Source organism: Hermetia illucens, chromosome 2 (genome assembly GCF_905115235.1).
Source record: "Hermetia illucens chromosome 2, iHerIll2.2.curated.20191125, whole genome shotgun sequence".
NCBI classification, from domain to species: Eukaryota; Metazoa; Arthropoda; class Insecta; order Diptera; family Stratiomyidae; genus Hermetia; species Hermetia illucens.
This window is the reverse complement of record NC_051850.1, coordinates 18,500,909-18,572,997: the sequence shown is the minus strand read 5'-3', so window position 1 is coordinate 18,572,997 and position 72,089 is coordinate 18,500,909. Positions and strand designations below refer to the sequence as shown.

Genomic DNA, 72,089 nt, shown 5'->3' with positions numbered 1-72,089 from the left:
GATTCCAAAAAAAGCTGAATGTTTGGGTGCCACACGAATTGACGCAAAAAAAAATCTCTTGGACCGAATCAAAGTCTGCAATTAACTGCTGAAACGGAACAAATTCGACCCATTTTTGAAGCGAATGGTGACTGGTGATGAAAAATGGGTCACGTACGACAACCTCAAGCGAAACAAGTTGTGGTCGAAGCATGGTGAGCTGGCCCAAATCATCGTCAAGCCCGGATTGACGGCCAGGAAGGTTTTGACGTGTTTTTGGTGGGATTGGAAGGGAATCATCCACTATGAGCTGTTCAACTATGGCCAGACCCTCAATTCGGTCCTCTACTGTGAGCAACTTGACCGTTTGCAGCAGGTAATTGATCAGAAGCGGCCAGAATTGGTCAATAGGAATGGTGTTGTGTTCCACCAGGACAACGCTCGGCCTCACACATCTTTGATGGCCCGCCAGAAGCTACGGGAACTCAGATGGGATATCCTATCGCACCCACCGTATAGTTCGGATCTGGCACCAAGTGATTACCATCTCTTCCGGTCCATGCAAAACGCTCTTGGTGCTACTAAGTTGGCTTTAACAGAGGGTTGCGAAAACTGGCTGACTGAGTTTTTTGCAAATAAGGAGGGGGGGTTTTATAAGGGGGATAATGAAGTTACCTTCTAAATGGCAACAAGTTTGCGAACAAAACGGCGATTTAAATCGGATAATTCTAAGTATGTTAAATAAATCGTCAAATTTCGATTACAAATACGACATTTCTTTTTTCCCAGCCCAATATAAGCCATCTTTTTTTTTGTTGTTGAAAAAAACAGTGTCCCCTATGTCGGGTCGAAAATCACAAACAATAACAGCTATGGCGAAGAAATCCGGAAAAGGTTGTTGGCTTATGAAACGTCTGACAATAGGGTCAAACCTTTTACTGAACAAGACAATGATCTTGCCAGTCCTCATGTATTCCTCGGAGAATTAGCTCTTCCTTTATAGCAAAAAAAATTGCAAACTATTGGCCGTGTTCGAGAGAAGAATCTTCAGAAGAATTTTTGGCCCCTTACATAGCGGATCGGCGATTCAGTGGCCTACAAAGCAACGAAATTTATGTTTGATACAACGACCTTCTGGTTGTGGATACAACCCGCTCAATAGGTTACGGTGGGCGGGTCATTTAACTCGTATAGATGAGAATGATCCAGCCCGGAAAGTCTAAAATCGCCATATCTATGGAAGAAAAAGAAGACGAGGCAGACCCTGCCTCAGATGGAGCGGTGACGGTGCCCAGGTCGCCAGACATATTTGAGGGATATCGAATTGGTGGACCTCGGCGCAAAACCGGGATGTCTGGAGTCTCTTACTGAGTGAGGCCTGGACCGGATACCGGTTGTTGCGCCGTTGTCCCAAGAGATAGTAAAAGCTACTGGAAAGGAGTGCAGAAGGATTAAACCAAAAGATAGAGGAGGTTTCGTGAAGGTTGGAGGTGAATGTAAAACAAAGGGGCATTCTATAAGTAGCGGAACAGAAAACACAAGTTATAAAGTGTGCGGAGGACGTCCTTAGGAAAGCTATGAAGAGCAAAGAGTGAACTGTAGAGGGGCAGAATGAAATGCCAATATATCAAGTCGGAAGCAATGCAGCATGAGAACGCGAGTGCGATTCCTTAGCCGATGTAGGAGAGGATTCAGCAAGAGAAAAACGATGATATCACAAAGTTGCATGAGTTATGAGGATACTTCTGAGCAGGGCGAGCATACCTGAATGGGTGATGCAAAGAGGGAAGAGATGACTATTCGAGAGGTGATAAGTCAGACGTGAAGTGGGAAGAAGCAAGAAGTGATTGATATGAAGACCTTTCAGCGCATAGGTAGTAACAGGCATATGCTGGACGAAGAATCTAGTAGTGGTGTAGAACCCGCTTAGTCACTTGAAAAAAGAAGAAGGTTCGTCACGTTATAAAATCGATCAACGTTACTCTCATAAGCATTTTTACAAGCGGGTGCTATGATTGGAGTATAGAAATTTATGCACGCAAAAGGGAATAGTTTTGCAATAATCACTGGAAAGAAAGCGAAGTTATATATAAAAAAACATCGGAAAAATAGGAAGTAATGAGAATGAGTGAGTGAAGAAGAGCGATGCGGTTTTGGTTTATCTCGATAGGCTTAAACGAATCCGTATGTTTTTGCGGTTATTTTCAAGATCCGATGCGGACCCACGCATTGCTATAGACACGTAAACACGTATGGCACGTGAGGGATTAGCGCTCAAAGCAACCACCACATTCCCGAGCCTGCCTAGCAGGAGACGCGTGGAAGCGCGTGTCCACCAAGCACTCCGACGAGCTTCAGTATTTGCGGCCGGACCTTCGGACATTCTTGGGATAGCTCTTCCCTGTAGGTCGTCTTTGGCCACTCAGGATGGTCGTTTGACCATCTCAATTCCCCTTAGAGCATTAAAAATGGCGACCAGCCTAGAGCCAGCGCTTCCTAGATTCAGACCAAAAATATCTTAATTTCAGGATCCTTGAATCTATGGAAGATAGCCTGATCCGGCTAATAACTTCATTTTATTGAGTCGGATAGAGTATCAATAGATTTGTTGATAGAGATAGAGAATCAATGGATTCATAGCTTCATAGCTTCAATTTACTTTTCATCATCATCAACGGCGCAACAACCGGTAGTTCACAGACTTGTTGGTTCTCCCAGGCTTCCTTTTTCCATCTGTGAAGTCGCTTCTCCGCTCGACGGAGTTCATGATAAGTCTCTGCGCGTGCCCATGTTCTTTGAGAATGCAACATTACTCGGTATGCGGCATTCTTCCGTTCCATAGCTAGCTTACATTCATAGTCAAACCAGCCATTCGGCCTCCTTTTGGGGCTGGGGCCAAGTATGTTTGTGGCCGTATCAATGATAAAGTTCTTCAGGTGGTTGTGAAGATCATTTGTTGATGCTTCATCTCCAGGTCCTCTGTTGGCTGCGGTTATTGCGGCATCCATTTCCCTCTTATAGGTGTTGCGGAGGGTTGTGTTGTGGATGGCTTCAGTGTTAACTCTCACCTGATTGTCAGAGGGGATTTTAGATGGTGTTGTAATTCGAGTTCGGAACACCATGCCAACGAGATAGTGATCTGAGTCTATATTGGCCCCCTTATATGTTCTGACATTCATCAAGGCTGAGAGGTGGCGGCGTTCGATCAACATGTAGTCAATTTGATTGATAGTGGGCCTGTGTATGTTTGTGGACCGCTTTCCGCGCAAACCAAGTACTTCCAACAACCATTTCGTACGATACTGCTAACTGAATAATCCGCAGTCCATTATCATTGGTGCTCTGAGGTGGCGGGGAGGAAGACGGGGCAGCAACCCTGTCGGCTGAACCAAAACCAAGTCGCCGAGGAGAACCTCCACGTGGTGGCACCGGGAAACGGTGTATCGCATTGGCTTTCCGGACGTGATGCAGTTGGCGAATGCTCCAAGGCCTAGCTAGGGCGATCAGACCCGAGTCTGCACGAGGACTCATCTGAAGTGGCTTCGGTCACGAAACCTTACCAGGGGTATACTGGTACCATGGGAACCGAGGTAGCCCCTGTACTCTTATACTTCAGGAGAATTCCTGTCGTATCTGAGTACAGCTTGGTTGGTTGCAGTTGGTCCCCTAGTGGGAGTTTCAGGGGGGCTGTGGTTGTGCTCGAGCGAGAAAGACCGTCGGGCCTCGACGTGGTGTTGCGTATCAATACGGGTGCCGTACTCCATAGTTCGGTAGAGATTTAGATAATTTTTGCATCCACCAGTATGAATGCTAAGCCATGCACTTGGTATAGACTGGTACCGTTGCGCTTGTCTCAACGGGGCTCTGATTGTGGTCATAAAATCAATCCGTGTCTGAAGAGGACCGTAGGATTAAGTCTCCAGGACAGGTACCTACGTGAAACACCGAGGGCTTCAGTCTGTTATCATTGGTATCCCTATGTAAGCTATGGGAGCCAACGTATCGCCTGAATACGGGCTTCTTCCCTACTCGACTGTTAAAATATCCAAGTATGATTTTGATATCATACTTGGGACAGGCTTCAAAGGTCCGCTCAACTGCCTCGTAGAGGGTATCCTTCTCCGACTCTGCAGTCTCCACTGTAGAGGCGGGAACGTTTATGTGGCTTATATTTCTAAACCTGGCGCAAACGCAGAGTACATAGCCTTTCGCGTATATTTTCGAAACCGATAACAGCAGGTTTCTTTTTTTGGCTGACTAAGAAACCTACTCCAAGCACATGGTTTACTGGATGGCCGCTATAGAATATGGCGTAGTGGCTCTTCTTCAGGAAACCGGTCTCTGTCCATTGCATCTCTTGCAACGCTGTTACATCAGCTTTATATTGGGACAGGGTATCGGCTAGCGACTCAGCAGCATTCAGTCTGTACAGGGAGCGCACGTTCCATGAGAAAATGCGCAAATCGTTAATCCGTTAATCCGTTTTTTGATGCTGGAGACTCGCCTTTATTCTTCTCCGTCTGCAGTGTTTCATAAAGAAAGAACTCTCAGTGATCACCACGTGGAGGTGGAGATAGAGTTTGGTAGTAGAGCTGTTGGTGTTGGTTCAGAAGGTGTTTCCCAGGTTTTATGCTCCATCGTGGGTACCAATCTAAGTTTCCCCATGGGACCTATACTACCCTTTGAACGCCTTTGATAACCTTACAAAAATAAATTTAAGCAATATTGAAAATTATTTATAATTTTACTGATTTTTAATGCATGAGAAACAGTTTATAACAAATACAAGGAAACAACTTTCTTTCTGTTACAAATGACTATCGTACTGGCTGCCAATGTGGGCATCTTCCAAGATTTCATGGCCTCCATATTCTATTTGCTCCTCAGGCTGACCTATTTTGGAGACAACAGCATTAAATCCATTGTGCTTATCAGCTGTATATGAGACGTGACGAGTGGTACCATCAGCTTCCTTGAGAGAATATCCTCCTAGAAAGGAATGAGACACATTGGTTAAACTCATTCAATCAAAGAAGAAAATATATAAATATAAGTATCTCTCATTAATATAGATAACTAATTTACCTTTAACAGAATCACCATCTCTACTTTCCCAATGCTGTTTTTCGTCTCCAGTGTGATGATCATTCACTCCATAACTGAAGGAATATTTAGGGTAGGCGTAATGATCCTCATGTTCCTCGTGCCCAAGTTCTTGATGGCCGAGTTCCTCATACCCTTGTTCTTCATAGTGTCCTAAGTCATAATGTCCGAGATCTTCTACTATGGGCTCACTATGAATATCCTGTAATAGTTCTTCTCCTCCTAAATCTTGATGAGGTTCTTCTTCCTTCGTTATGAAACTATAACTACTTCCCAATTCATGATCACCAATAATTCCCGAGTGAACTGTGGTAAAAATTACTGCAAACTGAAAAGGATACAATCAATTGAATAACTTTAGATGAGATACTTTTGAATATTACTCACCAGAATACAGCCAGATACTAATTTTGCCATTGTGCTATATGGGATGATACTAATCAACTGATGACCGACTGTTACACTTTCTGTTTTTATATCATTACATATATTACACCTTCTGCAAGAATAAATTAACTTAAAATGATGTTCTTTTTAGGAGTGTGGATGGAGGAATTTGTTTTGAGCGCTGATGTGTTAAACATTCAACCACAATTCCCTGCCGCGATGCATAAATTAATGCCCATTGGCCGAGTGTGCTGCACAAGGAAGTTTTCTTTGAAGTTGCAACATACGTTACAGTTCTTTCGGATGAGCAATCTTTGTAAACAATAAATGTTAATAATGCATTAGATTGGAACTCCTCAGTGTGGTTGGTGCGAAATACTATGAATGTAACTTTTACGAGGTGTTTTAATGGAGTCATTGATGTAATTACATTCAAGAGTTCTTTACTTCAGGCATGCATAGATGATTGCTCAAATATTTGACTTGATCATTGTTCAAACAATAAATATTTTCAAAATATCTAAATATTCATATCCACACCCAAAGATTCGCATTGATTATTTCTTTTTGAGCCTTTATTGATGAGATAATTGCAGCCAGATTTTCAAGAAGAAAGAAACAATGGGTGTTATCGAAGACCATCCAATGTTATCGGTTAGTAGAGCATGTTAACGATGTTAGCCACTACTCGTCATTAAGCAGAAACCGAACGCATGCAAACTATGATCACATTAGATAATAGAATTTACAAACGTAATAACTAATTATTGCATATGAAAATCCGATAATTTTAGGTGGTGAAACTTTTAATGAAAACTGACCAAATTGTCAATGATCATGACATCGATGCTAAGGAAAGAAATTTAAGTAATTTAGATCTTTTAGTTTAATCAAAACCTAGATTTTCTTGTAGAGAGGTACAAGAAATATTGGTCAGGTGGAAGAACTACTCATGTGTGATAAGAAATTTTCCGGACCATCAAATAACAATTCAATGCTAGTTCCAAGGCCTTCAAATGCCAGCGAACACCATTCGAAGTGGAGTCATTACTGTAATTCAAGGTACATTTCACGAAATTCGTTATAAGTTCTTCATGAGAGAACTTATGCTTCTACTTACCGGAAATGGGAGAGATCTTTTGTTATGGTAATAAGACATGAGTTTTAAATAGAATTTTACAAATTATATAATATGATTGAATAAAAAAATGTACAATTCAGCAAAATGACTGGAGCGACTCTTCATCATCATCATCAACTTCAGACAAGCTGATTTTGCTCCTAAATGCGCTGACTCTTACCACTTTCTAAACTTAGCCTGTTTTACACTTCCCCTCTAAAAGAAAAAGGGAGGTAAAACTGATAGAAACTCTTGGTTGCTATAAATCCCTCCTAGCGCACTAATCTTACCAACACGGTACCATTATCAGTTCTCGGCAGAGAGCCCTGTGCTTGTCCTTCTCACCTGTAAGGAGAATTGTTTGACAGTTTGTCTAAACTCCTTACTGTCAGATTCCCTTCCCCCCCTTGCTTCCTTTGTAAAGATTTTAACCTCCCCATGCTCCACTGGGCTAATCATCCTAACTTTCCAATTCCTTCCAACAACCTCTCCCATTCGTCCCTTCCACTTTCTTCCTTTATGAACACTTGCTCTGCCCTGAATTTTAATATCACAAAAAACTCCTTGGGCCGCACTCCCGATCTCTTCCCTTCCAACCTTCCCGAACGCCACCTTTCTTTATTTGCTTACACATCCCCGTATGTCAAAACTGATGCTCACGACCCCACGCTTGAATTTGAAGCGGAGCTCTCTCGTTCTAATTCCAAAAGCGAGCGTAAATCTACTAAGTTCAACTTCCACAAAGCCAACTTTGACGGTCTGAACTCAGCTTTAGCGTCTTTCAACTGGGTTCATTGATCAACGTGTGATCAAGCTAAAAGCGCCTTTTACAATATCCTGTCCGATCTGCTCTCCTGTTATGTCCCTTCTTCCCCGGCTCCCCAGTTTGTACACAACTTGGTTCACAAGGGAGATCCTTAATAACATTCGCCTGAAGCATGCACTGCGGAAGAAGTTTTGGGCTTCTAAGAATGACGCCGACCTTGGTTACTTTAAGGTTATGCGCTTCACTGTGAAGTTAATGATTACAAAAAAGCATAAAGGATACTTTTTGAATGACGAAGCCGACCTTACCCGCGATAACTTTAAACCCTTTTGGCTTCACACTCACTATTCTCGTAATCCAACTCAATCTCTCCCTTCCTCTATCAGTTTTTCTGACTCCACCGCCAACCCCCACACAACAATCCTGCGAACTTCTTTGAACCTACTGCTCTTCCGTATTTTCTCCCTCGACCACTCCACCCTCTATGTCTCTTCTAATTGCAGAGTGCTCTTAATCTCTGGCAATTCTCCTCCTTACGGCTTCCATGGTTGAGTTCCTCACGCGCACAGGGCCCCGATGAGCTTCATAACCTCTTCATTCTTAACTGTAAAAAACATGCTTCCCTCCCCTTGTGTATAATCTACAAGAGAAGTCTAAAAGAATGCTACTTTTCCCATCTCTGTAAAGAGGTCCTTATTATCCCTAACTTCAAGAACGGAGACCGTTCTCTTGCTCTGAACTACTCTTTCTTCGCTCCCCTTGCAGCAAGATTCTGGAAAGATACGTCGCGACCGCGCACTTCGGTCACCTCATTGTGAAAGTGCAGCATGGTTTGGTGAAACATAAATCTGCGTCTTCAAATCTTCCGGTCTTTACCAACTTCGTTTCTAAATGCTTTAATTCACAACAGGAGGTACATGTTATTTATACTGATTTCTCCAAAGCCTTAATACCGTTGTCCATAAACTCTCACTATTCAACTTCCCTCCCTCAATCATCTTCTGGCTTTCCTCCTATCTTTCATACCCTTCCTGCAGAGCTTCTTTTCATGGTTACTCACCTATTTCCTTCTCTTCTTCCTCTGGTGTTCTCCAAGGCTCCATATTTGGCTCCCTAATCTTCCGGTTTTTTATCAATGACCTCGCCTCCACCCTCATCAGCCCGTGTTTGCTTTACGCAGACGACCTTAAACCTTGCAGTCCAGCTTTGGCAATTTGGTCCGTTGGTGTTCAATGGGCTGACACTAAATGTTAGCAAATACCACTGAATGTGCTATTCGCTTAAACCCTCCCTAACATGCTTTTCCTATTCTCTTAGTGGACAACATCTTTCACTATTGATCTTCTCCCAAGACCTGGGTGTGATATTCGACGACGAACTTCGTTTGAATTCCCACTTCACTGACATCATCAATAAAGTTGGCAAAATGTCTGGTTTTATTCTACGTTGCTCCTCTGATCAGCCACTTTAACACTTTTCAACTCCTTTGTCAGAATCATCCTCGAATATTGCTGCTTAGTGTGGTCCTCCTTCCGCATCCGTGACTGTCGCGCTCTTGAAGTTGTACAACGCAAATTCACTCAGACCCTCTTTTACGAATAGAACTTTCCTCGGTTTGGCTGTGTGTCACAAATCCTCACCCTCAATCTCCCCTCCCTGCGGCAACGCCGTATCTTCCTTGATATGTGTACTCTTTTCAACTCTCCTCGGGCACCACCATGTCGTGGTGGGAGAGCTGGTCGTAGTTTACTACTACACTAAGAGTGCCCAAAAACACATGAAGATGGAAACAAGGGATTGTAACTCTCCAAGTGGTAAGAAGTCACAAACTTCGAAGCCACCCGCGACTCTGAGAAATCAGGTCGTCGCCGAGGCACAGATTTTGGAGGCCTCATCTAATTCATGTTCCCCACGGAGAAATCTGTGGAAGACAGGCTCTCCACTTCAGTGGAAAACCTACACCCGGTGTCTACGGCGCGGCCAGCCTAAAAGGATAGTATAGCAACTCCCTTAATGAGAGGAACTGGAAATCTGACTACGGCTGGTCGGTCGGTGACACTGTTACCTAACTCTTCTAAAATACGGGGGTGAAAAGCTCGGCAGAAGGAAACTTTAGCCTCAACGGAGAAGAGACTACACGCTTGCCTGTCAGAACCTTCTACTCCGCTTGTACCCGGAAAAACGAAAAGAAAGGGAAGCTGGTAATGTGGACGCAACTGGTCTAACGCCGGTATGTGAAAATAGATCCATGCAGCCCGGACTCCGTGAACCTGGGAGGGCTTTTAGCCAACGACACCGGAAAGCACTGCGAAAGAAGGCGAAGTTTCTTGGGGATGAGGACATGGACGTTACTACATCACCAAGTGCAGCGATATCCAGACAAATCGGATGCAAGAAAGCGGAACTTTCGGTGGAAGGTAAGGACAAGCTGGTAACCCCGATGAGAACCACACGGAACGCAGCAGACTTTTCAGTTAGCGGCGGTTTTCATATTAGACTGCACTTATGGCTACAAACATAAGAGTTAGTCAAATTAATCTGCAGCATGCCAAAGCTTCTTCCTATCTACTGACGGCAAAGTTGGCAAATTTGCATGACTGTCCTTTTATATTTCTGGTTCAAGAGCAATGGGTTTGTTTTGGCAGAATCTATGGTATTGGATCAGTCTTCGATGAAAGATTCTCGAGACCGAGGGCCTGCGTTCTGATCTCGAAATTGTTAGAGGCAACCATTCTGAGACAACTCTGTTCCCAGGACCTTGTTGCGGTCAACTTAAAATACCTGATTAGTGGTAAGAGGAGAAACGTTATAGTTGCCTCTGCCTACTTACCCTATGATTCTTTGTGCCCTCCGCCGACGCAAGAGCCAAGGGTTCTGGTAGTGTTTGCAGAATCAAGTAGCCTTGAACTTTTAATAGGTCGTGATGCGAAGCTCAGCATATTTTTTGGACCAAGAGCAAATGCTATCCTAGAGGAGAGACCCTTTTTGGTACATAGGGTGCGCCCCTACGTTCGTGGTGCCAAGAAGAAGTGAAGTAATTGACCTAACGATCTGCAGTTCAAAGTTGTTAGAGTTGATTAGAAACTGGCGAGTACTAGATGAAGTCTCACTCTCAGATCACCGTTACTTAGAATTTAGTCTAACTATTACAGGCGAACAGCCTTAGACGGAATCTTAGGAAAACGGATTGGACAAAGTTCAATGAACTCCTTGGCGACAAAGTTGAGCTCCCTAGGCGACTAAGGACTCTATTGGCGATAGAAGATTAATTGAAAACTTTGATTCGCACACTTTCAGAATGCTTTGAAGAGGCTTGTCCTTCCCGAGGCCAAAGGGGTAGACTCAGGAAATCAACCAGACGACTTCCAGGTTGTGCAAAGTCCTTAATAAGGATGAGTCGGCCAAGTTGGACTCTCTTAGAAAACCGGATGGTACTTTCACGAAATCCAGAGTTGAGTCTATACAGACTCTCTTGGAAGTATACCACCCGGGAGAACACGTCTTGGAAGTGGAAAGAAGAGAATTGGCGGTTTCTGCAAACCTTTCAACACGAAGGTGTTGCAATGGGAATTGGCCCACTGCAAGAGCGGTTGTTACCAATGAAAAAGCGAGAGCTGCTATACTATCATTTTAACACTTCAAAGCACCTGCTATGGATGGCATCTATCCAGCAATGTTAAAGGAGGGTATAGAGCAATTTCTAAGAAATATTTGTCGAGGATGTCTTGCGCTGGTCTACGTGCCTTCTTCTCGGCAGAATGCGAAGGTAGTCTTCATACCAAAGCCTGGAAAAAATGACTGTTCTAATTCAAAGAACTTCAGGAAAATCAGCCTAACATCATTTTCGCTGAAATGTCTGGAGAGACTGGTTTAGTGTCACATTCGCGGAAAGGCGGTAAAGTCGCTCCCCTAAATGAAAACCAACATGTTTACCAACGTACCAAGTCCTGTGAGTCTGTTCTTCATTCTTTGGTTTCAAAGATGGAGGATGCAACTCTGAAGGGTGAGTACATTGAAGGGGCTTTTGACTGTGCGCCCTTCCAAAAACTCTGTCATGCCGGCAGAGAGCATGGTGTTGAAGAAACTCTAATAAAGTGGATCTATGCGACGAAACGCTGCCGTCAAAGAGTGGTGCTTTCGCCATTTCTGTGGAGTATACTGATCAACTCACTACTATGAGAACTACAAAATCTACCGATACACATTCAAGTTTATGCGGATGACGTGGCTGTACGTACTGGCTGTTGGTCGAGATCTTGACATGGTGTGTAGAAATACACAACGCGCCGTTGCTTTGATTAACAGTTGGTGTCTCAGGCATGGACGGCTACGGTTTCGTACTAGGGCAGAGGCAACTCAAAAGACGTTGCCTCACGAAACCGTAGCCATTCTCGTCCCTCTTTTACTTTTTGAACCTTGGGTGTTAAACTCAGAAAGAGAAGTCCGTGGACCATAAAGGGTTGGAGCAAGCTGCCCTCCATTTGGTCCGGTCCGGTATCAAGTGAATGTAGATTTAGGACTCCCAAATTCCTATAAAAAAGTCTAGCTCCGAGCAAGCTTTAGTCGGAACTGTGAGCGGATTTACGTTGAATATAATTCGCACCATTGTCGTGTTTTGCGAATTACAAAAGGGAGCGTATAACATCTGCGAGTTGCTTCGGTAACGCTGCTCCCAGGTCAGAGGTGGGGCAGCGGCTGATGAGTTGCCTCTGGCCTGATGCGAAACCGTAGCCGCCTTCTTCCCTCTTTTACGTCTGTATGGTCTTTTCAAGCCTTCAATCACCCCTTGATCCATCGGTTGCACCAAGCTTGTCACATTAAGGGGAAGAAGGATAACTTTTATGTCATCTGTCTCACATCTTCGGTTTCCAGGATAAGTTGGAGCATTACCCAGAAGTAGGACTACTTTAGTGGGAAGATGCTTTAGAGCAGAAGATTTGCGCTTTTAAGACGGCCCTTTACCTTCGAAACGAATTCATAAATCCTCTTCTCTTAGAATCGGGTGGCTAATAGGAGTGCCCCTTGGTCACTCTTGAAGCAACCACAACAACTTCATCAACTATCAGGAAGTTCCTGTGTCAATCCTAATGTTTTGCGCGGCGGCATTAGGCTTTTGGTTCACATACCTTGCAAGTGTTTGTGGTTTATTCATAGAAAGTTATTGGAAGTGAAAATCTCAAATTATAAATACTATAAGACAACGATAAGGTAATGAAACCGATAACGTGGAAAATTTTCGCAATAGCAGTAGTGTTATACATGAAATCAGTTAAATTCATAAACTGAACTTTCGGAAAGTTTCCTTTCCTGTTGAGAAAACTACCTCTTGTCCATTATTTGTGATTATTCATTAGCATAATAAATCTATCTTTTCAATACAAAGCTTTTTGAAAATAAAGTTAACTGTTATACCAAAATACCAGTTATTTTCAACCATAAAATGCATACTTTTTGGCGCTGCTTCAACTAGACTCTAGATGAAAGTATGGCGGTGAACTAAATAAAAGTACATTTTTTCTCTCTGAGAAGTCATGTGGGATATCAAACGAAAGATCTTGATTAGTACTTTCTGAAGTCAATATTAGTTTTCACATTGGTTGCAAAGTGGAAGAGTGCGGCGGTTCGGAAAGGGTGAGTTACTTTAAGGACCCATTCTCAGAAACTACCGAGCCTAAATATTTGAAATGGTGGTCCATACACATGGTATCTAGGCTTCAAAATACTCTGCTGATACCTGTTTAAATAAAGTTAACAAGAGGATTTTACTATATTTATTAAAAGTATATTTTCTAGAAATTGGCTGGGTACCCTCCTTTTGCAGTATATGTATATAATGTAGAGCATAATACTATTAAGTTTGGTGGAAATTGATCTAAATCTAACAGAGTTATAATACGTCAAAATTGTCGCCTTGAAAGTCACCATCATACTAAATTGAATAATTTGTAAAAAACAAAATCTTATTATTATTAGTTCACTGTCTAGCTGTCCATCTGTTTGCCTGCCATTATTTTTTTTTATTTATGGAGGTGGAAATCATAGAACGGCACTGTCGCGCCAGGTTGCAGTTGTGTGTGAGATTCTCACCCTCTGAAACCACCCCCACATTCTCCCTCTTCCTTCTGTCGCAAAGCGTTATTTTCCGAGAGGACTGTACTTTAAACGACCAAGCCTTTTCCGGTCTTCTCGTCCTCTGCTCCGCTTTTCCAAAATCTGCCTGTTTCCTTTTGATTACGGAGTTCACTTAAATCAGTTTCCCTTCGACTTCAATTAATTTTACCGTGTCATAGCTGAATCAACCCCTCAATACGCGGAATCAAAGTGTGGGTCCAGTCGCCCCCCCCCCTCTTCCGAGTCATCGAACCGTTGCTGCCTCTTTTCCAACGACTCTCGTCTTGCCGCTTTTCGGTATTCTATATCCTTCTCAGGTGGATTCATCTTCCTTTTCTGGTACAGACAGCGTGCTTCACTTGCCAGAATATCTATCGGAATCATTGAAGCAATAACATATACTGCCTCGCCTCAGATTGTGCTGAAGGCACGGTACACCCTTAGCACCACTAATCGGTAAGTCATGATTACTCTCACTTCTAGTACTTCCTCCCAAACTGGTGCCGAGTACAATAGTGTAGAGAGAACCACTCCTGCCACAACTAATCTGTGATTGCATCTTAGGCCTCCAATATTAGGCATCATTCACGCCAACGTTACGCTGGTATTCGGCGCATTCTCAGAGGTACAGTCCACGTGTCTTTTGAAATTAATTTAAGTATCAATCATCACTTTCAGGTATATGATAACCGACTTCGAAGTGATGATGTGGGCACCAACACGAATACAAATCGTATTCTTCTTCCTTCCTGAGATTGGTAATCAAGACCGCTTCCGTCATTTGTTCCGCAAAGTCAAACTGAACTAATTTAAGCCCCGCATTTATGGCATTAATGGTTTCTTTAGCGTACACTTCAACGTCTTCAGGTTGTTTCGCGACGACAACCACGACTAGATCATCTACAAATCCAACTATCTTGGCCTCCTTTGGCACGGGAAGGACAAGGACCCCATTAGACATCACGTGCTACAGAATCAAATTATCAGAGGTAATTAACGTGGAGATGAGAGTAGTATTGGTTAGTGTGGCTGTTAGTCTTAAATCAATATGCATTTAAAAGAAAATCACTGTTGACCCGTCCGACGGTTACGCTTTAGTTGTCGACGTATTCCCAGGTTGATACGTTGTATTGTCAGGGATGATAAGTGGGTCCAAAGTATCGTCCAACTGCAACCAGGTGTTTCCTCGGCCGTGGTGGCCGATTGGCGAACGTTTAAACGGAGGCGGAACTCATTTTTCCTCCCAATACCGTCTGCCTAATGAGAGAAAGGCTTCAGTCTGTCAAAAGAGATCGTCTTGGGCTTGCCACCAACGTCCAGTTTGAATGAGTGTTCCTAACATTCTAACATTCGAAGACCTTATAGGGGCCTTCGTACGGTGGTTGTAGTGGGTTCCGGGTGGCTTCAATCGTTACTAGAATGGTAGAATTTTTCGTCGTTCTACAGTCGTAGGATTGATCCATCCCCATGTAGAGGGAGCGATGCGACCGTTCATACCATATGAGAACATTTATATAAGTGAATTTTTGAAGAATTTCGGAGGTTGTTTGAGATTTTGTCAGAATATAAAGGATACGGCATGAAGCTCCATATACTGACATTTTTTGGTGGACCAGAGAGATCGGGATAAATACGTATTAATTTGGAGCTCAAAGGGTAATATCGGTCCCAGGGCGAATCATGGACTGGTGCTCAAGATGGGTAGGGAAAACGCCTGCAAGATCAACATCAATAGCTCTACTACCAAGCCTTATCTCCATTTGCACGTGGTGTTTGCTGGGAGTTCTTTTTTGATGAAAAACTGCAGACGGAGAAAGATGAACGCGGAATCATATCACCACTTCTAAGCCGACCATCAAATGTTTGGGGGTGGTGATGTACAGGAAGCTCAGCTATGAGCAACACGTACAGTATGTTTGCGATAAATCATCCACTGCTAGTATCGCCCTGGCGAGGATTATGCCGAACGTAGGAGCGCCACGGCATACCTCTAGGTTGCTTATAGCCATGGTGGTGACCTCAATCATGCTCTGTGCGACCCCAGTTTGGAGAGAGGCAGTCTACAAGAGGGTAGCCCTGGGGGTATGCTCTACCTTCAGGACTGTCTCAGATGATGCAGTATTCGTCAGCTCTGGAATGATGCCGAATGACGTCTTGGTAAATGAGATAGTGAATATATACAACGTGAAGCCACTCTCTCCCTTATTTCAGACGAAGAACGCTGAGAGGGAGAGATCCATAACTAGATGGCAAGAGCGGTGGGAACGCTCGGAAAAGGGTCGGTGGACTCATAGGCTCATTCTTGCCATCAAGGAGTGGCTGAAGAGACAACATGGGGAGATTAATTATAATCTCACCAAATTTCTCACGGGGCATGGAGGATATCGCCAATATCTGCAGAGGTTTAAATTGGAGATCTCACCCGACTGTCGGTGATGGATGGAAGAAAGGAGGAATGTAGAGGAGGCTCTAGGAGAGGTGCTGGTACCAGTAAATCTGGTGTCGAAAATTGTAGCACATCAAGAAAGTTGGGATGCGGATGATAATTTGTAAACAAGACCTTAAAAAATCGAATTGCGATGTGCAAACTCGTTAATTTGGTTACAACGTAGACCAATCTTTCGATTCTTTTTAAAGCGATCTTGAGATCTACTTACCTATCTACCTGTCTTCACTGTTTCAATAATTTACAATTAAAGTTCGTATCTTTGGTTATCTAGATTCTAATACTTAAATTGACGACAAATTGTTGCTAATGGAAGAGGCAGAAAAATCATTTAATTCACCTTATAATGAGAGAAACAACTTTCCTTGAAAAAAGTAACTTTATTTTCCTACAAAGATGCACAATTTTCACACGACTATGACTCACTCATTGAATAAATGCAACAGGGCTTTTATGTCTGAATGGTACAGCGGGTTGTGACCTTAGCATCTTAAAGATTTGATGTGTTTTGCTAGCTGCGGGCGAATGAACTTTAATTACACAATTGTTTTCACATAAATTACAATAACGTGATTTATTCACCTGGAGTTCTTGTTCTAACTGCTGTCTTGAAGCCATTGTCCCCATCGACCTCGTACCGGACACTTCGAATATACCCCCCAGGCTCCACCAATCCATACTGTCCGCTTACTTGTGTTCCTCTTCGACCTTCCCAATGATCGAACGTTACTCCGGAGGGCGGGTGATCCACATAATAACGGAAGGAATAATTTATCTGTAACAACAGTAGCCAATTACGTGATTACCAATTACTCCAAGTCATTTGGCAAGAGAACCAGTAGCAATGATAAATTATATAATAACGGTAAGTGAGCGATATAATCGAGTGTTAACTTCGTGTGGAAGAAAAGATAAAATAGGTAGGTAGCTAGCAGCTTGTGAATTATGTTCTTCAAGTTCAATAATAAGCAGCAAAGATTGTTGTGGGATTGTTCTCGAGGAAAGCTTTTTATAATTTTAGTTGTTTTAAACAAGATAGATAGATGTGAAGTTTTAACATTGAACTCTGTGCTTGAATGCTACTGAGGAGAACTCTTGTGTTGTAGGTGGTGATTTCAAGGTAAAATTTTTATTGAAAATTCAATTTCGTACTAATTTGATTAGTCACTGCTGATGGTAGTACTTTGTTTACTTATGCTGTAGAAACAAACATATTATATTTTAAATACAGTAATTCACCAATAACAGCTTCATTTTTTTCATTTTTCATCAATCATAGATTGTGTTTCCGTTTTGGAATCTTTACATTTAATACTGTTAATTTACAACTTTGCCATCGCCTTCAAAATAGTCTCCGTGGGCAGCTATACAGCGATTCCAGCGCGTTTTCCACTCTTGCTAAAATTTCTGGAACGCTTCGGTTGGGATGTCTGCAAGTACTGTCGTCACGGCCGTTTGGATGTCCGTAATTGACTCAAAATGGGTTCCTTTGATTCTGTTCTAGGGAACAAAAAAAGTTAAGATGACATATCATATTGATCAAGCAGCGTGGGATCTTTTTCCACTTGTTCCAAACAGTCTTCTGCGACGGCCATTCGATCCTGCTTTTGCTCCTTGGAAAGGTTCTTGGAACCGCACACGAATTTTTCATCCCGAAATTTTAACAGATTAAAATTTGTTTGACTATTTTACGGTTCATACCCAGTTCCGAGGCCAACATTCGAACTGCTAGACGCCGATCTTTACGGATTGGGGCGCGATTTTACACTTTCCGCGCCTGGTCTTTCCAGCTTTCACTCCCCTCCTTAAACTCTTTATGTTATCGAAACACTTGGGTACGACTAAGAGTACTATCACCATGCACTTTTACAATTTTAGCGTAGGTTTTTGAAGCTGTTTCGTCCAATCTGGCGCAGAATTTTATCACGACGCGTTTCTCTAGATTTCGTTTCTTTATTTTCGTGACGAGCACCACCAACACACGTCTACTCAACACGACACAGCAGGCGAACTAAACAAGCTTGAGCGATAGTGAAGATATCAATGGAGAGGGAAAAGATGCCGGGGAAGGGGAAGGGAATTTCAGGTTTACCACAAGCGCGGCAATAAAATCAGTCTCATTATTTAATTTTCTAACTTCGTACTAAAGTTCGAACCTAAATCCGCTGATCGAAAAGTTGATGTCGACATCTTGCTTAATGCGACTAGCAATTTTCAGGGTTGAGATGCAATCGTCCTTATGGCAATTAGCCCCACTTTATTTCTTCGGATTCAGATTCGCTGAGTAGAGTGGCTGTTCCACAAACGTGTACCTGTATACTTGTTGGTTGATTTTACCCATTCATTATCATCATCATCAACGGCCCAACAACCGGTATCCGGTCTAGGCCTGCCTTAATAAGGAACTCCTGACATCTTGGCTTTGCGCTGTGGTCCACCAATTCGATATCCCTAAAAGCTGTCTGGTATCCTGACCTACGCCATCGCTCCATCTTAGGCAGAGTCTGCTTCGTCTTCTTTTTCTACCATAGATATTGCTCTTATAGACTTTCCCACCTGGATCATCCTCATTCATATGGATTAAGTGACCTGCCCAACCTATTGAGTTTATCCACAACTTGACGGTCATGGTATCGCTCATAGATTTGGTCGTTATATATGCTAAGGAATCATCCATCCTCATGTAGGAGGCCAAAAACTCTTCGGAGGATTCTTCTCTCGAACGCGGCCAAGAGTTCATAATTTTTCTTGATAAGAACCCAAGTCTCCGACGAATACATGAGAACTGGCAAGATCATAGTCTTGTACAGTAAGAGCTTTGACCCTATGGTGAGACGTTTCGAGCGAAACAGTTTTTGTAAGCCGAAATATACTCTGTTGGCAGCCAACAATCGTGTGCGGATTTCATCATCGTAGCTGTTCTCGGTTGTGATTTTGGAGATAGGAGAAGTTATCAACGGTCAAAGTTGTAGTCTCCTATTTTTATTGTTCCCGTTTGACTAGTGCGGTTTGATGTTGTTGGTTGGTTGGTTTCCAGTATTGACGTTGCCACCATATACAGGGTGCGGCAGCATAACTTCCTTTTTTAAAATGCGCGCCACTTAGTTAGTTGATGTCATAGCGGAGCGCTAGTGGTCTCGTTCAAGAGGGGATACTGTAAAGTTTTGTCCCGACACGGTTCAGTCGCCATCATGCGTGGGAATAGTGAGGAGCGTGCCTTTGACGTTGAGGTTTACTTTTCAAGCGGATGTTCGGTTATTGAATCACAGCGTGCATTTCGGAATCGCTTTAATTTAGCCTCGTTGCCTCCCGTCCCAGACCGCAAATCAATTGTTACATGGGTCACTATATTGCATCAAAAGCCTTTGCATTCACCCGAAGTCACAGTGTGGTGTGCAATTTCCTCAGCTGGAATTATTGGTCCCTGGTTTTTTAAGGAAAATGAGGTTACAGTGACAGTGAATTCGGACCGGTATGTAAACATGCTACAGAATTTTTTTTTCCTACGGCTAGAAAATTTGGATTTGGGGGACACTTGGTTCCAACAAGACGGTGCAACAGCACACACTTCAAGAGCATCGATGGCTGTTTTGAGGGAACACTTTCCAGAGCGCCTTATCTCAATTAGAGGCGATTGGGAATGGCCGGCAGGCTCTCCCGATCTGTCCCCTTGTGATTTTTTTCTATGGGGGTTTTTGAAATCCCGTGTTTGTGTGAACCGTCCAAGAAGCCTACAAGATTTGAAGACCAACATCCAAGAAGAAATTGCCAACATAACACCTGCTTTGCTAACAAGAGTCAAGACAAACGCCAGAAATCGGTTTACGCGATGTATGGAGAATGGGGGACGTCAACTAACAGGTTTGATCTTCAAAACAATGTAAATAAAAACTTTAGACTTGTACCTACATTATAAAAAATAAATAAATGTTTTCCGATGCATACAATAGTTTTTTTTGAGTTTTGAAAAAAGGAAGTTATGCTGCCGCACCCTGTATTTTGTCTTGCTTTCATTAATGTGCAGCCCAAGATCTCACGCCGCCTGCTCGATCGGGATGAAGGCAGTTTGTATATCTTGGGTCGTTCTTCCCTTGATGTCGACCTCGTCAGCATAGACCAGTAGTTAGGAGGTCTTAAAGAGGATCATACCCCTTGCATTTACATGTGCATCGCGGATCACTTTCTCGAGGGCCAGGTTGACGAGGACGCATGATGGGGCATCCCCTTGTCGTAGACCGTTGTTGATGGTGTTGTTGTTGAGAGCGATCCTACTGCTTTTATCTGGCGTCGCACATTGGTGAGGGTCAGTCTAATCAGTTTTATCAATTTCGTCGAGATACCGAATTCTCTCATGGCCGTGTAGAATTTTACCCTGGCTATGCTATCATAGGCGGCTTTAAAGTCGATGAAAAGATGGTGCATGTTCATATTCCAATACTTTTTCCATTGCTTGCCAATTATTCTGTCATTCCATCGGCTGCTGGTGACTTTTGGTTTCTAAGCCGATGAATTGCACGGACTGTTTCTTCTGTACTTGGTGGAGGCAGTATTTGTCCGTCATCTTCAGTTGGTGGGACCTCCAACTCGCCGATGTTCAGGTTGTTCAGTAGTTCATCAAAGTACTCAACTCATCGCTCCAATATGCTTATTCTGTCGGAAATCAGATTTCCCTCTTTGTCTCGGCAGGATGAGCATCGAGGTGTGTAAGGCTTCATCTTACCGACTTGTTGGTAAAACGTGCGCGCCTGGTTCTGTTGGTCCCTGTACTTTTCGAGTTCATTGACCTGTTGGTTCTCCCAGGCTTCCTTTTTCCGTCTGTGAAATCGCTTCTCCGCTCGCCGGAGGTCGTGATAACGTCTGCGCGTGCCCGAGTCCTTTGAAAATGCAACATTATTCGGTATGCAGCTCTCTTCCGTTCCGTTGCTTGCTTACATTCATCGTCGAACCAGCCGTTTCGACCTTTTTTGCGGATAGGGCCTCAGCCGCGGCAAGGCTATCAGGATCCCGTCAGGGAACAGTATTCTATTTGGGAAGAGAATGCGCTTTCTAATTTGACTTGCGGCCAGGTGATATCTTTGGTTGACTTGCATCTTGCTCATTTTACAATTTCTGGGTGTGTTGACTAGTCTGAATTTGTAGCTGTCTATCGAGGAGAAGTATTCCCCAAAGGATAAAACCAACTGCGATTGATAGTTTATCTGATGGTTTATAGCAGAAAATGTTTACCTTTTTTGGAGCTGGCTTATTCTAGCGGGCAATAAGATAAAGAGTCTAGTTTAATGTAAGCGTAGCTAAAAAAATTTGAGGGGTTTAGAACGTTGGGGTAGTAGGTGTAGTTCATTATGTGTATTGGAAAAGTATGAATTATCAGGGATAATGTGATCCCATCCATAGATCGCTGATTCAAACTCGGCTCGAAGGACCAGCTCTTTCAACAGCAAAACTACTCAACAACAGAAGAAAAAAGGGAGCTTGCTGAGGACGCAGCCTCCTTCTACCACCACTCAATCATAACTCGGAAGAAGGGGGTTTTTTGACGCCGTTCTGTTGAAGAAGCTTCCTTGTACGACTACTCAAGCACCACAGGAAAAATAAAGAGTTTGTTGAGGGCGTACTGCTGGACGAACGAGAGTTTGCTTTGGATGCACTGCTCAAGGAGCTTCCATCTACGATCACTCAAGCACAACTCGGAAGATAGAGTGTTGCTGAGGGCACACTATTGAAGGAGCTTGCTTCTACGGCCACTCAAGCACTACGGGAAAAATGGGGAGATTCCTGACGACGTACTGCTGAAGGAGCTTCCTTCTATGGTCACTCAAGCACTCCAGAAAAAATGGACAGTTTGCTGAGGACAAACTGCTAAAAAGAGCTTCCTTCTACGGCCACTCAAGCAAAACTCGGAAGATAGAGGGTTTGTTGAGAGCGCACTGTTGAATAAACTTCCTTCTACGACCATTCGCGCACTTCGGAAAACTAAAGAGTTTGCTAAGGACGCACTGCTGAAGGAGATTCCTTCTTCAACCACTGAAGCACCACAAGGGAAAAGAGAGTTTGCGAGGGCGCACTGCTGAAAGAGCTTTCATCTGCGATCCCTCAAGCGCTACAAGAAACAAGTCGGGAAACCGGAAGCAGAACGCTTCAGATATGAAAGGTTTTGTGGATTTCTTATATGAAAATATAATATGAAAATACCCACTTTCGCGTAATATTGTCATTCAAAGTTCTGGATTTGCACAGAAGCGACAACTTTGACCTATTATAACTTTGTTAGTAATAGTGTGGTTTCCATCAAACTTGGTAGGATTGTGCTCTATCTTATAGGGTACATAGCTGCATTTGGTGATTCTAAGATGAACTTAAGGGGGGTTTTGCTGCCAATTGCAACAAATTATAGTAATATATTATTATTAACTTTATTTGAACAGATATCGGAAGAGCTGGGAGTAGGCTCATTCAACTGATGAGAATCTGTTTATTTGCTGGTTATGTGTAAAGAGCATGTGGATCTGGCGGGGGTATGAGCCGAAGCAACAGCCCGGAGATCATCCTCCCTGCCCTGAAGAAGGTGCTAACAGGACCCCAATGCGTTGTCAATTGTGAGCTTGGTCTTGATTATGCGAATTCTGAATACCTTGTGAGCTTTCAGTTTCAAATAAGACCCCTGCTCTGGTGGTAGGGCAAGCCAGGGTGAAAATTCTTCTCAGACTACTCTTGAGACCAAGACATGAACTCAACAAAAACATATAAAAAAAATAGACGATGGAAGAAGGTGTAGTTATGCCAGGTGCATCATCGGAGGACGAGCTGCGGGCATCCAGCCAGGAGACAGTAGCGATTGAGGGCAGTAGAGTTGGGACCAGCGATAGCAACACTATGCTTAAACCAACTGCAGGAATCTCCCGGAGCGAAGAGGCAGGCGGACTAGTGGCCTTCAGCTAAGAATCCACCCCCCAGGAAGCCGGTGGCTTGCATTTGGTTGCCAAAGATCCGTATGGCTAAGGACAAGCTCTTTCCATCCCTGCGACTTCAAACGCCAGGATTCCCATGGACAACTGCGCAGTTATCAAGAAAAGGGAACTCCAGTCGAACAGCCAGCCTTTTATGCTCTCGCAAAGGCAGAATACAAGTGCAGTTCGAAATCAGAAACGCAAAAGCGTAAGTGTTCGGCTCTAGCGGACGACGACCTGGATTTGGTCTGCGCCACCAACAAGCCACTGAAGAAAAATCAAGATCGACGGTTCGACGGGGACTGTCTACCTACGCAAGCAGATCATATTGAGGGAAGCGTAGATAAACCTTCAGCACCCGAAGTGTGCCTCCGTTAATCTTCTGGTTTTTCTCCTAGCCGAAGATATCGACGTCGCAATAATACAGGAGCTTTGGATCGGAGGGGACTGAACCATTAAAAGGCTCCAAAGCAAATATTATAATTTATTCCACAGCACCAGATTATTATTTTGGACAGGCCTAGAGCATGTATCCTAGCGAGAGAGAATCTGCACGCTTTTCTGTGTGCAGCAACCTAATCATGGTAAAATTGGAGCAGCCTAGAGCGGAAGACGAGTATATTTCATCCAAATTGGTGAGGTTAACACAATAGACGAACTGGAAAATTTGTTCGAAACCGTCTTTAAAGTTTCGTGCCCTGCTAAATACAATAAGAAGACATTGCCATCGAGGTGGAGAGCACTTGCGAGACCGTGAAGCTCACAAAGATGCCATCATTGAGGTTTGAGAATACCAAGGTAGGGTGGGAACTTCAAAACCCGCCCCTCACAAAATAACTGAGGCCGAGGAAATATTAGTCGGGGATGTAATCTGTCGTGGATCCTCCTTTTCAATAGCGGCGCTCGTGTCCGAAGTTGAGCCGTGTTTTTTTTATATTGTATTTCAGTTCCAGAACTCAGGATCTGGTGCGGGTTGGACAGAACATGTGAATTTTTTTGAAAATGGCACGTGAGAGTTCGATGCGCTCAAGGTACTCGAATTCCCCCTACCGCTGTGAAATGAACATCAACCGTTGTAAAGTATTTAGTTATAATTCTGGATTCGAAACTAAATTGCAGATTGAATATAGAATTGCGGGTTACGGAAGCCGGTATAGCTATCCATGCCTGCAAGAGAACTTTTGGAAAGAAATGTGTCGGAGTATGGTTCTCTAAATGTACATAGCTCTGGTGCGTCCCATCCTAACGTACGTCTTTATTGTATGGTGGCATGCTTTAAGCAAAAGATACAATAGAGCGAAGCTTAATGGAATTCGCGTGTACAGGTGCTACCAGGGCTCTGTAGTCTTATCCGGTATATGTTCTCCATCTACTCCTACACCCTCTCCTCCTAGACCTCCACAGTAAATATGTTGTAACGAGCAGTCATGTCAAACTAAGATGGTCCGCTCCTGGACAGCGAAACCCATAGTAACACTCTAAACGACGAACCTTGAAAATTCTTCATGCACTACGTTACACGCAAGTTGAACTTCACGAGCAACTTGGCCGTGGATTTTCCAGCCATGGGGAGAGAGAAGGAGTGGAGGACCGGTGGCGTGTTACAAGGCTATGACACAGTATTCTTTACCCATGGATCAAAGGTGGTCTGAGGAGTCGGTGCGGAGATTTTCTCGAATACAAGCCGTGTATCCGATTGTATGATCTCCCAAGTTTCGCCAGGGTATTGTAAACCGTCCTACTGGCGATAATGGAAGCCTATCGATGACTATGGCATAATCGGAGCCCCATGAGTCGTGAAGCCATTCTGAACGATAGCTAAGCGGCCTTGTATTTAGCGCCAGTGCAGACACGTGCTGAATGGTTTGGGCGCCACGCTTAAGATAAACCTCCTCTGGGCTCGAGGTCAGAACCCCCCTGCAAGCCTTCGGTGGGTATAATCGGTGTCCCGCTAGCGACTGTCGCTGGTGCGCGACAGCTCTACCGGTGCCAAGTCAAGGAAGATTTGTCCCGATCGCGAAAGCTCTTACGCCAGATGCGCGCAATTGCATACACGATTACGATGGTCCGAACAGGCACTGCCTATGGAGGACCATGCCGCCAGATTCGGTCTGCCCTACAATTCGCATTGTCGAAGCTGTAGAGAAAAAGGGAAAACTTAGACACATCCTTCGCGATTGTGCCCAGCTCTAACTAGGAGCCAGACTGCGGACACTAGGTAAATCTTTCTTTGAGGACCTGAGAGAGATCTCTAGCTGCAGGATGGGAGAGCTGCTTTCCTTCGTGAAAATCAGCTGGATTCTGTCTTCTTGCCCTTAGCACAGCTGTCAAGGCCTTAGGAGTTTGTAGCATTAAAATGACGTACCGCAGCGCTAATTGGGCTCCTCGGAGTAGCCGCTGATACCTACCTTCCTACCCTATCAGGGATAAGAATCCATTTTCAAAGCAATATTCTTTTTTTCTTTAGGGACAATTATTTGACGTTAAAGGGAATTGGAAGCTAATATTCATTTAGTGAAGAATTTATTCAATGTCGGCTTTAAAAATTAAGTTAAAGTCAAAATTTCAGATGATAGCGAATCTGGCTTGTTTGCTGTTTCTATTGGGAGTTAATGACTTTGATTATCAAGAAATGGTAGGGAAAGCTGGACTAAGAGTGAGAGTTCTTTTTGCAAAAGATATATCTGACGTTAGAGTCGGATTTTATGGCAGTGATCTTGCTTGTTCATTGGGACAGCAGAGGGATGCGACCTATCCATACTAAGCTGGAGGTGGTTTTAAGAGAGACGATGAAGATAGTCTGAGTAGCGTGGACTTCATTGGAGATCAGTATAGAGGTGCTTCCACTAAAGTGTTTGGGTACCTGGTTCAGATGGTATCTGTTGGTGATAAAGAGAGAGTGAGAAAGTAACTGCATTGAATTTTCGAAACAAATGGATAATCGCTTTTGCAACTATAATTGATGGCGCTCAATATCTTGCTATGATTTTTTTTACAGTATTTTCCGGTTCTTAAATTACATTTGGTAGCGTGGCTGCCTTTCATCTTTCATATTTCTAAATTGATGACTTCATGATCACTTCTTTTACAAGTTCAACCTCATCAAATGCTCGATTTGCTCACTTTGAACTGGCTTGATAATTTTTTGTATCTTTTCGGCCTAGTATGTTTTTGTGTCTATTTGATGCTGTATTTTAGCTACTTCTAAGCCCTTTGGCTAGATGTGATGTGATTAAGGTATCGCATCCGTTCGTGTACTCAACTTGCAGCATTTAAGTAACATTTTGAGTATTATGTGAAATCAAACTTTCTTTATTTTGAGGTTATTTAGTGGTTTCTAGATTTTCGATTAAAATTAATAACGGCAATTGATTATTTTTTTTGCGTTCAAAAATTGGGCTAAGGTAATGCATTTTACTAGTGATGGCAAGGTCACAGTCGCATTTAACGAAAGTTTGTTATTATTGACTAATGGAAATTTACGTTTTGAAAATATAATCCGGTTAGACTTATTCTTTTCAAGCCTTTATTCTGAATGATGCGCACTATCTAAGGCTTTTATGGTATCCCGCAATTACCGGCTAAGCTGCTAAACTTTAAAAAAATCTCGACAAAATTCGTAACCTTGACTTTGGCCGATGCATTAAAGCCGTTTAATGTTAGATTATAATATTCATTTATACAAACACGTAAGCCCTCATCTTTGTCAGGCAAGTCATCGAAATGTAAACACACACTGAGTGCGAGATCTGAAAAACTGGATTCATAAAATTAAGATTTATCTTGAAATTCTTTAGAGGCCACGGGTGGTTTACGCCAACACATTCTTTTGGCTCCATTTAAATTGGCGTTAATCTATCTGGGATAGTATAACTCATTGATCCTAAGAGCTCTTGAAATGTGCTATGATTTAATGAATTGAATTAATCGAAGTGGAAAATAAGTATTTTAATTGTTTACACCAATTTAACATTGAAGTCGCTCCGTCCAGATTTGGGTCAGATTTTGCTGCAAAATGAGATATTCCTTATAAGGGATTACGAATTGAATTGGAAAAGTTGGCCTATTGTATTTGTGATTTTTATAATATAGCACTGGATACTGCTTGTTGCCTTCGTTGATTCCCGTGTGACATATTTGATGATTATTGAGTTGATTCCGCACCATATAGAGGAGTCGTAATTGTTCACAAGGTAGAGTCGTTATTCGAACGAGGCAAGATTTTTATTGAGATAATTGGTTGTCACCGCTGGTGTTAATAGACCCGATTATTCAACTAGTTGCAAAAAATTACCTCAAAGAAGAGACAGCTCAATAAAAGTAAAGGAGTATCTCAGTGTTCAGTTCTACTAGTACCTCATATATATATTATAATTACAGAACTTGATATGTGTACATATATTTTTGTTGGAATTAACAAGATATGCGGGAGTCCGTGAGACATAAATATCAAATTTAGAGTTGAAGGACTGTTTGGGTAACCAGTTAATAAGCTCTCCGTCTGGTTATGAGAGTAATCACTATTCAACCAATTGATCAAATGAAAAGCGTAATTAATTAGAGAGTCAATAGGTCGAGGAAAATTGATGGAAATTAAAATACGCGGTTAAATTAGGTCCAGGAATGAAGAGCACTTGAAAGTGTTAGATGTGTACATTTGCATATGTTTACATAATCGAGTTTTTTCACATATAACACACTTTTTTGTTGAGGATGCTGGGAGTCCTGAGTCCACACCAACTTAGTGACGGACCGAACCACTTGGAAAGCAACTTACTTTCTCTTTTGTAGTTCACGGCCTCCTCTTTTCTGAGTTAAACCTAAGTTTTCCAGAAAAGAACCAAAATGTTGACTGACGGTTTCATCCAGGGCAGAGGCAACTCATCAGACGCTGCCTCACCTCCGCTCTGTGAGCAGCGTGCCCAAAAGTACCATCTGTCGTTACTTTCGGTCTGGTTTAGGTCTGCCCTGGACGAAACCTTCTTTCTTCTTCTTCTTTTTTTGAAAACTTGGGTTTAACTAAAAAAAAGGGGAGGCCGTAAACTACAAAGGAGGAAGTAGCTGAGTGCTGAGTGGTTAGAGCACAAGGTTGTCGTGCGGAAGGTCGCGGTTCAAATCTCACTGCGGCAGTCGGATTTGTATCGTGATTTGACGTCGGATACCAGTCGACTCAGCTGTGAATGAGTACTCGGGCGAGCGTAATGCTGACCACATTGCCTCCTACAGTATATTGTAGTGTACTGTTACTGTCTTGAATGAAATGCTCTAACACACTTCAAGGCCCTGATTCAATATGGATTGTTGCGCCGACGATTATTATTATTATTATCATCAACCGCGCAGCAAGTGATAGCTGGTCTAAACCTGACTTAGCAAGGAACTCCAGACATCCATGTTGTGCACCACGGTCAAACTCATTATCCCTAAATCCTGTCTGGTGCCCTGGCTTACGCCATCGCTCCATACCAAGCGGGCTTTTACCCAAACAGATTAGGTGACCTACCTACCATATTCTAACGAGCCATAAGTATTACTATATTTTACAGCCAATAGGGGTAATTTTTAATAACTCCATGCCGTTTGTATAAGCATATCAGATCTTTGTTTTCGATGTGCTCTAGTGAAAAAATTCAGAATTAGCTTTTCAACACACTCTGCTAAAGACATACTATTCTATCCTCAAAAAAGACCTGCCAACCAATTGAAACACTCTAAGTATTGCCCAGCTACGATGCCACACAACCATTCCAAAATCTGAAACCTGCTATCAAATTTACTTTGGGCTATTCTAACCGATTACGCTACACTAACGTTGAACTTCATTAGATACTTTCCTATGGGATTCGTTTCTGGGTGGAGATATAAGACCGACAAAGAGGTGCAAGGTCATGACACCATAGTTTTCATTGATGGATGAACAGTTTAGCTGAAGCGGGAGTTTCTTCAAATGCACACAATATATCTGAAATGTACTGCTTCTCATAGTATTCCAGCATATTCCTGTTGGGACCAGGGACAATAAGCAACGATTGTCGCATGACGTTCCTCCCAAGCGAAATATAGCTATTTTTACTGACAAATCGATCGACAGAACTTTAAATTGGTGAGTCATTGCAAGGACCAATTGAAAAGTCCAGGCCGTTCATTTAAAGCTTCTTGTCTTTGGGTCCCTGACCACAGGAACGCATAGGGGAATGAATGCACCGAAGGAATGGTAGGATTTGGTTTCGCTCATAGCGATTTCTTGGCACGGATAATCTATCCTTCTGACATTATGATGAAGAATGAAATTTACTTGAACTGCTTGTTTCTCGAGGAATAATTGGTCTCCTACAATAAAATATGGACTGGGCAATAGGGGTATAGATTGGTCTGAAAGATTTAAGATTAAAAGGATCCTTTTTAGCTGCTTTCAGAATAAAGGCTACTCCTGCTTGTCTCCATACCATTGGTATATATCCCAGGGTTATGCCGCCACTTACCATTCTTAGGAGAGATCCTAAGATGATTACAAGGCTTCACTGGAGTAGTGCTGGGGAACACCATCTACTCTGATTACTTTTGTAGTTCAAAGCTTCTCATTGCTCCTCTCACTCTAGCTTTCGAAGCAGTTTCCAATTCACTTTTCCCCCTTTCTGTTCGTAGTTGGAGTGTCACGCAGAATGCTATTGCCCCCGCCCTGGGATAGGGAAATTAATTCAAAGAAACAGATGTATCCTGTCCTCCTCAGTCTTGGCAAATGTCTTATGTTCCTTCTTTAGACAGACAAAATACATTGCCTTGTGTTTGGATATAGCTTTATATAGCCTGGATGCTTCCATGGTTTGTTCTATTCCTACACTGAATTCCCTGAAATTATTTTCGTTTACTTCCCTGAGTGTGCTGATATACATCGTCAGTGTTCCTTTGTACCTCTGCCAGCTCCTGGTTTGTTTCGCTCGATTGAAGAGTTTCCGCATCTCCTTTCTCATTCTGGCTAGGTTTTTGTTCCAAGTGGGATCTTCCTATGATGACATAGCAGGAAAATGGCCTAATATATGTCAATGGGGACTCTTTGGAGGCCTAACTTCAGCTCTATTTCCCTCCGGACCTTACCGCTTACATGTAGGCGAACCATGTCGTCACTCAGGTGTCTTGTGTAGCAGTCCCAACTTGTTGTAGCGCGATTTCTTATTATTCTATCTACTTCCGAGTTGCCCTCAATGACGGATCTGATTATTCTGTGATCTGACATAAAGGGCTCATCTGACACCCTCCAAATCTTGATCAAACTGCTCATGAGAGTGTTTCCTAAAGTTATATCTAGTAGACAGAATGTCCAGCTTTTATCGTTAGAATTCTAGATTCTCAAATAGCGCACTGTTTTCTAACCTACCGCGGTTTGAGCACCCTTCCTCAAAGTGGGCTACATGCCCTACTTATTGCAACCGGCTGGTTTCTGGATGTTGCTCGTTCTTTTGCCGAACCCTTTTGTTTTTCTGCCTATCTGCGAGTATGTGGTTAGGTGTCATCTGCGTTGATTCTATTACCGTAGGACTGGCGTGAAGGGGGGGGGCAGAAAGGGAGAATTTCCACCGGTCTCCGATTTTTATCGGGGGCCCGCAATATATAGATTTCAATGAAAAAAGGGGTTCTTACCCCAGATTCATGTAATTGATGACCCGGGCCCGGATTTCCTTTCTATGGCTCTGCTGGTAGACCTAATGTTAGGGCCTTCCTTTGCTTTTTTTGCATTTTCCTGCGATTTGTTATACAGAACTCTAATGGCTCTCACTATATGCATGATTGCTTTCACGTTGTGCTTGTTTTTAATAAATTCCTACAGTTCCAAGTAAAATGACTATTCTAGGTTAGACTTCTGTTCAAGAAACCCTTTTCTCAGAGTGACCTCCATTTCCGTTTCCGCATATTTCGGGACACTTAGGACCTATGCTTGTTTTCGCCTTGCATATTAAAGGATATCTCGTAAACGCTGGGCATTGAGGCATGGGAAACATCGATTGAGGATGTCATCCGTCCTGCATCTTCTCTCAAGATCGGGACATTCAGCGTTCAATTTTCTAGCCCCAATCTAGTTGTATTTGGATTATTTCGCAGTCCAATTAAGTCGAAACAAGGATTTGGTTCAAATTCATTTTAATCAATAGGAAGAAGTTTTGAAAAAAGTCGGCCAAAACATAAACCCTACAAAAAGGATTTTTAACGTGGTTATGTCTGTTCCACAGGTCTGCTTTCCTTATAAGAATTTGACCTCCTGATGATCCTTTGGGAACATTTTCTTTTATAATTCATATGTATTGCATTTATTTTACTTCGTCGCGCCTTCACTTTGTCTTTTATAAATCCAAAACAAAACTATAATTTTCATATGTACTGTATTTATTTCACTTCATCACTTCGTCGCACCGACATGACAGTTCAATCCAGACTATTCTGACATTTTTTTCCTCTTGTCTATGTCAATCCTTCAGCTGTTTTCCGTGGCCATTGGATGCAGCGGTGAAGGCGAGTAAATAATGGCATCAAGGTTTGCGCCTTCGATGCCCCGTCACCCCACTCCGCCCCCAGCTGGAACCGCGCGCTTTCAGCGAAGCAAGCTGTCCACGGGATCCCACCAACAGAAGTCACCAGAAGAATCTGACGCTTCGTGGGCGTTTTTTTGGAGCGGCTGCTGGTTCGACGAAGGACCTCAATCTCGATAAGGAGTTCCACTTGAGGCCCGCCTCCAACGTCGAGCATGAAAGACTGCCCGCCTCACTCTAGCACTCTGTGGGTGTTGGCCACCAATGTCGCGTCCCTAAGCAGACGCAGCAATCCCGAGTCGCTTAACCCTGCTCTCATATCCAAGGTCAGCGGGGAGGCGTAGATTCTCCTCGTAAACCATCTCCGAACTTTTCTCGCTGTGCGGAGGCCGAGAAGGACGAAAGGTAAGGATCGCGATCATGACGGATTGTCGCGGGCCATTAGAGGGCTGTCAGCGTCCGATGCCAACGCTCCAGCATACCATTGGGCTGCGAATGATATGCAGCCGTCCTATGCGGTTTGAAGCCAAGGAGTTTTCCTAACTTCGCGAAAGGAGTAGATTCGAATTGCATCCCCTGGTCCGTGATGATAGCGGTTAGAACACAAAAATGCGGACTCCACTCTGGACAGAGGGTCTCGGCATATGATTGCGCCGTAATGTCAGACAGAGGTGTTGCTTCAGGCCAACACGTAAACCTGTCGATGATTGTGAGGTAATACTTGAATCAGTGCGAGTCTCGCAAAGGGCCGATGACGTCGAGATGAATGGTGTGGTAGCGCTTGGTTGACCGAGGGAATACACCTAATTCCTTTCGAACGTGCATGTTGAACTTACACTTCTAGCACGCGATGCACTGTCTGGCCTAAGGGTCTATGTCTTTGTTTATGGACGGCCAGAAATATTTATCAGTTACTGATCGGTTCGTCGTTCTGATGTCTGGCTGCGCAAGATCGTGAATCGCGTTGAACACTTCCCCGCAAAAATTGGCCGGAGTGAATCGTCTGGGTCACCAATCTGAGGTCTTGAAGAGTAAATAAGAGTTTGAGCAGAAAATGGGAAACTCCTTGAGTTGGTATTTGGAATTTACCGTCAGGCTCTGAAGTTCTGCGTCCTCTTCTCGTGCCTCGGCGATTGCCGTATAATCGACCGCGGCGGGGACTGTGACCTCGGAGATTCGAGACAAAGCGTCAGCAACCACGTTGTTCTTTCCAGACACACGTTGGATATCAGAAGTAAACTGGCTGATATAACTCAGTTCCCGAAGTTGGCAAGAGGACGCTTTGTCGGGCTTTTGTTTAAGCGCGAACGTAAGGGGTTTGTAGTCCGGGAACACAGTGAATGGCCTGCCCTGAAGGAAGAAATGGAAGAACTTAATTACACAGTACCAGGCGAGTGGTTCACGATCGTAGAGGCTGTAATTACGTTCAGCTGGGTTGAGCTGCTTCGAACAGAACCTCAACGGTTGCTAGATTTGAATTCACCCATTGGTTGAGACCGGCGTCTACCGCTGTATCAGAGGCACCGATGAACACAGCTAGGGGTGCATCTGACTGAGGAAGCGACAGCAGTGTTGCATCAACAAACTGTTGTTTGATTGTTTCAAACGCATGGGCGTCCTCAGCAGACCACGCAACCTCGCGGGATTCTTTAGTTTAAGGTTCAGACAAGTAAGCGTTCCGGATCGCTTAGTGATAAGCGGCCTTGGGTAAGAATCGCCGTTAGAAATTTAGCATGTCTAAGAACCTTCGCAGATCCTTCACCGTGGTTGGTGAAGCCCATAGTGTTTTACGTAGGCACCTGTCGTGAGACTTAATCCTACGGTCCTCTTCAGACACGGATTGATTTTGTGACCACAATCAGAGCCTCGCTGAGACAAGCAACAACGGTACCAGTCTATACCAAGTGCATGGCTTAGCATTCATACTGGTGGATGCAAGAATTACCTAAATCTCTACCGAACTATGGAGTACAGCACCCGTGTTGAAATGCAACACCACGTCGAGGCCCGAAGGTCTCTCCTCGCTTGAGCATAACCACAACCACCATGAAACTCCCACTAGGGGGGCCAACCGCAAATAACCGAGCTGTCCTCACATACAACAGGAGTTCACCCGAAGTATGTGAGTCCAGGGGCTTTCCCGGTTCCCATCGTACCAGTATATCCCTGGTAAGGTTTCGTGACCAATTTGCCACTTCAGATGAGTCCCCGTGCAGACTCGGGTCTGATCGACCTGATTAGGTCTTTGGAGCATTCGCCTACTGAATCACGGCCGGCAAACCAAAGTGATTACAGCGTCTCCCGGTGCCACCACTATGGAGGTTCTCCTCGATCACTTGGTTTTCGTTTGGCCGATAGGGTTGCCGCCCCATCTTCCTCGCCGCCACCTCTGAGCACCTCACCGTGGTTGGTAATGGAAAACTCTTAATCGCCTCAATCTTATCTGGGTCAGGTTGGATACCATTAGGGATTGCTAAGTGGCTGAGAAATTTCAACTGCCACTGGAGGAATTTTCATTTTTCAACAACTCCGACAAATGCACTCGAGATGCTCCAAGTGCTCAGATTCTGAAGATAAAACGACCAAAACATTGTACATGTAGAGGAAGCAAAAGTTCAAGTTTTGTAAGATAGGGTGGATTAACCTCTGGAAAGTCTACAAAGCGTTGCACAAGTCGAAAGTCATCCTAGTGAACTCGAAGAGTCCGAAAAGTGTGTAGATAGCCGTCTTCGGAATGTCTTCAGGAGCGACAGGGATTTGGTGATACGCATTGGCTAAATCCAAGGTTGTAAAAATACGGCGGTTCGTTAGCAAGTGCGTAAAATCATGGATGAGTAGAATGGGATATCGATTTGGCTTAGGGACCAAATGAAGCGGAGAGGACCAACAGCTATTGGATGGTCTGCAGATAGCCTGTTTCATCAAGTGTTCAAACTCTTGCTGTTGCGAAGGCAAGCTTCTGGGGTGAAAGTGGACACACTTTTGAGAAGATTGGAGAGCCGGTAGTGTAGGTGTGGTGCTCTACAAAGTACTTAACTGCCTTAGAGAAACTACCTACTGTAGTGATTTTGCTGTACTTTTTGAGCAGTGCGTGAACGCGGTGGTCGGCAACGAAAATTAAGGTTTTGTTCTGTAAGTCCACCAGCACCCCATAGTGACACAGGAACTCTGCGCCTAATATCGGCGCAGTACGAGACTCACGTCCACCTGCCTGTAGCAATAGGTGCGGGTAGGAGATGAGTTCGCGGCCACCAGACGTAGATTTTGCAAGAATAGGGTGTTCGGACGGAGTACAGGAAGAACCGACGCTTCTGGAAGCAACTTCTGCTTAGGGGGTCGAGGATTGTAAGGCGACGTGGTACTGCACTTCGGGTAGCCGTAACCGAGGCACCCAGCGAGTCTAGTTTTTTGTTGTGCTAAACGTGCATCCGGTGGTACATTTAGTCGCTTGAGCTCCGTATTTCCGATGGTACCAACAAACAGTCGAGGCCGACGAAAGTCTCGGCGTACAACTACCCAAACGCCCATTTCGGGAAGCAGATCTCGACCATTATTGTGATCGAAATCTACCTCCTGAACACAAAGTACCAACCTTCGCTGCGAGCGTTGTGACCGGGACCGCGTCGGCTAGTGTTATATATGTTGATTTAAGCTCGTCGATTTCGCGAATTGTGTCTCGGGAAACTTCGGCGTTCGCGAGGCTGTTGTACACCTCGTGTACTTTGCCGCCCGTGGCGGACAATACTTCTAGCGATCCCGAGTCCGCTTAGGCCAAGATGGTGCGGGTGCTCTTCGGGAGTCGTTGCAGATAGAGATCTTGAATTGTTGAGAACAATATAAATTTAGGTTCTGCTTATCCATCCTTTCTGGCCAATTCATAGTTAATTCATACAAACAAATACACATTAGGAAACTTTGAATAACACAATTTCCTTTTATAATTTCCATAAACAATTTTCGAGGACAATACTTAAGAAGCGCACATCCATAATACTCGTATTTCTAAATTGCATCACCATCTTCTAAATCGAAAGCGCCATGCAGCCCGCCCAAAACGTAGAAGCGTTTTCAATGAATGAACAATATTGCATTCTTGCTTCAAAAAAAAAAAAATTAAAATATAAACTCTGCATTTAAATTTTATTCATTATAGAAATTAATTAATTCATATTATAGAATATAAATTGGTTTGGACCCACCCCACTGAACATGAAAACTGCATTGGTGACTTTGTTGTCCATAACAAAACGGAAATGTATAAAGCATTAACCAGACAGATCATCTGTATCTTTTGCGCCAAAATCCATTATACCGGTATAGATTTATTGTTTCCAATATCGAATAGGAGTCCTTTAGCATTTGCACTTATTTATGTGACGTTTCAATGAAAAAAAATCTTCAGATTGCATTAGAACCGAGTGCAAAGTGAACCAACCCACTTGTCTGGAGTAAACATAAATAAAAGATTATATTTGGGAGTAAAGCTTGATAGTAGCACGATGTTTGTATAAGATCAACTTGGTGAGTTTTTGGAGACCGTCTAGTCAAAACAATTTGGTCCCATTAAAAAGAGAACATAAATTAAGAGATAAAAATTCATTTTTAATTTTTGTTTCCTAATATGGGGCTAGCTTTGATGTGCACCGAATATTCACATGGGGATTATTTTTAAATTTCACTTATGTTGTGGCTGGAATGGTAATCGCGAAGAAATAACACAATGTTGTCCAAATATCGTAGGTGGTAAAAGATATTCCAAGTGATATATGAGATACAATATTTCTTTTGTCCCGATTTTAAGTGGAAAAAATCACAGTAGGTAAGAAATACAAAATAATGTGGCAATTGTTGCATGGAAAGATGAAGGGATTTTTGATTGTTTTTGCCAATACCCTACTACTGGCCAAAAAGTGAATTTCAATCTATCTTTGGTATCCACTCATACTTTTATCTTACTAACAATGCAATGCTACTAATTTGCTACTTGCAATGCTACCAGTCATATCTTGCAATCACGCTTTGACCCGTATTGTTGTAAGCCTTTTCGCTGATACAAACCATTTTCACCAAGGCATTAATCAAAGCAATTTATCACCGCATAAGGCACCAGCATAATGAGCTGATCGATCTTAATTTGATTTCCTCAAAACTTGCCTGAAATGGTTTTGAAATCGAAACCATTAGCAATGGTAGGTACTTACCTTATCTTCACGGTGGTTATTCTTGTAGTCCGAGAAAAATTCAACGTACTGTCCCAGTGCAAGGTTACCTGCATGCCTGGAGTGAAGGTGAGATGCAGTAAAAACCGCAATGAAGAAAAACCATGTTGAAAGTGAAAAGGTAAATTGGTACGATTGGAGCATCTTCACCTGTAATTTAATAACAGAAGATTAGTTGGAAAATGAATGATTGATTATGGGATAGGTTGATATGGTCATGGTGATGCTGATGATTTAATTTTTGGTCTCAGAAGAAAAGTTGATTCGATGTTTTCACCAATTAAACATTGAATGACAAAATTTATAAATCTGATAAAAATATTTTAAATATAATAAAAAAAAATCATAATAAAATTTATGATGGGAAAATTTGCTCAGAATCTTGTCTGATTATGCTTCAGGTTATTCGGCAGGTCCTCACACGGCCTTTTTGGACGGGCCAAGAGTGTGTAGGGCTGGGGTGGAAGTAGGCTCATCCAACTGACGAGGATCTGCTTGTCTGCTGGTCATGTGTTAGAAGCAAGTAGATCTGGCGGGGAGATGAATCCAAGCAACAGCTCGGGGATCATCCTCCCTGCACTGGAGAAGACGCTAATAGGACCCCAATCCAAGGTGGAACAGCATACGCCGAGAGCTACGTGGCCAATGGGGAGCTTGGTCTTTAGTATGCGAACTTTGAATACTTTGGGCACCTTCAGTTTCAAATAAGACCCTTACCCTGGTGGCCGGTGGATATTCTTCCCGCACTACTCGTGGGACCAAGACATGGATTCAATTTTGAAAATACAAAAAGAAACAGACGATAGAAGAAGAGCGGGTGATGCCAGGCGCATCATCGGAGGATGAGCTGCTGGCATCCAGCCAGGAGACAGTAGCCATCGAGATGGACTAGTGGTTTCCAGCCTGGAATCCACTGTCGTCAAATTGGGTGTAGCGAGTGCCAGACATAGTACTCCTAATCCGAAACCCTCGTCGTCGGGGGATCCCTTAAAAGCAAAAACCGACAAGAACGTTGGTCGCTTTGATTCCTTTCAGGTGGCCTGGGTTCCACGTTATAGCTTGCAAGCACCAATTTTCTAGGGACTTTCTCGGTTTGTGTTTCGTTAAGATCAGCAGGGGGGGGGGACAAGTTTGCCCAATCCCTGCGCCTTCAAAACCCCAGGATTCCCAAATACGAGTGGGTTGTTATCAAAGAGAAGGAACCTCAGACAAATAGCTAGCCTTTACTACTCTTAGAGGAAGACATCGATATTGCACAGGAGATCTAGGTCGGAGGCGATCGATCCATTAAAGGGCTCCAAAGCAAACATTTTAATTCATTCCACAGCACAGTAGACGCCGATCAGGACAGACCAAGAGCGTAAATTCTCGCGAGGAAGACTCTGCGCGCTTTTCTGTGTCCAGATTTGAGCTCCAGCGACCTAATCGTGGTCAAGTTGGAGCAGGCGGAGGCAGAGAACGTGTATATTTCCTCGGCATATATGGCTCACGATCGATCAGCTCCGCCAGAAAAACTACAACATCTGACGAACACCATAGCAACAAAGAAAGCCAACCTGTTGATAGGCTGCGACTCAATGTAAGGCATACGTTTTGGGGCAGTTCGAAAATCAACGAGAGAGGTCAGTCATTCTTTGATTTTATTATTTCTTCAAACCTATCGGTGTGTAACAAGGGCAACACACCAATCTTCCATTTCCCCAGCTCGAAGAACTGTGATGGTTGGGAGAAGGTCCTTGATATCACCCTAATAACCGACAATGGGATTCTTAGGGTGGAGGACTGGAGAGTGTTTGATCATAGATCCTTCTCGGATCACAATTGGGTACTTTTCAGTCTAGATCTCGCCGCAGAGGTTTTCGAACCTTTCAGAGACCCCAGGATAATCGACTGGAGAAACTTTGGTCAAGTAATTAAGAATAAACTCTCCGGTGCGCAAATTGGTGGCAGTACAGACAAATTGGAGTCAAAGCTCTCTGGAAAAGGCATTCAATACAGCATTTAAAATCTCGTGCCCTACTAAGGACAGCAAAAAGACACTGCCACCGTAGTGGAATGAAGATTTCTCTAGCCTCAGGAAGCTGATCAAAGAAATTTTCAACATCTGCTAAAGGCATGAATATTGGCAGCCATACTACGACTGCCTGAAGAAGTACAAGTCGGCTATCAGAACCGCCAAGAGGCGGTCCTGGTCGGACTATTGTCTGAACATCGAAGTAAATCTGCGAGGCTCAGTAGGATTCTATCCAAGGAACATAAGAGCCTATCCTTTCTTAAAAAGTCGGAAGGCTCCTGGACGGAATCTGCTAGTGAAACCTTGGAGCTGCTGGTTCAAACACACTTTCCCGTTAGCGAGGAGGACTGTGAGTCAGAACTTTGCTTGGAGGGTTTGCTGCCACCCCAGCTGTACAAAACTATCAAATCGGTAATTACCGAGGATAAGATCGGCTGGACTATAAACAACTTCTATGCATATAAATCTCCAGGCCCAGATGGCATAATGCCAGTCATGCTGCAGAAGCAGCAGGAAAGGCTTGTGCCGTGGTTTGTTGAGATTTACCGGAGCTGCATCTCTTTAGGATACGTACCGCAGTCCTGGAGATGCGCACGCCCCCGAAAGCGGGCAGGTGCGGTCATGAGTCCGCGAAGGATTTTCGACCAATCAGCCTGACCTCTTTCGTGCTGAAGACCCTAGAGTGCATTCTGGACATCCACGATGAACAATTATGGGGAGAATGCCCTTCTCTAAGCCCCAGCATACCTACCTCAAAGGAAAATCCACCGAAATCGCCCTCCACGGGGTAACTGGTACGATTGAGCGGTCGCTACAATACAAGCAGTATACCTTAGCTGCCTTCTTGGATATAGAGGGAGCTTTCAACAGCGTTAGTACCAATGTCATCAAGGAAACCTTGACCAGTATTGGATTGGAGGGGTATCGTACACAATGGGTTATAGCCATGCTAAGTACTGGGATAGTCCAGTCGGATCTGGAAGGCAATCACTTGACCAGAGCTGTGAACGGAGGCACGCCCCAGGGTGGTGACACCTCTCCGGCGCTCTGGTTAATAGTAATGGACGAAATTTTACGTACATTGGACAGCAGCGGGATGAAGGTGGTGGCGTATGCCAACGACTTGGTGATGTTAGTGTCATGTTTCTGTCCATTATGAGCGACATCATGGAAGGAGCGTTACGAAAGGTGTGCCTGTGGGCCGCAAGATGCGGACTTAGCATAAACCCAACCAAAACGCAACTGATGCTATTCACGACCAAGGATACTTGATTCCACCTACCACGGCTGAATGAACAAAGATTGGTTCTTTCCTCTAATGTAAAGTATCTGGGTGTAATACTGGATCCAAAGCTAAATTGGAGATTGAATATAGAACTGGGGATTAAGAAGGCCTGTGTAGCCTTCAATGCCCGTAAAAGAACCTTTGCAAAGAAATGGCGTCTCCGGTAAAGGATGGTTCTCTGGAAGTACACCGCTGTAGCGCGTCCAAAACTAATGTACGGCTCTGTTGTATGGTGGCAGGCTTTGAGCAAAAAATGCAATAGGATGAAGTTTAATAGGATTCAGAGAACCTCGTGTGAAGGTGCTACTGGGGCGCTGCAGGCCTGCTCGGCAGGTGCTTTCAATGTACTCCTGCATCTCCTCCCCTTAGACCTCCATATTAAATACGTGAGTCCGGATGCTGGGCAGCAAAGTCTTGCGGCCACAGTAACATCCTAGACGGAGTACCTCGAGAAATCTGGGCATTCCCCACGGACTATGCCAAAACGCAAGCTGAACTTCACGAGAAATTTTGCTGCCAACCAGGGCAAAGTGGAAGACCAGCGGCGTGTTGCGGGGTTATGACTCAGTATTCCTTACCGATGGATGAAAGATGGCCTGTGGAGTCGGCGCGGGGTTTTTGTTCAAATACACACAGTATATCCAAGTTGTATGTTCTCCCAGGTTTCGCCAGTGTATTACGAGTGGAAGTACTGGCGATATTGGAACTCTGTCGATGGCTGGAGCGAGATTCGAGTCCCAAGCGTAACATAGCCATTCCGACCGACAGCCAAGCGGCCATCTAGGCCTTGTACTCAGCGAGGACATCTTCCAGGTGGTGCAGTGCCGGGACGCGCTGAACCGTCTGGGTGGTACGCTCAAGGTCACCCTTCTCTGGGTTCCGGGCCAAGGAACATAGAAGGGAATGAGCGGGCTGACGGACTGGCCAGGCTCTGCTCTGCTCTTGGCAGCCCTTCGATGGATACAGCCCCCACAGAGAACTGTTTTCCTTCGTGAATGCTACGAACTGCTTCGGAAATCCGAGCCGGCTAGACTCTGCCTCCCTGCTCTCATAACAGCAGTCACGGTCTTAGGAGTTTGTGGTATCAAAACGGCGCACCGCAGCGCTAATTGGATTTCTCGGAGCGGCTACTGATACCTACCTACTTGCTCAGAATTTTGGTTACAGCTATTAGAACGCTGTTTCAAGATTAGCAATGTTCTGATCAGGTTTACAGTACTAAGTGAACTACTTTTATTATTGGGATAAGAGTCGAAGAATAATTGGAATTTCGTAAAATTGCACTACCACATTCATCATAATTGCCTACTGAATCAAAGGTAAAGATAAATATACTTAGTATTTTCTTTTCATTTAAATGCTGAAGTTTCAGATCACCTTTGTATGCAGAGATACTTTCCAGACGTTATCATGCAAACTCTTAATAAGAAAAACTGAAATCATTTTGACCTTTAACATCAGGTAAGCTCAAGCACTAAAATACCATAAATTTCACTATCGAACTAGTTGGTTATCTTCAGATGAAAATGTTAGAATTGGTATCCCGTGGAAAATTTAAATTGTTCAACGGTCGTTAATTCTGCACCATCTTTTTCATAATAGAGGTCAGGATCTCTCTCTACTATGGGCCATTTTCAGAGGAGACCACTATAAATTGCTGCTTCCCAATTTGGAGCACTACGTCGCCGATAGTTATCTAAAACTATGTTGAGGTGTTGTTTGTTATTTAACGTACATGTTACCGTGATCAAACAATTAAATAAATTGTAACCAACTGTGACAAATGGTACTTTGCTTTGAACTTAGTAAATGTTATCATTGTTGGACTTTCATGTTGTTGGTTGTACGCATTTGTTTAGGTCTGGTGGGAATGTGCGTTTAATCCAATCGTGTAGTTCAGAAAAATAACGCTTGAACTTATTAACTTGGCGACTCATTTAGTTTAAGTTAGTTTTTTATGCTTTTGAAACTTCACCGTCCTGCCATCCTTTCCAGGTCCTCCGTAATGTGTAAGCGCCTTTTTATACTCACGCGCAGGACTGGTAGGATGAGAATGTATATGGAAAAGATGTTCAGCAATTAAGAGAATTTCTTCACAATGCGAAGCTTCAAAAACATAGGGTCATTTTAGAGAGTGGATTAGCAGGTTTAAGGATATCGTCATTTAACCATCGAAGTATCTCAATAGTGGCAACTTAGCCGACATAGGATTAGACCTAGCGGCAGACCTCCCCATTCAAAATATCCCTTAAAGGGGCAATTGAGAATGAAAGGAAGCCGGAAGGACACAATTCCGAATTTTGGCGAAGCTACCATAGAGGAAAATCGTGGAAGATAACACACTCCATGAAATAGGAAATTAGAAGTAAATAAACATGAAAAGAAGCTGCGATTGGGCTAATCATTGGCACCAAATTTCCAAAAGGCATAGGGGTCCACCCCTAATAAACAAGTCGGAATACCGGAAGCTCGCGCTTCGGGTATAAAGGTTTTGTGTTCATCTTATGTAAGAGACGCACATTTTTCTGTCCGTATATAGTTACAAATCCAACATAATCCTTCATATTTTTCCAAACTACGAGACAAACGTACATATTAGAGCCATAGATATCACGCTCACCCTAAACAAACAAACTGCCTATTACCTACTGTACACATATAAGCACGTATCTAAATTTATCGTACCCATATTTCCGATTTACGTCTTATATCTAACTGAATTAGGCACTACCCGCAAAGTTCATTAGCACGCATATATTATATACCTACATACACACATGTCTGGTTGACAACCAACTAAAAAACTAAAACAAAATAATTGTCTGCCACCCAATTCATAAGAATTCGTTTCGTTGTGGTATTGACGAATTGATATGTGATGATGACGTCATGCAGGTTCTAGAGTGCACGAAATTCACAAAAAATTGTAAAGTTTCACCCCCTATAACTTTGTGAATAATAGTTGGATTTTCTTCAAACTTAACCAAACTGTGCATTATATTCTTCATTATACACATGCCAAATTTTGTACTTCTGGGATGAACATAAGGGGGGGTGCCGGGTAAATTTCTAAAATGTGGAAATATACTATTATTAACTTTATTTGTGCAGATATCGGAACCGGATATATTTTGAGGCCTAGATTTCATAGAGATGCACCACTGTGATTTTTTTCAGATTTTTCGGTTGGATAGGTTTTGAGAACGAGACCTGTTACACTTTTTGTGGGTCATATTTTGAACCCTCACTCCCCTATGTTTCATCTAATATCAAATATTGAACCAGATTCGAAAAGTACTAATTGCGACCTTTGATTTGATACCCTACATGGCTACATTCTGTGAAAAAAAAATTTGCACCCTCCATTCACATGTACGGGGAGCCCCCCTTAAACTTAACACAAGATGGCGCCACTTACTGCATGTAAAGGGATCACCAGATTACATACTCTCACCAATTTTCGTGACAATCGGTCTAGCCGTTTCCGAATAAATCGGGTGTGACAGACAGACAGACAGACAGACAGACGGACAGACAGACAGACAGACGGACAGACGGACAGACAGACACCGTCTCGATTCTAATAAGGTTTTGTTTCACACAAAACCTTAAAAAGAATAAGCCTCAGTGTATGCAAAGGAAGTCAACTTTAGCCTGGTGCAAGAAGATATGACTGGATGTGATGATTGTGTTTACATGATGCTAGGCAGCATAAGCCAGAAAGGTGAAGACAAACCTGAAGATCGGTAAATTGAGAGAAAAGGTCACCCGGAGGAAAAAAAGGAGATCCAATATTGGAATTTTAGAAGTTCAAGAATATAAGCGAAGGTAAGTCTATAGGACAAACAGAGAAAGACAGGAAACGAATCTAAGAGCTAGAAGTCAGCCAATCATTGTCAAATGCTCGTGGTAGTAGGGTCTCCAAATCAGCTAACGGGATTAGAGTAATCGACGAAAAAAGTCACAACCATAAGCTTATCGGTGCACGTGGCACTCAAGCCGCAGGGTAAAAATAGGCCGAATTATGCATTGACTTCGGAGGCGTGACCTTGGCAAAGTATTCGCGGAGTTCAACGTGGTACATACGAATGTTGAAAATATTATTTTTTTTATTAGGCGGAGCTGTAAAAATTTAAGAAAGGCACATCTCTTCCAATCCAATCAGGTGGGCGTCTGAACTAGAGCAGACGAGTACGAGATTCGCATCCATTAAAACGCATTTAGGTAACACTTCGCAAAGTAGGTTTGCCTTAGCGACTCGTGCTTCTGCTCCTTTCAACTTTCGTCTTCCTTATTACTGTGTTCTTACGATTGTGGAGGAAGTCGCAAGCCAGTTCTGCTTCAATCTCAGCATCTCTTGGCGCTTGATTCAGATTCCTCCTCTCCAGCGCAAACCCTGGGCAGCGAAACATTACAAGTTGTGGATCCTCCGCTATGCGATCGCCTCCTGGATAATTTGGTGAATCGTCCAACCCAAAGCTATGTTGATACTACCTTTAGCAATCACCGTGCCCCGTGAACTGGGTAATATGGTAGTTGATCTCCCAGCGGTTTCTCTCAAGCCATACTTTAATGTTCAAAATGAGGATTTATATCAATTTATTTATTTATCTCTGCGTTGCCAGAGATCACATAACTTTGTGTGCCCCTCCATACGTCTTGTGTGATACAGCACCTTCATTATTTACGCCAGAATGTCGGCTCGGATCATACCTGCCAAAGCCCGTACTGCCTCATCTGATGTATTTCTAAAACTTGACGCACTTGCTTCCATCTCTGAGAGTTTTGCTTCCGCCGCGACAAGTGACACGTAAAGCAGAAAGGATCACACAACTTGGACTAGAAGCAATTTGTGATAGCGTTTCTGTCAGTGTTTGGTAATATTTTTGCAAGTGTCGCAGCTACACTAGCTGCCTTTCGAAATGTATACTTTAGGAGCTCCCCAGAGGTCAGTCTGGCCTCAATCATTACCCTTAAGTATCCGATAGCCAGCTTCGAGACGAGCGTGCTTCCACCGAATTCAACTTTCAGAGGTCTCTTTCTACAGTTTGTTATTAATACGGCTTCCCTTTTTCTCATTCTCCAAGGACAGCTTGGCTCTTCCAAACCAGGATTTTCCCACTCTCACAATCTCTGTGGTGTAGATCTTCGCTTCCTCTGGATATTTTGCTGTAACAACTACAACCGGGTCATCGGTAAAACCGACAATCATAGCCTCTTCTGAGATGGGAAGCATAAACAGCATTACATCCCACAGCACTGACGATGCACTTTTTGAGGCTCTCGTTCGTCCCGTACCAAAAAGTTTTCTTTGAGGGGGATTCTCCACCAGTCTTGCCGGATAACACTTATTATACCAATGCTTCTTCAATATGGTTCCAGTTGGGGAGTTGAAGGAGTTTTCGACATTCAATGCCGCCATGACACAGCAGGCGCCACCTCTTTTGCCAGACTCACCACCATATTTATTGCATCAAAGGTAGAGGTGATGCGCCGAAACTGATATTACCTCTTTCGACGATGGATAACAGTCTAAATAGACTAGATGACCTCCACCATCTTCTCGTGGTATTCAGCATCTCAGTTGGGATGTTGAGCACTTTGCAATAAATTGGCCTAATTTCTAAACTTTTCCAAGGGTGCAAGGTTGTCGTTCGGTATACATAACGGAAGAGCTCAAGCTTTCCGATTGAATGGTATGGCCTCCTTCAACTACGTGGGCTGCAACTGATGATCTTCTGTACGGCTTTAGTTTCCAAACACTACTTACCGTTTCCTTGATGTGTTCATTAAATCTAGCCATTATCAGCGCTTAGTTTGTCCTATCTATATTTTATTACAATCGGTGCACGTTATTCGCTAGATCCCGTTTTCTCCTCTGCTGCCGAACGATCCTTGACGCTTCCCAGTAAATTCCGCAAAGTGGACGATCGACTCGAACCTACGACTTCCAGTTGAAACGTTTTTATCCAATTCCTGATGTTGTTAAATATGTAGGAATACGGGAAACTTATCTCTGCGTTGCTGTAGGCTTACGGTATATCTCAAACTTAAACTTCCAGCTACAGTTGACGATATTCAGATTTAGCAAGGGTAGAGTCCCATCCTTTTCTACCTTTAGTAGGTGAATCTTGTTTATTGAGGAATTGACCATGTCGATATCGTCTCTTCTAACAATCGCGAATATGTCGTTTACATACCTAAACCATACTCTAGGCATTATCCCCTGAATCAATTTCTTCTTCGATTGATGACATGAACTTTTCAGTGAGTAACGTTAGTTTTGTAGAATCTACCCTGAAATGTAAAATAGTTTTCGTTCATCCAGAGCCTGGCAAGGTTTTGAATAGATTCGAACTTTTCTCTCCATTCCGAGCCAGATCCAGACTGGCTGAGACATCTCTCCAGCCCGAAAATTGACTCTTTCACTGGCGTGTTGGGAAACAATGCCTTCACGTCAAACGACCCCATCACCTCGTCCTCAGTCATTCTCTCGATGCGTTGCAGCTTCTATATTAGTTCATGGGAGTTAGCCACTGAATACTGAATATTCGTCGTCCCAAGGGCCTGGCACTCAATGATCAACCACGAGGCGATGTTCAACGTCGCTGAGTTCGCATCCGCAATGATTTTTCGCATCTCGTCCCCCTCCTTGTGGATTTTCGGTTGACATTTGATTCTTAGAAGCGCAGGATTAGGCATTCGGAGTCGCCCAATGTTCGGGAATACCGCACTAGCTTCCTTCAGCGCTGGATCGACCCTTTTGACAGATTCGAGAAGCGGGTTGTTCTGCAATTCGAAGAAGTTCCCACTCTCCAGTTTCTGGAAAACAGCCTGGTCATACTTATCTTTGTCCCAAAAAATGACAGCTTATAATTGCATAATTCCTCTTCTCTTTTTCAGCCTTTGTCCCGTTCACAAACGGGGTCGGCTGATTCATCGACTGATTACATACCCTCTTTTGGAATACGGTCCTCAAACTACTATAGGTGAACGTAAGGAAAATCAAGAAACACAGTAGACATGCCTATACCACATTTTTTTTGCAGCATAAGAAGGCAACCACGAGGCGTACATTTTAGTTTGGAGGAAGCTACTCCTTGTCTATCAATTCTGGGAGAATTGTTTAGTATACTAGGGAGTATTACATGTGTCTACCAGAAAATACAGTTCAAAGTATATCAAGGGATGAATAGAAAACATAGAATTTTAAGCGTGCTGGGTTTACAGGAGGACACCTTTTGCGAACCTTTTGTGAATAATATATACCAGGATAGTACAGTTGTGGAACGGATTATGTGAATTTCCTAAGAGTTAATGAAGATATGTGGTTTCACCAAGCCCAATAGGTGAACAGTTTCTAGCAAATCACGGTAGAATAACAAAATTAAAGCGCTGCTTTCGTACAAGACGGTCTGACTGTGATTCTGAGGGACACCTGTTAGTGTCGACCTACAGGGTGCTTACAAACGCCTGGGATTCAAGCTGAACCAGGTCAAATAGAGAAGAAGAAATAGTTTTCTTAAACCAACCGCTTTACGATGTCAGTCAATATTTTTGCATATCGGGCGAGAAACACAGTTAGTTCTGGTAACTGCTGTGCCGCGAATGATTCAATTAGGTTCACTTGGTACTTGGCACTGGTGATCGAGAATTGGAGAGAACTCTCTCAAAATTCCAGCAACTGTTAGGGCTGTAACTAGATTTTTCTGTAACGATTTTTAGGTCCCATCCCCTTGATGTCAGAGCGGCCTAGACTCCCCTACAAAAGAGGTGGTAATACCCTAACCATAAACCTATTGTGCTATTGGAAGTATGCGCAATTTATTCGACTTCGCATACTTCTTCGCGAAATTACTCCACACTATAGCATGTACCGTATCTAGTATCTTGGTCAATTTGTCAGCGCACATCGTCTACAATTGCATCTGGAAATAGGAACTAAATTCTCAACATACTCCAGTTTTCCCAAGGTGCCCGAGGGGCTTCGGGCCAGGAGACTTTAGGCTCTGAATTGTTCACTGTCGGATTGGCCCCGGTAATTGAATGTGGAACGGAAGATTACGTGATCGCCAAGAGAAAGTGTTTTGGTTTTAAGTGAATTTATTTCATTCCATGGGAACAAGTTTAAATGCGTCTGCGCAACTGTCTCATACGAGTGTTATCTGCATTTGACTACTCACATGCAAGTGGCATGACTGCACTTCTGCTGCAACTGTTCAAACCAATTAAAGTTGTATTGAAAATTGAATTGATTAGAGTATTCTTCCGGTATTTGAATCTTTAATTTTCTAGTTTGCGTTAATTAAGGAGGAATGTGTTATTAAATGCAGAAAGTCTTTCAAAGTTTTCGTCTGGAGCATTGAGTGCTATAAATATTAGAAAAATTTGCAATTACATTGGTTTCTCATACATTTTTTAATCCCAAAAGAAAAAGATAAATAGCACTTCCGTAGACAAATTTGCAAGCTGTTAGAGCAAAGCCATTAGTTTGGATTTTTTCCGACAACAAGATTGATATTTCGAAGATCTACCCTTGAACTTGGAAACAAGTTCGAGGCTTAAGTAATTCCCCGTGTGTTGTGTCTCATTTGATTCGCTTCCTCTGACGTTCTGCATATTTACCTTCAGGCAATTGAGAAATCGTTGAAGTTGACTCCCCCGCTACTAGAACAATAAGTTATTACTTTTTTTGAGATTTGATTGACACCTTTGCAGATTTTTTTTCAGGAAAGACGCTTGGTGAGATTATTTTTCAGTTTTGATATTATGAATTAATGATGATGTGAAGCGTGCAAAAGTGGTATTACGTGTGTCTTTGGGGTGCACAAAAACAGGTTGAAGAACTTTTGTTAGTTTTGAGGTTTTTTTTGTAGCCCCTGAAGAGGCTAACATAGATAGAGATTGCTTCAAGCATGACTTATTGTGACGTAGTTTATTCCGGTTACTTGGGACTAAGTACGTTCCTTGATGCTGAGTGGTGAAGTATATCAGCTGCCTTAAGCTGAATTTATTTAACGCAAATAAGATAAAAATATGGAAATTATTATTAAAGTATGAAAATTATTTGCGAGTTATCACAATCTCGGCAGATACCAGATTTTACTTAAGTGCCAAGCATTTAGGCGGTGGTAGGTTCCCATTGACCATTGAATCCGTCTAGAACTCATAGTTCACCTTCTTCTCCACGTATTTCCGTTTGATGCTGGTGTTATGGGGATAGCAGCATCAATTATATACGCGAAGCGATCGGTCTTGTGAACTAACAATACGTCAGACTTTATTTATTTATTTATTTATTTATTTAATTTAACGGACAACAAACAGAGTAAATTCCAATTAATTATTGGCCTCAGGAGGAGGAGAAAGCAAAAAAACTTATCCTACGTTTAAAACTACTTAAAGTAGGGTAGTTAAAAGGACCAAGCTGTTCTGCATTATAATTTTGGCAAAGCCTAGTAATCGGGAAATGAAAATAGACTTCGAGCCCTGCGAAGGGCACGTTGAAAATGTCTGCGCTACACGTGTTATAAGATGCAGGATGGCAGGTGATCTCGTCAGCGGCGGAGCAATCCATCAGGCCCGAGGAAAGTTTAAAGAATGTGCATAGATCCGGATAGGATCTACGCTGTTGTAGGAAGGGAAGGTTCAGAAAGCGGAAGCGGGAGGGGTAATCCACACGAGGAAAGTTTTTCTTAAAGAAGAGGGAACGGGTGAATTTACGTCGCACATTTTCAAGGGCAATACAATCACAGTTACTGGAGGGTGACCAGATCATGGAGCAATACTCGAGGGTATTCCTCACGAGGTAATTGAAGAGAGCTAAGGAGGTTTGGATGGAGTCAAAATCAGAGGAGGAACAAAGTATAAAGCCTGACAATTTTGCTACTCGATTGATGATATCCAGGCACTGGGTGTCAAAGCAGAGCTTATTGTCGAAAGTGACTCCTAGGTCTTGAGTGGAATTTAAGCAGAATAAGGAATGTCCATTAAGAGGGAGTAGCAAATAGAGTGACACTATCTGACGTTTAGCGCTAAACAATTAGTCGAGCACCAACGAACCAGAGTGTCCAGGTTAGATTGAAGGGAAATACAGTCCATAGGCGACGATATAGCGGAAAACAGCTTAAGGTCGTCTGCATAGAGCAAACAGGGACAAGTAAGAAGGGGAGGAAGGTCTTTAATAAAAAATAAAAATAACAAAGGAGCCAGAATAGATCCCTGTGGGACGCCAGAAGAAGGGGAGAAGGTGCGGGAAGTACAGCCTTCAAAAGAAAAGCAGCAGGATCGATTGGAAAGGTAAGAGGCAAGCCATAGAACAAGTGGTATGGGAACGTTTAGAAATGAGAGTTTGGATAGAAGTATTTTGTGATTTACAGTGTCGAAGGCTTTTGCGAAGTCAGTGTAAATGTTATGCACATTTGGCGACAAAGTTGGTGAAGTCAAGCAGGTTGGAGGCAGTGGACCTACGTTTAACGAAGCCGTGTTGCTCTTTCACTATGTGTTGGCCAAAGTGGGCGGACAACCAGTCACTGACATATCTTTCAAGGGGTTTGGAACAGGAGGAGAGGAGGGAAATGGGAAGGTAATTCTCGGCAAGCGAACGATCGCCACTTTTGTGAATGGGGATAATGAGAGCCTCTTTCCACAAGCCGGGAAAATGATTCTCTTCGAGGCTTTTGTTGAAAATAAGAGATAGGGGAAGGGAGATGGACTTACCAGTTTTGAGCAAAAATCGTAGCAGGTCCAACATTAGGATCAAGTTTGCCAATAAGGTATTCGACAACGATAGGAGTAAGAAAGGGAATGGTACGCCATGCACGGCAGGCTACATCCACTATCGGGAGGGATTCGGAGGAAGGAGGGGGAACATAGACTGAGAAAAGTAGCGGCAAAGTAAATCACAAGATAGTTGGGGGGAGTTAGCTGAGAAGCCAGAGAATTTAATGGACGCAGGGGATAACTGGGCAGGGCAGCGGGAGTTGCGAATGTGGGATCAGAAAAGTTTCAGGTTTCGTTTTTGAACTTACGTATTTAGGATTTGACCGAGGAACGAAGGGATTTGAAAAAAAACTAAGTCAGCAGTCAATGTCCGGATAGCTGAGTGGTTAGAGCACAAAGCTGTCATACGGAAGGTCGCGGTTCAAATCTCAAATCTCAGCAAAGAGCTCCCTATCACACAGCCATCTGTTCAACAAATACAAATCGACAAATGGTTGCCAAAGACAATTCACGGCAATGCACGGTATTGCTTTCGACTTCCATTCATCGATCCGCTCTTGGTCCGACTTCACCCCACTCAGAGGATTGAAAGATCGATCCTTCAAGTTAAGTGGAGTCAGCCCACAGTCTACCATACAGACAGTCGCATGCAGGGGACTCGCCTGCTCTTTGCTGTAAAAATAAGAATTCCTGGGTATTTGTAGAAGTCTGTCTCGGTCATAGCTTCGATGTGGAGGTCAAAAATGCTATGTCCGGCATGCGGTCATGATGACCTTTGCGGATGGCTTGGATTCGACATTTGTCTAATCCAACCTCCATCCGAATAACACGGCTGAACATGTCTATTATTCGCAACAGACTTCTAAGATGGTCGTCAGTACCCGCATACAGCTTGATGTCATTTAAGTACATTAAGTGTGTCAGCTCGCACTTAGTACGTAGGCCACACTTTATTGCAAAACCATGCCCTTTAGCATCATTCAGTAGCCATGAAAGGGAGTTCAATGCATACAAAACCAAAGGGGACTCAACGAATCCCCCTTGAAGATGCCCTCCGTATATGGATGGGCTCTGAGGTACTAGCACCTTCAGATATACGCACCGATAAGCTGGTATGCCATTCTTCCATGACTGTCGCCAAAAACAGGCATGCCGGACGCTATGAAAAGTCATGGCATAATCGATAGAGCAACTAAAGAAGTTTCTCTGGCTTCTAGTTGCTTGTCCTACAACTACCGAGTCGACAAGAAGTTGCTCTCTACAACTTCTTGACCCAACGCGGCAGTCCTTCTGCTCCTCACACAGAATGTTGTTGGTCTCGAGGTGCGCATTGACCCTTCCACTAATATTGGACGTAATGAATTTGGAGAGGGTTGATGATAAGCAAGTAAACGGTCCTGCACCGTGTCCTTCTTAGGGATAAGGTAGGTAATCCCCGCAGTGAGGAAGGGTGAAAATTCCTCCGGTTGACTCATGACCTCATTTGTACAGTGTGCCAACCGATTGTGTACGCTGTTAAATTTCTTATACCAGAAATTCTGCACCCGAACCAGACTTAGGCCCCTCCAGTTCTTCGAGCTGTTTATGGTTCGTCGAACTTCCTCTTCGGTAACATCCGCAAAATTCATTCCAGGCTTATTGGCATGGCGGGTGCCTTCGACGGTGATCCACTTAGCATGCCTCCAAAGTCCACCCCAATATTCTTTCGCTTCCGTCAACGAAAACTGTACTGTCTGGACGCTCTGTTGGAATTCGTTGAGAAATCTGAAAAAGCTCCGCTGGTTGCTCGCGTATGTTGCATTCTAGACATGTCTGGAATGGCTTTCGCTATAACGTCATAACCGACTACATATGACAGAAAGTTTCTGTTTTAGTGTGTCCAGAATTTCAACTACGAGTGTCTCACTGGGGATGGCATAGTTTCTGTAAATCCTCTGCACTTTACCCGTCTGCTGGCATTACCAGTGATCTGAATCAGTCTAGCAATGCCCTGGATTAGTAGCTCCCGCCGACGTTCCAGTCGAATTTTTCATGTTGGATCTCTTTGGTCACTCAAAACAATAACACGAACGCGAATTTTCTGACCGTGTAATCTGATAACCGCAACTGCACCACAATACACATATGATTGTAGTTGCAACAGTGATATATCAGCCATCATTGATTTCAGATAGAATTCCCGGAATTGCTGGAGATGCATAGAGCCTGGGAATACCTGGTCAATACAACGGATCCATGTCCGACAATTCTTTACACGCTCTTTGGAATTCGATCCGAACCTCAGTGGAAACCTCAGCTGGATGGTGGAGAAGAGTGCTTCGGCGAGTACTGAAACTGTTGCCTGCAGTGAGGCGTGGTGTTGTTGATGCCGCCGCTTCTGCCCCCATCGACTCTCGGTCACCAGTTTCCCAGATGACCTCAAGTCGAACACGCTCCCTGATGATGGGCGAGATTGTGTCGCTGCGAGTTATAAAGCAGTACTGGTCTGCGACTCGCTGCACAGTCACGTGCGCGAATTGCGGGAAACGCACGACGAATCTCTGGTGCAACGGTAAGATGTTGTACCTGCCCCCGCCGTTATTTCGTATTAGGAGCGGATGATGAAGAGGTTCATTTCTTCAGTCCACTTCATCCACTTCGTAGGCGAACCTCTCATGGTCATCGTGGCGCCTAGACGTCGAACCGCCCTACGACTAGCGGACCCAGTTACCAAGTCAGACGACTCCTCCCGGTTGTCCATACCGGACCTTAAACTTCTTCTCCTTCTCCTATATGGATTTGCATTTTATACCTAATTGTCAGGTGTGGGGATAGCTTCCTCAGTGAGTAATCTGCAGGACTGCAAAGTTCCTACACTTTCCTCGCCTGCCCCCTGAGACGCTGCGGTAGTGTACAGCCATTCAGACTGAAGCTGTCCATCCCTCCTCCTTTCACAACCGATTATTTGCAAAATACTAATTCGATAAGATAAAAAGTATCTATAAATCCGAATAAAACAAGATATTTGATTGAATAAAAGAGAATATCTATTCAATATTTGAAAATGTAAAGGGTCCTCGTTGAATTGATCCTTCAGTAGCAATCAGGGAAATAATGAATACAAAGAGATGATTTTTCAAAAATGCTTACATAATAAAAATTATTTGTTAAGACTTTGAATACGGTTTCCTTCCCTTCCTTAACAGTTTAAAACACCAATGACTAAGTACTTCGCGGTTTTCCTATAGTGGGTGCACATGTGAGGGATTGTGTGTTTTCTTCCACGAATTGAACACCTGATCACCTTGATTAGGTGATCGATCAACCTTTATGTTGGAAACCTGAGCCATATTTAATTATTGTATTTATAGAAAATACTGTTCTGTGCAATATTGGTTGATACATGAGAAGACCGCAAACCCAAGCCATTGAAAATTCCGCTTCCTTATTCAAAGTACCAGATGCAAACCGCATGCCACTTAAGAATGTTTACAATTTATTCTTTTCCGCAGACATTCATACGTTGAATTATACAATTATTCCATAATTAGCATTTGGCATTGACAATCTTTCGCATACGAAGATCATCATTTAATATCTTGGGTTTTTGAAAGTACTAGTACTGCATCAGAAGAATGAGTTGTCATCATGCGTATGCACATAGATACTTATGTATAAAAGATAAGTTTGCGGATGAAAACCGCATGCTAAATTGGCCATTCATCATTGTTAGGGTTGGCGTGAATTTTAAAGAACTATTGTAGATAACATCATGAATAGATCCGCATTTACACGTGTATCAAAAACACTGTCGGTCCTGAGGTTTTATATTTTTTAATCCAAATTGCCAAACTATTTTCTAGTTACTTCTTGCGTATCTTAACGGAATTGAGGTTCGGTTTCTTTCAGCCTTGTCACTGCACGCTGGGTTGGGGCTTAAGAATAGACTGAAAGTATTTCCAGTTTTTCTTAAGAGGTGATTAAAAGGGAGAGAAATTTCTGACTTTAAGGTTACGACTTTGGCTATTGAAAACGGACTATGATTGGTTTCTGGAATGTGGGCATGCTCCTCGACAATGGTAGGGAGGGTCCTCAGAATGCTCGCTTTCTCTAACTTGAGCGGGAATTTCAACGATATGAGCTAGATATTTTGGACCTAAGTGAGGTAACATGGGGGGACTCTGGAGAGTACCTCTCTCCCTCTTCTCGCAATGTGCTTTTATACTCTGAAAGGCTAAGTGGTAGCAAATGCCAATTCAGTGTCGGGTTGTTTTCGGCAGCTACCGCAAGGTGCGTTCTCTTGACCTGGGAGCCGGTTTCTGGTAGACATCCAATTTCAAGGTTCCGCCCCAGGTTAAGCAGCATTACAATTGGACAATGCTTTACACAAACGGATATTTCCGATGTAGTGGAGAAGGATCCTTTGGACAAGCTATTTCATGCAGTTCATGGGAGAATCCTAGAAGGTAACATTGTGATGCTGTGGGTGATCTGAATGCCAAGGTGGACTCTGACAACACCTTGCTCGGATATGTGATGGATAAACACGGTCTTGGTGACGATGACGATAATGGTGGGAAGTTTGTGGATTTCTGCGACTTCCATCGCCTCATCATTGGTGGCAGATCTTTCGAGCACAGAGCCTTCCACAAGGTCGGTTGGGTTTCAACTGGCCGGCACCTTCAGGGCAATTAGATTGGTCATTCAGCAGTAGATTAAGCGGTTGTCTCTTGGATGTGTGCAACAAGAAAGGCGTTGAATCCGGCCTTGAAAGAGATCGCCATCTGATGATTGCTTACGTATGCTAGCATGTTGCGTCCGCCACTTCTAGCAGTATTGAGAAGCTGAAACCCTCAAAGTTCAACATCGACCGCTTGTATGATGCAGCTGTCATTTGACAGTGTGAGAGCTTTCTTGCTGATCGGAAGGCACATATACTGAGTAACCCGCCTGGGAATATCGATGAGAGGTTGCTGTAAAATGCTCTTTTCGCGGGTAGTATACAGGTCATCGGCCACGTCCCGAAGGCGCGTCATAAAATATCGGAGGGGTTGAAGGTTCTTTTGACTCATTCCAGTGATGGAGTCCAATAAGGGAAGTGGAAGATCCAGTGACTTCAGAAGTTTATACCGCAAGATGAGAGAATTTTCATGTGGGCGCCAATTTTTCGCTGGCCCTGTGAAGGACTCTATTTGTCAACTCCTCATCCGGGGTGACGAGCGGCTAAAGCGCTGGAAGGAACACTTCGCCTTGGTTCTTAAGCGTATGACTTCCGATGAAATTTCGCCTCTTGTTCATGAAATGGTTTATCACCGAAACAAGCGTTATTTATCGCTGCAACTGCTACTTTTGTAGATCTGCTACTCTTGCTCGTACGGAAATACTGGAAATCTAAATGTAATTTCGCAGTGTTTTGAGCGATTGAGTGTCCGGATAGCTGAGTGGTTAGAGCGCAAGGCTGTCGTACGGAAGGTCGCGGTTCAAATCTCGCTGGTGGCAGTGGGATTTGTATCATGATTTGACGTCGGATACCAGTCGACTCAGCTGTGAATGAGTACCTGAGTCAAATCAGGGTAATAATCTCGGGCGAGCGCAATGCTGACCATATTGTCTCCTACAGTCAACTGTAGTGTACCGTTACGGTCTTGAATGAAGTGCTCTAACACACTTCAAGGCCCTGATCCAATATGGATTGTTGTGCCAACGATTATTATTATTATTTTGAGCGATTAAATTATTTGAAATAGTTGAGGCTTGCCTTTTCTATTAATAATAATAATCGTTGGCGCAACAATCCTTGTGCTCTAACCACTCAGCTATCCGGCCTTTCCTATTGGTTAGTGTTATTTACTAGTCTTGTAAAAACCGATATTGGTTTCCGCAATATGGGTTTCAGCAAGTGTGCCTTATATTCGATGCGATAGCAACGGTCGTGGATTTGACTCGGGCCTTTGATAACTATTAAGATTGATTAAGACTTTCAAAATCCGGGCTGGTAGTTACGTGATTGTTTCAAAATTAATCATTAGATAGAAGGGGCACTTGGACTGTGCCCGACAAAAGGCAGCAATGGTTAATTCATATCCAGCACGAATATTGGAGAACCAAATAAAGCTGCTTGTCACAGGGCTGGTGAAATCCATCCTAGCATACGCGGCTCCTATTTGGGCGGGAGCACTAAATAACGCGGTGAACCGAAGGTGAGTTCAGTACAGCGGCCAATCGCGGAGCTACTCTAGATCTGTTACTTTCACTCATACGGAAATTTTTGGAATCCAAAGTCTTTCTCAGAGAGTGGAATAAGGGGATGAACGTTAAGATTCCAAAAGAAGGAACTGGTATTTGCGGGTTCCCTACCGTCGCAAAGATAAAAATAACAGATAAAATAATTCTGGAACGCTTCAAATGGCATCTTGAAAGATTGATCGACTGAGAGCAGACTGGTTTCCGCTCCGAATCTTTCTACATATCAACAACCTACGGATCATTTTGAAACAGTGCGTTTGTGTTTAATTCTTCGCTGCAACTATTCTTCATCGATTTCAAGAAAGTTTTCTTAAGCGTGAGCAGGGAGTGTATCTGGAGTGCTCTACGTAAGAGAAGCATTCTGAAGAAACTAATAGCTATTATCAGAGCGACGTATAATAGACCAAAATGTCACGCGCTGCATCGAGGCAAAATCTCAGAGGATTTTGAGGTATAAAACGGAGTCCACTTGAGATGAATCCTATCACCGATATTATTTCATCTTATTATCAATGACGTTCTTCATGTAGTCTTTTCCGAAAGACGTGGAAGAATTCAATGGACGATGACAGCCTCAAACATATCGATTACGTTGATGACATCTGTTTGCTCTCTCAGCGGGTCATGAACCTTGAAGAAACACATGTAAAGCGTTGGCTTTAATTCTTATGATTTCAGCAAAGTTATTTGAACGTCATTCGGACCGATAAATACGCGCTTTATTACGACGATCGACGTAAACCTGGCACGCGATATTTTACCTGTTTAACACTCTAATTTCCGAATGACTCCGAATATCAACAAATAACTTTGCCCATATATTCTACACTATATATAGATACAATTGATGCCAAAAAGTTCGATTCCTCGAATCCGACACACGGGATGACCCCCTTAATTGACAGAGCATCCAAATCGTCGATCAAGAGGCGATAAGAGGCGTGGTTTTCGCGGACAGTGGCATTAACCTCGATTTCACCCGACGCATTAACAGTTTGGATCTGCATTCGCTGTTCTGTCTAAAATCCCGAAATGTAGTTATCTCAACACGAAAATCAAGTTGAGACTGTTCTGTGCTAGTGTCCTTTCTGTATTGCTATGTGGAAATAGCATATCGAAAATAAACCCCACTGTTACTCAAAGGCTCTATGCATTGGCTAACACTTGTCTGCCTCATATTATCGGAGTACGCTGGCCTGACAATGTCTCAAACGAACAATTTGCAGGTCGCACAAGTCTGACACTCCTACGCACTATGGTCGGCAGGTGGGAGTGGTATTGGATAGGTGACACATTAAGGAGGGGCGACAATTGGATTATGGGCTACTTCATGCAGTGGAATGCACTCTCCCAAGATGGCTGACGGGTGGGACGCTCCAAGCATGCCTGGCACAGAACAGTATAGGAGGAGTGCGGGTGTTAGGGGGGGGGGGGGGGAAGTTGTGGAGTAGAAAGAGTTTGAAGCGTATTTCAGGTAACCGCGAACGAGGCGCGTATCAATAAAGTATAGAATTCTCAGTACCGTAAAGTTGACATTGAATTCCTTAACTGCAATATGATGGGGCATTTGGTTTGAGATTGAGAGAAGGCCGGGAAAAATTCAGATCACCGGATCCGCAGATGGAAGCAACGACAAGAAAGTTCCTAGAAAAGTTCTAAGGTGGATCGTCGACAAAATGGCGGGTGTCAGTAGGAATGGGCGTGACCTGGGTCACTCATCGAACCGCCTTAGTATATCCAGTTCTCAACGAACAACGGAAAGGCTAAGATGGATTGGAAATTTTAAAGGACGAAGAGATTTTTCAGGAAAGTTAGACTGGGTATGTATTAAATTATGAAGTTAATGAGCTTTACGGGCATTTTCAAAGTTAAATTTTGAAATCGTTACTGAGAAGGGCAAACTGTAGGTCGACAGAGAAGAGAAAGGAAATGAAATGAAAAGAACTTCGGTTATGAATACCACGCAGAAAGAAAAATGGCGGAAGGCAGAATATTGATAAAAGAAAGGGACGAGAAGGATAAGCGAGTAAGGGACGTAGAGCAAACAATTGATCCTCTATCATTTTAATTATACAATACAAAAACGAATAAGTTAACATTGGAGCAAATAAGCCAAGATGAGAGGAATCATGGAGAATTAGTGGAGCTAGTGTATTCTGAATGCACCTCTCCGTTGCCTTTGAAGATTTCGATTGTCATTCCTGACGGGATTAGTTAGATGATGTGGAACACGAGACCGAAAACAAGTGCCTGAATACCAATATACGACTGAGCGGCTACCCCTATACTTTGCGAACTGGATACCGCTCATTGATTACAGGTTTTTTCTCCCTCCGGAGAGAGATTGTAGCAGTCATGGCGACTTCAGACAAAATCGCTACAGTACAGCATAATAGTCCTTGTGGCGAATTCCACTTGTTGATAGGAATTTGTGAATACGAGTTCGTCCCTTGTCTGTCCCCATGGTTTGAACGCGCCGATTACCAGCCGCAGTCTGGTGAGTATCGAATCTACTATTATTATTGCAAGATATTCTCTTTTAAGATTGTGAGATGACCAGGTTTTCCTGCTCAAAGCTGACTCGACCTTAATTTTTATGGGGCATGCCCTGGGTTGGACTCTGATTTCAAATGGATGTTACGAGAGGAAAGACAGGACGCGAATATACTACAGTATCAATAATGTGATGTTTATGTTACTTTTTTCGGTGAATTTTTCATGACGGTTTCCTCTCTCTTTTAAAATCTTTTTATGTGCAAAGTATAACAAATAAAGTAACTATAAATATACAAATATAATACTCGACAGTTAGTGAATAACAAACATAAAAAAATTGTCTGAACGTAAGCTATTTGGAATTCCCTACATTTTAACAACAAGGTATTGGTAAAATGTACCGGCGGGAATCATTTTCTGTCGAACACCCTTTTAATAAAAAGTAAAGAAATCGAACACCTTCAAATGAGCAAATTAACCAACTTATGGATGTCACTTTGTTAATTACTCCCTCCTTCTTTGAGTATCTATACTCAGTGCACAACAATAGATATTTCACCAACAATATTCATTCAGTTTTCAACATTAACTACCGGAACCCGCCGCCTTAATATGAGCTTATGGATATCTAAGTTTATTGTCTTACCATGGAACCTTACTGTATCATGCACAACTTTAACACTTTTACACTTGTTACGAGTATTTTCACAAACTTTGTGTTTTGGCACTGATATGCTCGTATTATGCAACAATTGGTAACTTATTTCACTTTAAAATAACATTAGCTTTTTTGAGAAAATTTCAGGTTGAATTTTGAGTAACTTGCAACCTTCTTAGCCCTTCACTGTTGATTCGTTTTATAAAACTTAGTTTTTAGCTACCTTGCAAGATTGTTGGTTTATAGAATGGCGATATAATGTAGCAATTTGCTAGTGTGTCGCAAATAATGCATTCACAGTTCATCTTTTTCATGGATGAATTTATTTTCTGTAGTAACATAGGGAGAAGTAGCGTGAAATATGGATATGTTCATGTAATTAATTGTTGTTACTAAATTACTTTGAATATAAACACTGACCATTGTCATATTCTTCTGTTTCCGTAATATGTAATATACTACACGGTTAGCGTATGCATTTCGGCCAAATAAAAGAGTTTTGCTTAGATATTTATCTTTATCGAAAATGTTTACGTCCAACTCAACTCCCTCGAATTGAGTTTTATTTAATCTTTTTTTGAGCTTAGCCCGCAGCATCTTAAATTTGAAAAACTGAAACTATCGCATAAATGCATTCGAACCACTCTTGGGATACATTACCTTAAATCATCGAGATTTATCCCGTTATTTCATAGTCGTGATCATTATATATTATGCTTAGTCGCCGTGAATTTATTAGCAATTTTAATCTGAGCATATAAAGATTCTTCCTTCGTTTTTGCAATGAAAATGAATAAATTCACAATTCATGATGTGGTGCATTGCATGTTTCCATTGAACTTCAATGAATTATTATCAATACTTGTGCCCAGAAAACGATCTCTAAGATCCGATGCCTCTTCATGCTTTGTCTTATGTCGATTTCACATTAATCTTGGAGATATAGGAAAATGATAAAAAACTAATTAATATCTTTTCAAAATTTTTGTAATCAATTGAAAAGAAAACATCGAGAATAATTAGATATTGTTGGCATTCGAATACATAAATTATGTGTAGGTAGGACCCTATGCTAAATTTTTGGAAACAAACGCTGAGAATAATAAATCTTTTTATAGTTTGTATTTTCTTAGTGGTGTTTATTATTGTGCTATTTGAAATATATATAATCCTAGGGTGACCAATTCGTCGCCTATCCTGGGATAGTGGGTTCTCCTCGGACCTCAACATCTCCGCAACTAAGTTCTCCGGGGTAACGCTCCTGCCCAACACTTGATTTGTGCTCCTCCTCTCCATTGCAAATCTTGGGTGCTGAAAAATCACATGCTCTGGATCCTCTGGTATGTCACCGCATCTAGGACAATTCGGAGAATCATCCAACCCAAAGCGGTGCAGATACTGCCTGTAGCAACCACCGTGCCTCGTGAAGAACTGGGTAGTGTGGTAGGTGCCGCCCCATGTGTCCGTTCAAGCCACACCCTAATGTTGGGAATGAGCCTGTGCGCCCACCGACCCATTGAAGACTCGCCCCATCTACGTTGCCAGAGATCATGCGGCCCTGACTTTGCCGCATTTCTACGCCCCTCCATACGTCTCGCCAGAATGTTGACAGGGATCATGTCTGCACCACCAATACTGCCTCATCTGATGTGGTTCTAAAGGCACTGCAAACCCTCAGAGTCATCAGCCGGTAGACCGAGTTCAACTGCTTCCGTCTCTGAGAGTTTGCAAGCGTCTCTGCCCACACAGGTGACGAATAAAGCAGGATGGAACACACCACTCCGGCTAGAAGCAACCTCCGACAGTGTTTCAGCCCACAAATATTCGGCAACATTTTTGCAAGTGATGCGGTGGCACTCGCTGCCTTTTGGCATACATATTCTAGGTGTTCACTAAAGCTCAATTTGGTGTCAATGATCACTCCCAATTATTTGTTAGCCAGCTTTTATGTTATGTTATGTTTCTTGTGGTTGGTTATTAACACCGTTTCCGTTTTCGCGTCCGCCAAGGTCAGCCCGGCTCTTTCTAACCTATACCGCTCTCACTGATTCCGAAGCGTATACCTCCACATCTTCTGGGTGCTTTGCTGTAACAACTACAGCTAGGTCATCAACAAAGCCGACAATTGTAGTCCCTCTGTGGGACGAGAGAGCAAGCACTCCATTATACATGATATTCCATAACAGAGGACCAAATACCGATCTCTAAGGTATTCCGCCGATGACAATGTACACTTTGGGGCCCCCATCCGTCCAGTACCAGAGAGTCCTCTCCGAGGAATCGTTTTTCACGTTGAATACCTGGAGACATTTATGTCAACCAATGACTCTTTAATTCTGTTCCAGTTGGCCGAGTTGAATCCGTTTTTGACACCCAGCGCCAATACGGCACAGCAGCCGGCAGAAATCAGTGCCAGCCCTTTGGCGGGTTTACTACCACACTAATTGCGTCTTGCGGTAATGGAGACGAAGATACTGCCAGAGAGGCATCTTTGATGGTATGGCCATATAATTCGCGCTAATGAGAATTCGCTTGCCAAGATTGGTCTGAACATCGAAGTCGATGTTAAACGACCAAAAGGCAGGCCGAAACAACGCTTGATACGCTGAATGGGGATTTAAAAGCCTCGAGATTACATCCAGATCAGGCATTTGATGGGGCCAAATGGTCAAAACGATCACGACGAACCGACCCCGCATGTGAACGGGACAAAGGCTGAAGAAAAAGAAGATTGCGTCTCCTGTAGAGTGGGTGCGACGAAAACCAAACTGGCCTTCCGACAAACCATTGCTGGCTTCGACGATGGGTAGATGACTCTGTTCTAAATGACTCTCTCCATCATTTTCTGCATTGTATCCAGCAAATATATAGGACTATACGACCATTTAGAGCAGAACGCTTGAACGCATTGATAATGATTTCCATTTTATTTAGAGGATTAATCCGCATCCGCATGTTGTAAGAGGTGGAGCTTCACCAGATATTACATGGTTGAGAACTGCGATGAAATGTTCCCTCCGCATCTGAAGCGTTGACGTCCTTCACCATCGAGAGACTTACGACCGCCAGAAAGTTTTTCTATGATGCGGTGTACTGTAGCAAAATCATAGTTATTTTAGACAGCTTTTGTTTCCCTGACTAATGCAATAATAAAGTCCCTTTTGTTATGGTGCGTGGTGATCATCACCCGCAGCGGAAATAAGGCCTTTCAGTTCGGTACACTCCTCGATACGCCTGCATGTCCTGGAATGGATGCCAAAAACCTCATTCACACCGTATAGAGGGGTGATTTTGATGGCAGCCTAGTCCCCATCATGTCTGTTTTCTGATCAGCGAGATAGTTTTCTCACTATCGAAAGACAATCGCATCCCATAATCGAACTCCTGCGATAAGCTGCGGACCCTATATGTAAGCAATGGCAGGTGACCATTAAATAATGATCTCAGTTGATGTGCTTATTGACGCCTCTTTTGATTCGCACATCTAGGTTACCACTTCCAAGTCTTCTATCGATAGCAATGTGGTTAATCGATGCCAATTTTCAAGACCGGATTTTTACATTACACGCTCGAGCGCCGTGATACCAGAGCCCATCTTGGCATTCAGATCGCCCATCGCGATCACAATATCAGTTTTAACGTTTCCGAGGCTGCATTCAGCTACTAATGAAGGGCTCCCTTATTCTCAACATTAGATGCTTCCATTTGTGTGTAACACTAAACTATTGGGATAAGAGTGCAGGGCTTGCGAATGGGGTGTGCATTAACCCAGAACCAGAATTACGCTAACTTCCGACAGGGCTACCAGAATTTATCAGCTCAGTACTACAATGGGGAGTGAAGTTGCCCCAAGTGTCTCACCATCTTACTTGTATTCCCAGGAAGGTTTGTGCTGATTCCGGTTTACAGCTCGTGAAAGTACCCTCGGGTTTTCTAAAGCAGTCCAACCTGGCCCACTAATCCCTTTTAAGGACTCTGTAAGTTCTTATTGCTTTTACATGCACGATCGATTTCCTGAGTTTCTGCAATTCCCGGTTCCACCAGGGAACAGTTTTACGGTTTTTGGCCTCCGCAAATAGTACAAGCCTCTTCACTCAGCACTCTAAAAGTATGCAATTCAGAGTTTCTAATTCTTTTTCAAGCGCTAAAGGACTCCTTAGTCACCTAGGTAGCTGCACTTTATTGCCAAGAAGTTCATTGAACTTTGTCCAATCCGTTTTCCTAAGGTTTCGTTGCAACTGTATGTACTATCCTCCGCGCGCAGCTCTATTGAGAGAAAGCGTATCGGAGTTATTGCAATTTGCTCTATATTGTTTGAATCGAAGGCCACCATTGTTCTTACCTCTCAGAATTGAAACGATGCTCTAGTGTGCTGATATGATTGAAAAAGAACTTCCTCTGAGCACATCCAGAACTTTTGGTCCAGTTCAAATACCAAGCAGAGACCCCCCACGTTGTAGATTTGTCCTTCCTTGCATTCATGAACTTTCCTCTCCAGTGTCCGAGGTCCATGCCCGCATTCTATTCACCCAGCATGCAGATGATATCCTCTGCCTTCCTTTCCTGCCCGGTAACTAACATCCGACATGGTCTGTCCTGCGTAGCGCAGTGTTCACAATATTGAACTTGGGCTGACCGCCAGAACTCAAAGCCGCTTTAAAACAGCCTCATCAGTGCACTCCAAATGAAGAAGCCCATCACGAAAACCTTGATTGTTAAATCTTGGCTTCATTCCAGGCTCCAGTATTTTTTTCACAGGCATCCCCGGATAGCTGCGTGGTTAGAGCACAAGGTTATCGTACAGAAGGTCGCGGTTCAAATCTCACTGGTGTGCACGGGAAGCACGGATATAGGCCCTGATGCAACCACAATAAAGCGTTGCCCACCACAGATGTGTTGGTCGTACGTTTCTTTCACACATCACCGCTGACAGAAAAGTCTGGTGTGCCCAGTGTGGGTTTTACCGGAGTTAATAGTTTATCCCCACCTTCCGCGCAAAAGATTTCGCTTCCTTGCGTTCGATTTCTCTGGACATTACTGCATCTAGTGGTACAGCTAGCCCATGTTGTCATTTCCAATGTGCGTAATCTTCCTTCGCAGTGCCTTCTTCTGCTGCCGGCTTGGGGCCTACCCAGGTTCACGGTGCCCGGGCACCATGGGTCCATATCCACATTCTGGCCTAAAAGTGATAGACGAGGTGTACCTTCCTCAAAACTACAATTTTGCAGTTTTCAATGTAAATATATATTTCGGGAGCAACTTGCCCCCTTCATCAGTACAAAGCTACGTTATGGCGTTAAACCAGTAGCGTCTACGTCACCAGCTTCTCTTTCTTCCGCTCCTCCCGGTAAGGGTGAAGGAGATTTTTGACAGGCAGGATTCAGCCTGTAATCCCCTTGCTTATTGGCTGCAGTTCCCTTTTGCCGAGCTTTCCTCTTTCATTTGCGGGTAGTCGCATTTCTAGTTTCTTCCAAGTTGAAAGTTTCCGTACGTTCCTTTCTGACTGACTTCGCCGTAGGCACTAATTGCAAGCTTTTCATTGGGTTGGAAAGCAAGCCTTCTGCAGATTTATCCATAAGTCACGAGGGGAATTGAAGCGCATTTCAGGTAACCGCAAGCGATGACGCGTAGATGTAGTTGACATATGTTGATACCCCACCAAGGCGTAAAATGCAACCATATGTGTTTTGAAAACATTCTAAATTAGTTTTGAATCTTCAACTTTGAAAAATATTGTTAAAGCCAATGTGAGCCGACAAATTCTATGAAATCCGCTGATCTCCGATGTATCTTAAAGGTCCCTACACAGAGAGCGGCAGTAGGGTTCATTGGGTTTAGGGGAGAGTACTTTGAACGAGCAGGTGATCATGCTAGTATATTTCAGCGGAAAGCCAGCCGTGTCTACTTGAAATTCGAAAGAGGGGCAACATATTATGATGCAAACTGGCAGCCAGGCGACTAACGAGGCACATAGATCTAACCAGGTGAACTCTTGATTAGTGCGGGAATGCCGTGATAAATTTGCTTGGCTCGTACAGTAAAGTTTAGATACTTTGGGCTTCTGGTGAAGTTGCAGAAGCATCACTCTTGTGTGGAATTAGAAAGGTTTTATGGATATTTTTAGGAAGTCTTTATTTAGTGCAATGACTTGGACTTCATTTCTTATTCTTTCCAATTGACTTTTAACTGCATTCTGATATGCAATCTTCCACTAGATGCAAAATGATTTTTCGTCCCCTTAACTATTCGTGTTGTGTCCCTTTATTCTATGAATGAAATTAAGCTCAATAGTGAGCAATTGCAAATTTCAACATAAACTAATATAATTCGATTCCTTTTAGCCCCCTAAAAATAAATTGCGAACAATATAATTTATAATTCTTGATTATAAACTTAATCTTTTAATTAAATTAAAATTCATTGAACCAAAAACCTTATGGTTTACCTTCGGGAAATTTATTCAAAACTGAGTCGAGTTGTACATAAATAAAATTGTTTTCAATTTCCAAAAGGTGAATTGTTTAATCGATTAATATTACGAAACCAAAATTGCCTACCATTAGTCATTTTTATTTCTATAATTCTAAAACAAAAGTCACGTTTCCACCTTTTAACAAAGTCCACAAACATCAACAACATTTGTTTCCATATTGAGTCTATTGAAACTTTCCCTTTTCAATTGAACCCGAATCAATAGTCAGTTGTGTACGTATCAACAAGTGACCAATTGATTGAATTGACCGTTCGGGATTTGGTCAAGCCATTTTTGTAGATCCATATTTTTACCTGATTGATGCGCCATTCGTGCCTTCACGAAGTGTTCATTTCAGAAACGTGAGCCATGAAATATCTAGCATTACTCCATTCAGTTATAATTTTATATAGATTAATAAGCAAACTAGAGCTCGTATCTTCCAGTAATGGAGATTTTCTTTTCGAGTTAGATACGGCGTATATTTAAGCTATCTTCCAATCAATTTCCATTATGATTTTGGAATGATGAAAGGGGCTATCTTTTCTCCTTTTGAAATTGTATAGTTGGAAGGCGTGAAACGCTGCGCTAGTGAATTAATAGCGATGCAAATTTGCGAATGGTATTATTTGCAACGGGATGTGAAATTGTTTCCAATTAAGAAATCGATTCCAAACATTACAATTGAACATACAAGATACGAACTTATTAGAGTTACAGGAACAACTAGGTATGCAGAAAATATAAAATTTAATCGATTTAGTGATTTCCATTTGAATTTGTGAAGTCTAATGGAAAGGGGTGTGTTCAATCTGCGTCCAACTTGAAGATAGCCTTTAAATTAAGCAAACATAAAGTGCGCGAGACACTTCCACCACATATGTTTCATTGCAGTGGTGGAAAGAAGCTTACCACTATTTAATTAAGATTTTTGGGCGTTGCTCTAATGTCACTGAATCGAGAATTTCGATTAAATAATTGCCTGAAGCATAGCTTCAAATACGCTATTTCTAAGGATGATATCGTATTATTTATTAGTACATTCGAAAGCTGGGCTTTCTGAAAGAAATTGCTTAGATGCCACAAGTCTCAAAGTTATGGTTGTTATAAGGGAAGCGTGTAAAATCTGGCCATCTCTGAATCTTAAAGGCAGCGTTTATTCACGAAATATATCGTTTTGCATACTCTCTAGTAACAGATATGGGTTATATATAGATATATTTTGTCTCACTCTCTCTTGAGGGGAAATAATGATTCCTGGTACTCATGACTAGTTAAAAAAAATTCGGAAGAACAAGTTTAGAAATTATCCTTAAGAACAGAACTATCCCGTTGAAATGTTCCGTTGATATCTTTCCTTTCTGCCAGCCGAGCTTTGGAATGCGGGGTGAAGGTCTTCTTGACATTTTAGTCCCTCAAACGGCACTGACAAAAATTTGAATTGTTCTTCAAACTAGTGCGTTGGGAACGCATTAGAATGTGGAATATTGAATGGGAGTATATAACACGGAGTTCTCAAATCGTGCTCGAAAATTGAGAAATAAAAAATAACGGTTCAACAATGCGCATGAAACCGGAAAATCTGTGACCCGAGTGACTGGCAATTATTATTCTGATGAGGGTCCTTAAAGTATTGCGCCCCTGGTTATAGTACATCTATTAACTATTGTATCTCAAGCAAGCCTATAACTGTTAGACATTTTAGTATATTCCATACTTCCAGATCTTTCAACTTTGCATCTGGTATTAAGTGTTCCCCCAGATGCCTCGACCTACTTTACACAAGTGCCGTAGACTGTCCTAGAACGTGAATAAAGGTTTCATTACACTCCGCACAGAACCTGCAGGCAGTGTCCGTAGATATCCTCAGATTCACTAGATGATAATTTAGCCGACAGTGACCAGGTGAGGTTGAAGCAACCCCTTCTGCGCTTGGGCTCATATCCTCCAACAAGCACCCTGGACTGCTCCATTCCTGGTAGGCCCGCCCAGTATAGTACCCTCAACCGTTTCTCCTCATTTTTTAATGTCACAGCTATGAACCGGTTTCCGATTCCACAGAAAGGTTCTGGCCCGTGTAAAGGCGTACCTGCTCCCTTCTTAGCTAGTTCGGCCGCTGCTTCATTGTCTTCCAACCCAAGATGGCCTGGAACCCAGAGTATCCAGACCTTGTTGAAAGAGCCGAGCGTATTCAGTCTCGCAAGGCATTCTCATACCAATTTAGAGTTCACCTAGTTGGACCTAAGTGCCTTGATCGCTGCTTGGCACTCGGTGAGAATAGCAATGTTCTGCCCCCTGTAATTCCTTTGGAGATTAAAGGAGGCATATCTGTCTATGGCGTATAGTTCTGCCGGAAATATGCTAGTGTACCTACCCATTGGTACCAAACACCGGTTTATTTTGCCCGGTTGATGACTTTTCGTACCTCTCTTCTCATTCTTCCCAGGTTCCATTTCCACCATGGTACATCCTTTGAAAACTTAACTGTCTTAGCCGAACAGCTGGCCTCATATGCGTCAGGGACGACTGTGATGAAATTTTCCACCACTGCCTCGAGTTCTAGTTCGCTCCTGACGTAACCCCCAGGCGCGTTATATTAGAATCCGAATCCGTTCTTCTGGCATTCTTTATTATTTCGGAGTCTCCCTCAATGATGAATCTGATCATTCTGTGACCAGACATGGAGGGTTCATCCGGCACCCTCCAATTCCTGACCAGAGTTATGTCTAGTACCTCCTGCCTAGTGCTGGTCACAAATGATAGAGTGTTCCCTATGTTATATATTTCTAACTTATTGCTAAGAATAAATTCAAGAAGCTACTTACCTCTTCGGTTGGTATCGCTGCTTATTCAGACTTCGTCATGGGGGTTGGCATCGCAGCCCAGGAGAAGTGGTAATGCCTTCGCTTCATAGTACTTCACCTGTTTAGCGTCTTCTTCCAATTGAACCCAGATGTCAACTTTTGGAAAGTATCCCGATGCCACGACTGCCTCTCAAGTGCTCCTTTCGGCTTCCAATGAGACTTGGATAGCCACAAGGTCCCCGGTCAGGAATTCTGAAAGATATATATATTATATTTTAAATTACGTTTAAGAATTATGCAAGTTCTTGGGTTTCCACAAGAAGAGCCCCCCTGCATGCTTCCTCCTCGCAGACCGCGAATCTGCCCCGGTAAATCCAGGGCTCCTGAGCCGGCACTACTCCAATGTTCTTCTTGGAACTTGCTCTTGCAATTACCCCAGATGCAGCTTTCACATACTGGAGGTTTATCTGGGCTATGCCAGTGCTGGCCATTGGCTTCGTTATTATTTGGAGCTCTTCTCCACTGTCAGAGTATCGCCCTCCTTCTCCGACATGGCGCTTCTCTGCGCATCGCTGTCCACCCTAACCCCTAGAAGTCTAGCTTCTGCTCTTCATTGGGGCTGATCCAATCATTTCCGTCTCTATGGCTTTCGAGAGTTCTTCGAAGACCTCGGTAAGCTTTTCACCTGGTGTCTTTCCTAGGCTTCCCGCTGTGCGCGTGCACAGGTATGTTGCCAAATCGATAGTTGATATGGCAACTCCAACGTTTGATTGCCTCCAGGATCATCTACCCCGATCGTGAGAAGTCTTCCCTTGTCCTCCACCTTGTTTCTGAAAACTTTCCGTAATCGCGTATGGAGATCTTCATTCTGAGCGTTTAGGAGGTGGTCCATGAAATTTCCCGTCTCTTTCGTTGCGGCTTTCGGGAGAAACACTGTCACCATGTGTGCTCCTGGTATATCATCCCCAGGACATATTGACAGTTCTGCTCCTTCACAGCCTGGAAAATTAGGAACTACTGCAGTGACTTCCGTCGCGCAGTCTACAGCAGTGTATGACCTGGTCGAAAGCGTATCCCGGTGAACATAAGTTTCGCAAACCATCCCTTGCACATCTGCCTCACGACAAGATCTTCGATAGTTCCTTGCTTCTCACGAGTGAGTATTTGCTCGCGAAACATTTTTGGCAGTATGGCCAGTCGAATGCCTTTGACCGCACTAGCATAGTTGACCTGTTCAGATTTTCTCCCCTCTTGGGTTCAGGTTTGGATTTTTTGTGAGCATTCCATTCATGTGGGCTAATCTCCGTTGCTATCCGCTCTCTTGGCTGCAATAAAGATGGCTTAGGTCTATCGTGAGCAATTTTGCTATTTTCTTTAAGACTTCGGCCATTTCGGATGACCATCTGTCTATCTCGTAATCTACTAAGTCATTATGAGTTTGCCCTTCTTTTTCTCCCTTAGGTCCCTGACTATGCTAGTATAATTTGCGAATGTTAAACCCAGACTTCCTGTTTGGTCTTTATGCCATGCAGTCTAATAGGTCTCAAAGGGTTAGTCTTGCGCTTCTTAGTAAAAGGTACTATGAGGGATTTGACTGGACTGACACTCAGGTCTGCCTCCCGCCAATTGGAGATCGTCATGTTAGGTGTCCTCATATTTACCCCTACCCCCTGCATCTTTATTTCTGTGTTTGCTAGCTGCTCTAAGAGTTTGCCGACTGCTGCACTCCGTCTTACCGTCGATAGTAATTTCATGGTAGTTGTCGAAGACTTTCTCTTCTGTTTTTGGTAGGAGGATCTTATCATTTTTATCGGCTTTCGAAATAAAGATCGCTTTTGCGCCATCTCCATGCCCCAAGGCTGTGCCATCGATTATCACCATCCGGTGTCGATCACTTTCATTGGCATATAACAGATGAACATGTTGGAAGTTTAGGTCCTTGACTACCCCACCACCAACATACGGTTCTTTTATATAAATGTCTTAGAGCTATTAATCTGACGACTGACAAATGCAGTCGTCATTTTGCAATGCTGAGGATTTATTTGGAAAATGTGGCACCTAGCCCGTAGTAAAGCCGACTGCCCCATTGTTCCCAAACCTTCTTAATATTGAGTTCGGGAATGCCGAACGTAAGCCAAGTTCGTGGCCATGTCCATGCGGAGGTATTGACGCTATTCTGGACACAAAAATGGTTCCAGAGCCTCAGCGCCATTACGCCCTCCTTCTGGAAACCAGAGGAAGCACTTTTTGAATGATGGCAGCTAAGAGATCCTTTTCAGGGTTTGTCACGCACCCTCCCACACATCGCTGAGGGAGAGTGGTACTGCCTGAGCCACTCGTCCATGTTTTCGTTTGCAAAGTTTAGCCATAACATTTTGCGGTGCACACACCTTGCAAGGATGCAGCCCTTACAGCTAGGAGGATTTTTCTCTTAAGCTGTTCGTACTGCTCAGTACCGTAACCGGATAGATTATTGTCGTCATATAATACCAATCCATCAGCTTCGATAGCCTTTGCTCGAAGTTTGTTTGCTGTCCATGGACAGGTGCTTACCCATGGGCAAGACTTTAGTCTCAACAAGTGGCGCCGATTGGAGCCTGGGGTTAGAAGTTCTGATAGAAGGGGCGTGCGGGTCGTCCGTTAAGGACTGGGTCCCAATTAAATTGACTCCCACTTGAGTAAGTGGGAAATCTGAGTCTACGCTCAGGTTCTCCATCGACTATTGTCGCGATCGAGATTTAATCTTAATTTTTTAAAAGGTTTTCGTTGTTTTCTTTTCGCATAATTAGCTGCCATGGCCTCAGTTTTGT

At 43.2% G+C, this 72,089-nt stretch overlaps 2 protein-coding genes across 2 annotated transcripts; both read right to left on the bottom strand.

The window, feature by feature from the left end:
• Nucleotides 1–4,702: 4,702 nt before the first annotated feature.
• Nucleotides 4,703–5,628, bottom strand: LOC119648832. Its single transcript, XM_038050694.1, has 3 exons — nucleotides 5,470–5,628; nucleotides 5,065–5,410; nucleotides 4,703–4,968 (listed from the first exon to the last, which is right to left on the bottom strand). The coding sequence occupies exons 1-3, from the start codon at nucleotides 5,497–5,499 to the stop codon at nucleotides 4,787–4,789; spliced, it is 558 nt and encodes a 185-aa protein (XP_037906622.1). The 5' UTR covers nucleotides 5,500–5,628; the 3' UTR covers nucleotides 4,703–4,786.
• A 10,644-nt stretch (nucleotides 5,629–16,272) lies between these two features.
• Nucleotides 16,273–60,240, bottom strand: LOC119649435 (cuticle protein 8). The gene is made up of 4 exons (XM_038051585.1): nucleotides 59,989–60,240; nucleotides 36,583–36,750; nucleotides 16,495–16,687; nucleotides 16,273–16,427 (listed from the first exon to the last, which is right to left on the bottom strand). The coding sequence occupies exons 1-4, from the start codon at nucleotides 59,989–59,991 to the stop codon at nucleotides 16,339–16,341; spliced, it is 453 nt and encodes a 150-aa protein (XP_037907513.1). The 5' UTR covers nucleotides 59,992–60,240; the 3' UTR covers nucleotides 16,273–16,338.
• Between the last annotated feature and the right edge of the window lie 11,849 nt (nucleotides 60,241–72,089).

What these genes read in the sequence shown, in the direction of transcription:
- LOC119649435 (XM_038051585.1), bottom strand. An exon ending in ATAACCACCGTGAAGATAAG is followed by an intron (nt 16,688 to 36,582) that starts GTAAGTACCTAC and finishes CTGTTGTTACAG; the next exon opens with ATAAATTATTCCTTCCGTTA. An exon ending in AGTTAGAACAAGAACTCCAG is followed by an intron (nt 16,428 to 16,494) that starts GTGAATAAATCA and finishes ATTCGCCCGCAG; the next exon opens with CTAGCAAAACACATCAAATC.
- LOC119648832 (XM_038050694.1), bottom strand. Translation starts at nt 5,499, where the DNA reads ATGGCAAAATTAGTATCTGGCTGTATTCTG. An exon ending in TAGTATCTGGCTGTATTCTG is followed by an intron (nt 5,411 to 5,469) that starts GTGAGTAATATT and finishes TATCCTTTTCAG; the next exon opens with TTTGCAGTAATTTTTACCAC. An exon ending in AGATGGTGATTCTGTTAAAG is followed by an intron (nt 4,969 to 5,064) that starts GTAAATTAGTTA and finishes ATTCCTTTCTAG; the next exon opens with GAGGATATTCTCTCAAGGAA.